At 36.5% G+C, this 64099-nt stretch overlaps 1 protein-coding gene across 2 annotated transcripts; it reads right to left on the bottom strand.

Annotated features, from left to right (window-relative positions):
- Positions 1–27628: 27628 nt before the first annotated feature.
- LOC129282202 (low-density lipoprotein receptor-related protein 4-like) lies at positions 27629–40052 on the bottom strand. 2 transcript variants are annotated; one of them, XM_054918124.2, is made up of 11 exons: positions 39934–40052; positions 39175–39306; positions 38247–38449; positions 36978–37165; positions 35428–35649; positions 34335–34528; positions 32650–32998; positions 31720–31824; positions 30563–30777; positions 29140–29319; positions 27629–28053 (listed from the first exon to the last, which is right to left on the bottom strand). In XM_054918124.2, exons 1-11 carry the CDS (start codon positions 40028–40030, stop codon positions 27881–27883), a joined length of 2058 nt encoding a protein of 685 aa, XP_054774099.2. In that variant the 5' UTR covers positions 40031–40052; the 3' UTR covers positions 27629–27880. The 2 variants fall into 2 exon arrangements, with proteins under 2 accessions (XP_054774099.2, XP_063969047.1); XM_064112977.1 differs by lacking the exon at positions 39934–40052 and adding an exon at positions 39490–39591.
- Between the last annotated feature and the right edge of the window lie 24047 nt (positions 40053–64099).

The following is a 64099-nucleotide window of genomic DNA, read 5'->3' as shown; positions in this document are numbered from 1 at the left end:
TTCTTGTCTACCTGTATATCCCTGATATAATCCTCACAAGGTGAATGCGATTAAATAGCGGTTAAAACCTTAAATATTACTCATGACATAAAGGATTAATGTCTTCTGATGAGACTTGGCATCAAATCAGTGTTAAAGCAAATACAAACCCGCAGCCTCCCATTGCACCATCTCAAGTCATCAGCAACCTAAATCTGGTTAGGTTTCCAACCCATAATGCAACACTTCTTACCGGTGCACTCTTGTAGATAATCACCAGTTCTAGTAACGATCTCAAAATGACTTCGAACAGTAGCCAATGAAAGGACAATCCAATTGTTTGTATGTATTATAAATAAAAAAATATGTGTCAATTGGCTCTGGAAAAGAATGTGTAATAGCAGATGAATTAGTAAAATAAGCACAGAATTCCATAAAATGTTTGGTATTCTTCTAAACAATATTAATGCACTGTCCCACATATGTCTTTTTGTGTTAGTGATCATCAGAATTATCGGTTTTCGGCTAAGATTTCATGATTTCACAAAAATGTGTTTATTTCAATGTAGCATAACTAGATCTGTGATAATTTTGTGGCATTTAACCTTGATTTTAAAGACTTCCTCATAAAATAATTGTTTGCTGCATCTACATTTATTTCTTTTTATACCTTTACTAGACCCATCTGAAGGATAACACACTAATTCCCTACTCAGTACATTCATACCACAATAATTAAGTTACCAAGTATACACAAGTACTTTTCCTCTCAAAACATTGTTGTTTCTCTATACAAATAAAAGTATAGGCTAAATTTTGATATGATCTTAATATCATTATTAGTAATTAAAGTATATTCCAAGACTAGCTATAATACACAGTCTATGAGAGACCACACACAGTATTTGTCACTTCAATACCGTCCTTTAAAACTTTTTTTAAGCTTTGGTAAAGATTCAATAACATGCAATACATTCAACATTCAATTTCACAAATGCCTAGTGATCATAATTCCATTTAACATTCATTAATCTAGAATGATTCTATGTAAGTGGTTGGATCATGAGCCAGACATGTGGTTTCTTGTTAAATTAAATTGCAAAAACAGGAATTGACAACAGGATTAAGGCAGAACAGTTGCTCAACAAATTCTTGAAATAACATGGAAGTTTGATACAAATGAAATGTGGTATAATTACAGTATATAGCAATTACAATAACAAAAATCGATTACTAAATATAACAAATATCAAATAATTCAAACAACAAATTGTAAAATTCTAAATCTCATAACATTCATAATTAATTGCATACTAATCAGTGTAGGATATTATTAATATATTTGTTTGCAACCACATCCAGACTCGGAATATTAAGAGGAGAATTTCTATCAATTTTACCGCAGACAATCAGTTCATCCTTAACATAAGACAATGCAACAGTGAGAGCTTTTACTTGGGTCTAATTTACAACTTCTCTTAAAGAAATTGATTTAACCAATCTAGATGATAAGACATGTCATTGCTAATTAGGCAACCAAAGTAAAAGTGTATGATCATGGCACCGTGGCAAGTATATACATAAGTACTTCCTGTTGCTCTTCCGGTTCTCAATTATTTTCTAAAGTTGTGCCTTATTGAAACTTCTGAGTATGGACACCTGGAGGAAAATGGACCTCAAAGTGACATCCGTTCCTCTTCATCTTTGTACATTTATATCTTGAGCAAGGGAATACATTTGGCACTTTAAAGTGAGACCGAACTGACTTTTAAAAGCATTTCAAATAATAAATTCAGGTACCCATTTACCTCACACGGGTCGAGTGTGGCAAATGTAGATAAATGCCTTGCCAGAGGACGATTATAGTGCCATGATGATAATCAAAACCTGAAATCTTGTGACCTTAAGTTCGAAGACATAGCCACTTCTCCACGGTACCTATACAAACTTGAAAGGTTTCATTTCAAATTTATCTGAACAGGACTATCAAGCCTTAACATGGTCTGAATTTCGAAAAGAAAGTGGTTTCAGCTCCACAAATGTTTTTGAGTCTACTTTTCTACCTTTTTTAGTATGTACGATTCATGGATGTATTGTATGAACTGATCTTTTGCGAAATATTTTTGTATATGTATCAAACTGTTTTGTGAAGAAGTGTTTTTGTATTGTCAATAAAGAAACCCTGTGGAAGGGTTAGAAAATAATTTTTAAAAATGGTCTGAACCCTGAACCTCATGGTCTATAGTCTGGACTCTGGGGACATAACCACTAGACCATGACACCTCTACAAACCCAAAACTTTTTTTTTCAAACTGTCTGAATGTGACTGTCCTGTGTGGGCATGCCTATTCTCGGAGAGGTGAATGTTAAACGCATCTGCTTAATGTAGTAAGCTGTGTCATGCTATTAATTAGCCTCAATGACAAACATGCTGATGGGAAACCGGCCGTGGGGCACTGTTCACACCTTGACGCAGGGGCATCCAGAGCTTTTCAGCTAATAAAAGTGGAGATATTAATTATAGATCTGGGGGTTCTCTGAATTGATTCATTTTAGGTTCCTGATAATTCCCACAGCTGCAATGTCTTATATCAACTAAATGAAAAATGCCAGGGGTTCATATTTTTTTGCTGCCAAATAGGGGTCTTGTAAACAGGTTATTGGTGATGAACTGAAAACTGGGGTTGTTTCATAAAGGTTTCTTATTAAAGTTGCCAATGGATAAATGGGTGATTCCAAAAAGCTCTTGGACCCATGCTTAATCAGATTAGCAATCATTTTAATACCATCATCTAGTTTTAAAAAAGAATTGGCCTAGAATTCTCCATGATAATTTGTTTTCATTCCACTATACATCTCATTCAGAAAATAGAACATTATCATATTGTCATCCAACATAATGAAACATTGTTTTTGTGCAAAAGTTTGATCTTGAAGCGATCTGACATCTGTGAAGCACTGTAGTCGCTAACTAATGTAAATGAATCAATATTTAAATAACACTAACTACAATGCCATCTGGATACAGCTGGCATACTACTCGTAACCAGTTCAAAGTCATGTGTTAACTTTCATCTAGATTTTAACTAAGCAATTCCCCCCCCCCCCACTTCCTCAACTTGTTTTAAGAGTAAATCAAAATGTCTTCTGTTCCAAAAGTCTTCCCTAGTCTTCTGCTACAAAAAATGATAAATTATATTGTGAAAAGTCTTTTTTTTAAATGTACCATATCATCTAAAAATCCTAGAGTCGATATTTCTAGAAATAATTCATCAAAAGGAAGGATTGCATTTGACAGCATGAGCATGAATCATTTTGTCAGAATAAACATATGACTGTAGGCCTAGATCTTTTATCAGTATTACAAATCATAATTACTTCCATAAATTGTTTTTCCCTTATGACAAAATAAACTGAATGGCTTGGAAATATGTATTTTTTGCAAAAATATGAATATCATGCTGTGAATGGAACGTAAGCGGAAATAATCAGTCATGACATAAACAGGAATAATTGCAAAAAATAAAGACCTTGTTCGATGTGGAGAGTTGCCAAAATGCATTATTACTGTGGATGGATGGGGGCATACAATGAAGGCAGGGCAACTCCATCCAATTCTTGTGTGTTGTGTGTTATATTGTTAAGTATGAACAAACACAAAAAAAATGTCCTATCCACCCCTCCCCCCAAAAAAAGGAAAATGACCTCCCATCTGATTCAGGTTCTGACATCTAACAACAACATGGGTATCATTTTTTTTAATCTTTTGATAACAGTGGTAGGGATGGGTACGTTCCCCATTCCCCATTTGCCATGTATCATAACTCTCTGCACATATCTACCTCTCCCTTCAAAATGGGAACCCATCACTAGCACATCTGAGGGGGCAGAGGAGCAGAGCACCCCCCCCCCCAAACATAATTTGACAACCCTTTTTTCAGAAAAATCTTAAAAGCAAAGTGCCTCTGCAAATATCAAACTAGTGATGGCTTTTCTTTCTTCTTAATTGTCAGAAAAAAATTGCCCCTCCTGACCAGGATTTCCACAAAAAATCCATCCCTACTAATTTTCATGAAAAATTGCTCCCTCCCCCTTCCATTTAAATCCCCTCGATAAACCTCTGATTAAGATACACACTATCACTGCCATGTCATCTGTTAAAACAACCATAGCTAATATTAGCCCTCCAATCATATAGTCATGAAATTTTGCAAAAATAGACCTGTTCGTGACTTACCAGAACAAATCTTTGCCAACGTCCCGGACAATAATGAAAATGAAACAATAAAGCTAAATAAAATCAATGAAAATTCCAAGCCAAAAAATGGGGCATTCTTAGCAAAAATGTGTCTTTTCTTTGATGTCAGATAACAGGGATTAGCAGTTGGCATTTGCTATCAGAATTTTGATTCAAGAAATCAAAAATCCGTAAACGAGAAAAAAATTATTTTTTAGAAAAGTGGTATTTACTCATCTTATACCAGGCTAACCTATGGAGGTGTGGTAAAGGGCTGTTTGCTTTGTAGGAAAGAGGAAGGTGAATTTAGGTCAGGTTTAATGGTTTTAAAAATCTGTAGGTGTTAGTGATTCCATTAAACTGGTACCAGTTTGCTTATTTTATGTTGATATTATTTGTTATGATCATTTGTTCCCGGCCTAGCTGAAAAGCAGCTTCTAGCTGAAAGCAGGCTTTTTAACCGTGATTAAATAAATAAAATACAAAATACCAAACTCTCAAAAGGGCCAAAATGTGAGTTAGGTTCTTTTTATGGTTCCCCCACATACTTCATAAAGAACTCACATTTAAAGATAAGTTAAACAAACACGAGAACGCTGCCTCATGCATTAGGGGGGAGGGAAAGCTTACAACTATCAAGGAATTAATTGATATAATATTGCACTGAAACTAAATTTACATTGAATTTGAAATCAAATTTAATTTGACTCCATTATAGCATGGACCCTAACATGATTATAGAGTGACTTTAAGAAAACTGTACATTAAAAAATCAGACAATACACCCCCCCCCCCACAAAAAATGAATAAAATAAATGAGTGCAAATAAATATTTTGCTCCAAACTCCCAGTCATTTTCAGTCCACTGTGTTTTAAATTCACTCCAGAAATAGTATCCCTCATTTCAAGAGTGAGGGAGAAAGAGAGACGGAGAAAGAGACAGTGACGGAGACAGAAAGTGAGTGGGATAAGACAACTATTTATTTCAGTTGAGAGAAGTCTAGCTCAACGAGGCCATCCTCCTCTTTATCTTCACCAGTTAATTCAAAGGAAAGGCTTGAGGTTTAAGACTTAATTTGGGACAACCACTGTCTCCCGAAGCCCCATAGGAGGCAGTAACAATTATCATCAAACCATGATTAGTTTACCAAGACATGTCAAGAAGGTTCCCTTCTTTCATCTGGACAGAGACTGTTTTAACCCTTCATAATTCAAGATTCAAGAACTGACAAATGTTTTGAATACAAAAATGAAAATACCCATCCAATGAACAAATGTACAATATTACAACAAATCAATAATTCACATAAATAAGGGTTACAATGCTAGTTTTCTGTGTATGATATTGGTTTCAGAAAGTTTCTTGGAATAAAAAAGACAGGGAAAAAAAATAAGAAGTTTCATCTACTCCTAAACTAAACCTTATCACACATTGAAGAGCTCTAAGTAGTCCATCTCTGACATAATTCAAACTTAAATTCCCAATCGAGTGTAAAACGCAACACTGTATTGGTCTATCTATGCCCAGAGGATGTTTGCTAATGTGTATTAATTGTCAAAATTATACTGTAAACCTTTTTTCCAACTTAGATTGTACAGTCTCTGAACAAATTCGTAAGGAATCACTCAGTTCAGAAGTCAAGAGGTTAAGTATTGCATTGGCTATTCTAATCATAGCTTTAAGTCACTCTTAGTGATTCAACTCTTTGTTAATAATCAGCCCCCAGGCAAAAACTCTAGCGTGAATGGTGTCTTGAATGAAAAACTAGCGAAAAAGAAGAACATTTGGTTAAAGGCGATTATCTAAACTTTTTAAAAAGTTTATTAGTCTGCTGGCACAACCCACCAACTTTAGATATCATCATTAAATAAGGCAACTTTAAAAAAGGACTGTAACCGACTGTTTAAAAACCGTAATTGATTCCAAGGCGAACAATTTAGTTTATAAATGGCCAGACTCTCTGAACTGTCTGCTATCTGATAAAAGCAATCAATTGATGTTCAGAAATAGCTCATGAAAGCAACACGTCCCATGATTCAACTTTTCAATCTCCATCTTTGCCTTGCAGGGAGGAAATTTATTTAATAGCATAGAACTTGACTTTAACAGGGCCTTAAAAAACATAGCATTGTACTTCATTAGCAAATAACCCCACCCCCCCAAAAAAAAAAATATATATATATATAAATTAATAAATGAAAGAATGAATGAATGAATGAATGAATAAATAAATGAATAAATGAATGAATAAATGAATGAATAAATAAAAATAATAATTATAAATAAATAAACAATAATAATAATTACAATAGTAATAACAATAATGATAGTAACAAATAAAGTAAACAAACAAATGAATTGAACATGAATAAAAAGTGAAAAGGGTTTGTGCTCTGAAACCCACAAATTATTTTATAACCTTTCAAATAAAGTAATTTTACACCTAAATTAAAATCTTTACAGAATTTAATCTGCAATCAACTCTTTTTAACTCAGAGTTACATGTATATGCATTGCACACACAGATGGGTTTCAAAACATTTACTCTCAAAATCTGAGCTGGGTGTTTCAGGGAGAGGGAGATAGGGGGCATTTATCTATGTAAGGGCTTCCAAAGAGCAATCCTTTGATGATTTTTTTTACTACATTCTGAAAAAAAAATAAGAATAGAATTTGGAAGATCACAATGATCATAATCACTTTTCCCACAACTTGAGTTTAACCCATTCAATACTATCATCATTTCAGTATAATCTAAATTTTCCATCAATAGACCATGACCGGAATTATCTCTGGCATAGGATTCAATGGCCTAATCAAACTGTCCTTCAAAATTAAAACTTTAGACATTTGCTTTAAGCATTCATATCAAACTAAAAATAGGCTTAGCCCAACGACTCTATTACGAAGAGCAAGGCAATTGATTAATGTACTAACAGCTATGCTTTGAACTATATGGGCTCTAATACTTGATACCAATAATGCTATTCTATTAGAGGGAGTGCACCTGCCACCGGTACCACTTTCAGGAGGCTAAACAAGGAAAAAAATCAAAGGAGGGGGGAGAAAAAAAAAGGTTCCAGACCATTGATTTAAAATATTTGTGAAGATATGCTCACCTACAGGGGAGGGGGAGCACAAAATTAAAAATTAAGCAGGAAAAGAACAAAATGGATTCAAAACCCCCTTTGTGAACCATGGCCCTGGATAGCTGGGGGGGGGGGGCCCAAAGAATTCTGGTAAATGTTCAAAATGGAGAAATGCTACCAAAACGACCTATATTTTGTAGTGAAACCCTTTTGTTTTGCTTGTCAAATTTACATCACCACCCCCAATAAAAAAAAAAGTTCCCAGGACCCTGTTGTAAATATGATGCCAAAATGATTAACATGCTTACCTAAACATGAGAAGCCATCCCCTATAAAGCCTTCTCTACAGGTGCACTGGTACCCGTCGGGCGTGTTGGTGCATAGAGCATTCGGGTTACAATTATGAAGGCCAAGGAAACACTCGTCTGAAAAAAAAACAATAGAAAATAATGATTTAGGCTTCTTACCAAAATTATGCTCTATTAGCAGGAATCATGCATACAGCACTAAGCATCTTTTACAGCAACATTCAAGTAGCCCCCTCATTTAAAATTCTGGACCATACTGTTAGCCAGAATACCTTCTATAACAGCCATAAGTGTTTTTTGCAGCAGCTTTCCTGCACTCCCCATCGTGTTGCCTAAGTACCTCACCAAAATTTGGCACCATGTTTGTTAGCATGGATGTTGGTGTGAAAACCTTTAAGTGTCTTTTGCAGCAGCTTTCCTGCACTCCTCATTGTTTTCCCAAGGTATCTTACCAAAATCCAGTGCCACGTTTGTGAGCATCAATGTTGGTATAAAAGCCCAAAGTTTCTTTTGCGGCAGCTTTTCTGCTTTCCCATCGTGTTGCCTAAGTACCTTACCAAAATTCTGCACCACGTTTGTTAGCATGGATGTTGGTGTGAAAACCTTTAAGTGTCTTTTGCAGCAGCTTTCCTGCACTCCTCATTGTTTTCCCAAGGTATCTTACCAAAATCCAGTGCCACGTTTGTGAGCATCAATGTTGGTATAAAAGCCCAAAGTTTCTTTTGCGGCAGCTTTTCTGCTTTCCCATCGTGTTGCCCAAGTACCTTACCAAAATTCTGCACCACGTTTGTTAGCATGGATGTTGGTGTGAAAACCTTTAAGTGTCTTTTGCAGCAGCTTTCCTGCACTCCTCATTGTTTTCCCAAGGTATCTTACCAAAATCCAGTGCCACGTTTGTGAGCATCAATGTTGGTATAAAAGCCCAAAGTTTCTTTTGCGGCAGCTTTTCTGCTTTCCCATCGTGTTGCCTAAGTACCTTACCAAAATTCTGCACCACGTTTGTTAGCATGAATGTTGGTGTGAAAACCTTTAAGTGTCTTTTGCAGCAGCTTTCCTGCACTCCTCATTGTTTTCCCAAGGTATCTTACCAAAATCCAGTGCCACGTTTGTGAGCATCAATGTTGGTATAAAAGCCCAAAGTTTCTTTTGCGGCAGCTTTTCTGCTTTCCCATCGTGTTGCCTAAGTACCTTACCAAAATTTGGCACCATGTTTGTTAGCATGGATGTTGGTGTAAAAGCCGTAAGTGTCTATGGCAGCATCTTTCCTGCACTCCCATTGTTTCCCCAAGGTATCTTACCAAAATTCTGCACCACGTTTGTTAGCATAAAAGCCATAAGTGTCTTTTGCAGCTGCTTTTTTGCATTATTTTGTCGATCATAAAATTAAATTGGTGATGAAAAGACACTTTGACATCTCTTTTAACCTCACTTAGAATCTAAAATCTCATTTCTAAAATCATAGTGAATTAAAGCAACACGACAGTAAATAAAAAAAAAACCTTCATGTAATAGTATATTTCAGTTTGTCCGTTAAAAAACTTGTATAAAATACACCAGATAAGTAGATTTCAACATGTATTAACTTCACATAGATAGGTGTCTGACTTTCTTGGATGCGAGTCAAACCCAACAGCAAATTTCTGTTCACTGTCCTGAAATAGATATAACTTTCAATATGGAACAATGTAGATGGAAATTAATACTGTCATTTCATTTCACAAAATTTCCATCCCCAAAATGATTCAGTATTACTGTTTAAGTAAATTTCAGACATATTCCAGAAAGTCAAACATAATTGGAGATTACTAATAGATACTCCCGAGTTCATTGCTATTTCAGTTGATCTGTACATTTATACCGTCAATAATGGGGTTTATGGATGACATCAAGATTGGAAGGAGTAGGAAGAAATTCATAAAGAATGGGGCCTTTTAGTAAAAGACAAAAAAGTGTATTTATATGGAACAAGCAGAGGCATAACTTGGGAGGGCAATGGGGGATGTTACAAAAGAGACAATATACTGGTATATTACTTTAATAGAAAGAAAGACCAAAACAAAGGCCACAAGGGCCAACAAATAGAAAAATTGAAAGAATTAATCAGTGTCAAATTTGGAAGGGCACAATTTCATAAGCTCCTGGGGCCAAATATTTGAAAGGGTGCCATTTCAATGTTAACAAATCTATGGTGCTGTTTTAAAACTGGAACAAGAATTATATTCCATACTTGTTTTTAAAGAAAGGAGACAAACCTTTTCTTCTGCTTCATTAAAAAATATATAGTGAACATATCATCCACCATTTTTTCCAATAAACCCATCCACATCCTCCTCCTCTCTCCCTTTCTTTCTCTCTATCTCGACCAAGCAAATTCATTGAATTACAATTTTTATACTTTTCTCATCTTTTTCAAGAAATGGTTTAACTAGAATTATATTTTGGTAATTGCCTTAGTTCTCAAAAATAAATACAATGCATTTAAAATTTCACATATTCAAAGAGGACAAAATATGGAAAAAAATAACAAAGAGAAATTCCTTAACCTGAAAAAAACAAATAGGAAAGTAATTTCTAATTTTTTTGACAACACAAACACTGGAAATTGCCAATAAACATAGCATTAAAGACTTGAGAAATAAAAGTGAACATTGAAACACAGATCAATAAACTTTCACAAACTTTTAAATGAAAAGTACCTTTCGACAACCAACTTCCTTGACGAATTTCAATGATGACAATAAATCCAAAAATCACAAGAAAATGGATCCTAATAGGCTGGCATAAAGGCTGGGATGAAAAAAGCACATACACTACTCCAAATCTTCACACTATGGTGTCTTGAAGGGTAACATCCAGCAAAATCAACAAGATATATATTTTTTTTCAAGAAAATCGCTAAGAAAAAGACTCTCATCAAGAGGGGAGTTGCCAATTGGCGATCACGTCATGAAAGTGAATGTTTAGTGATTTGACCAAGCCGCTGGCCCGAGACACTCCTGAACCAATGCTAGCCTCGCTGACAGTCACTGTTAAAACCAATCAACCAATTAAGGAGAGGTGGGATGACTAATAAAGAAGTCCTTAAATATAGATAGGTATAGTGACTGGTTAAAGTGCATTGCTCGCACACACATGGGTGTTAGGGAATGACCCTCTTTTGAGGATTTACTGTTATTAACTGCCACAAAGTGAGGCAGTCTAAAATAGATTTTGAGTTAAATGAGTTCTCAGGTTGGAGAGGTGTCCCTATAGAAAATCTGATTAAAGGGGTAATAACAAATATTTCTTTAAAAAATATTATTTTTTTCAGTCTTAACTTGACCTTCTCCGCTGAATCTTCCAGATTATTCTTTTCTTTCTGGATTTTCCATCTTCTCCTCCCCTCCCTCCCTCCCTCCTCTTCCTCCTCCTACTCCTCCTCCTTCTTCTTATAATCCTCCTCCTCCTCCTCTTCTTCTTCGTCCTCTTCTTCTTCTTCTTGTTTTTTCTTCTTCTTTTTTTTTCTTTTTTTTTCTTCTTCCTCCTCCTCATCCTTCTTCTCCTCCTCCTACTCCTCTTCCTACTTCTTCCTCCTCCTCCTCTTCCTTCTCAGCTTAGCTGCTGTTTCTTGGCTTATAATATACTTCCTAATTACTTCCTAAAAATTACTCAAATAGTTCTTCTAAAATCCCTTGTATCAGTTTTCACCTGACTGCATCTTCATTATCCATCACATCATTTTCTGCATGTAAATAGAGAAATTTAGAACCAAAAATATTGTTTTTATGTTATTTGGCTGCATGTATTTTCAATGTTGGTTTATCATGATGGGGATGCATATCATAATTCATTAATGCATCCCAAACATGATAAACAAACTTCCTATGTGTTTTAATGTTTCTTACCCAGAAAATTGTAAATATTTACATTAAAGACAAATACAAAATATCTGGGATTAAATAAAAAATTGATTAATTTTTCTTTTAAACAAGGCATGGTCGCAAATTTCCTCCACACATGTCCCGAGGAACTCACTTTTAGAGCGGAAGGATTTCTTGATAAAGGCGATTTCCATATTCCTTTTGTTCCATTTTAAGTTTCCTATGAGTTCCTTGAGTACATCTCTTTCTTGCATCCAATCTAGTTGGTTTGTTTTCATGTGTTTTCAATGACTCTCTTTTTTTCTTTCTTCCTTCTTTTCCAGAGCAATTTTCCTTTACTCTCAGTTCTGACTCACCCTCCCCCATTTTCCGACCCCCTTTTCAGTGCTTTTATTTAGAACTTCTTCATTGTTTCTTGAATTTGTTTCTTAAATCCATTTATTCATTTATCTATCTGCCTACCTTTCCATCTGAAAAAAAAAAAAACACAGTTGAAACAAAATGGATAAGTATCAGAGAGAAAAATTAAATGATAATTCAGGCATAAATGACCACCTTTATATAAATCTATAAAACTACTGATCCATTTTTAGTTTTCTTCACTAATTCATTTATTATTTTATTTCTTTGATTTAACTAAATTCAAATCATTCTTTAAACTGTTTTTTTAATACTTTTTTTACTCTCCTATCTTTTAAATCAACTTCTTAATTTCTAATGGTTTAATTCATTTATTCATTAGTTTGTTACCAATTCAATGATATCTCATTAAATTCAAATTCATGTTACTCCATTTATTTTGATCTTTTAAAATAAGGTTCAATCAAAATTAATTCACATTCTATTACTTTTACTTTTCACTGTTTTCTTATTTTATGGGGAAGCATTCTAGACAAAGGGCCAGTCTACTTGATATTTCCGTTAATGTACCCTGCCTTTACAGGTGTCAGGGAGGAATACTCTGAGGGGCATGAATTTCCCCCACAACCGCCCCTTCTAAGCCCCCAACCCTTTCCTCTTTCAATCTGTAAATATCTTGTCAAGATGAATGTTCTAAAAGACTCATTTTTTTATTACCGTCCCTGTGGATGGTACATAAAACATACCCCTTCCTCTATTGATAGCTAACTAAGGACTAATATAGGTTGAAAACATATTTCTTCAATTAAACCAAAACAGAAAAACAAAGTATAGAATAATGAGATAGGCCTATAGATGGTTTTATCTAATCAACAAAGCCCTACCAAAATAAGCCCCAATTTCCTCAAGAAACCTGGGGTTTTATGGAAGGCATATCAAGATGGATTTACTTATGCTCTTATAACTAAATAAATAAGCTGTACTTTCTTTTAGTTTTTAACATCGACCATGATGTCTAAACCCACTTGGTTTAATTTCAATTTGGTCTAACTACCATTTGGTCCAATCACCACTTGGTCTAATACTCACTTGGTCTAACTATAATGTAGTTTGAAGCCTTGATGGCCTAGTACACCTTATCTTCTTATTATTTTGTGCTCTGTCACGTAAAAAAATTGGTTCATAACTTGCTCATCTAATTGTATCTATAGACCAAGTTCATAACTTGCTCATCTAATTTTATCTATAGACCAAGTTCATAACTTGCTCATCTAATTTTATCTATAGACCAAGTTCATAACTTGCTCATCTAATTGTATCTATATACCAAGTTCATAACTTGCTCATCTAATTTTATCTTTATACCAAGTTCATAACTTGCTCATCTAATTGTATCTATATACCAAGTTCATAACGTGCTCATCTAATTTTATCTATATACCAAGTTCATAACTTGCTCATCTAATTTTATCTATATACCAAGTTCATAACTTGCTCATCTAATTTTATCTATATACCAAGTTCATAACTTGCTCATCTAATTGTATCTATATACCAAGTTCATAACTTGCTCATCTAATTGTATCTATAGACCAAGTTCATAACTTGCTCATCTAATTTTATCTATATACCAAGTTCATAACTTGCTCATCTAATTTTATCTATATACCAAGTTCATAACTTGCTCATTTAATTTTATCTATATACCAAGTTCATAACTTGCTCATCTAATTTTATCTATATACCAAGTTCATAACTTGCTCATCTAATTGTATCTATATACCAAGTTCATAACGTGCTCATCTAATTTTATCTATATACCAAGTTCATAACTTGCTCATCTAATTGTATCTATATACCAAGTTCATAACGTGCTCATCTAATTTTATCTATATACCAAGTTCATAACTTGCTCATCTAATTGTATCTATAGACCAAGTTCATAACTTGCTCATCTAATTTTATCTATATACCAAGTTCATAACTTGCTCATCTAATTTTATCTATATACCAAGTTCATAACTTGCTCATCTAATTTTATCTATATACCAAGTTCATAACGTGCTCATCTAATTTTATCTATATACCAAGTTCATAACTTGCTCATCTAATTTTATCTATATACCAAGTTCATAACTTGCTCATCTAATTTTATCTATATACCAAGTTCATAACGTGCTCATCTAATTTTATCTATATACCAAGTTCATAACTTGCTCATCTAATTTTATCTTTATACCAAGTTCATAACTTGCTCATCTAATTGTATCTATATACCAAGTTCATAACTTGCTCATCTAATTGTATCTATAGACCAAGTTCATAACTTGCTCATCTAATTTTATCTATAGACCAAGTTCATAACTTGCTCATCTAATTTTATCTATAGACCAAGTTCATAACTTGCTCATCTAATTTTATCTATAGACCAAGTTCATAACTTGCTCATCTAATTTTATCTATATACCAAGTTCATAACTTGCTCATCTAATTTTATCTATATACCAAGTTCATAACTTGCTCATCTAATTTTATCTATATACCAAGTTCATAACTTGCTCATCTAATTTTATCTATATACCAAGTTCATAACTTGCTCATCTAATTTTATCTTTATACCAAGTTCATAACTTGCTCATCTAATTGTATCTATATACCAAGTTCATAACGTGCTCATCTAATTTTATCTAAATACCAAGTTCATAACTTGCTCATCTAATTTTATCTATATACCAAGTTCATAACTTGCTCATCTAATTTTATCTATATACCAAGTTCATAACTTGCTCATCTAATTTGATCTATATACCAAGTTCATAACTTGCTCATCTAATTGTATCTATATACCAAGTTCATAACGTGCTCATCTAATTTTATCTATATCCAAGTTCATAACTTGCTCATCTAATTTTATCTATATACCAAGTTCATAACTTGCTCATCTAATTTTATCTATAGACCAAGTTCATAACTTGCTCATCTAATTGTATCTATAGACCAAGTTCATAACTTGCTCATCTAATTGTATCTATAGACCAAGTTCATAACTTGCTCATCTAATTTTATCTATATACCAAGTTCATAACTTGCTCATCTAATTGTATCTATAGACCAAGTTCATAACTTGCTCAACTAATTTTATCTATAGACCAAGTGGTGTCTGACCAGGTGGATATTAGACAAAAGTGGTATAGCCTAACTGGAAATTGGACAAAAAGGTGAATGGGCTAAATGGCTGTTAGACCTAATGATTACCAGAAGAACTTGGATGAGAACATATGGGATGTGACCCAATGCAACATAGACAAAGTGGGTGTACACAAAATGGCAAATTAATTTATTAGACCAAAGGTTAACTAGAAGAACTGGTTGTAATAAAACGACAATAACTCAGATTAGACCAAGTGGGATAAGATCAAAGCCAAAGTAGGCCAAGTGGGTGTAGAACGATAGCAATACACTATTCTACCTGTATTTTACGAGTTGTGACAGCGAACCATGACACACTGTGACAAAGATTAGTCCTTTAAGCCTGTTTAACCTCAAACTTGGACCGCAGTGGTATTGGTAGCGACCCTTTTTAACTTTACCCATGGGTTTTGGAAATCTAGCCCCTGGGGTGAGACTCCATTAATCTTACGTCCTTCACTTCTTGTCTTTCACTACTCCCTCCTCCTCCTCTTCCCCCTCCTCCTAAACTCTCTTTATCAACTACTATGCTAACGATGATGAAGATGACGACTTAAAAAACATACTATCATAAGTACTACTTACTGCTACCTCTGCTACTATTCTACTACTTTTAAAAGATAAATACCAGTTGTGGTAGCAATTTCAACATGAGTTTGCACAGAATCCAACTAAATGACCACCCAAATGTCTTCATATAATTTTTTTTTTAATTTCTTGTCAAAATAATCTGAACAGGAAAATTCCCCCAGAGTAATGATATTCCTCTTTTCCCTTTCCTTTTAAGTACTTCCCCTTTGGTAAATATTGGACCTGCCCTAGCTAGAACTGATGTCAGCTGTCTGCTAATACTGTACTACGCTTGTCCACTCCTAGTCCTTCTTCTCCCGCCCTCTTCCTATAACAAATAACCACAACTATTCCTCTTTATACTTCCAGTGCTCCAGTGCAAGTATGATATCATTTCTTTTCTAATGCCATAATTGCCATTGCATTGAAGTATGAATTAATCATCTCTAAAAGTATCTCATTATGTAATATGTATACACATGTACCTCAATTTCACAGCAATAAATACTTGTACAATGTAATTAAATCATTCTACAATCAACACCTTTTCCTCTCCGACAAAGGCTCCAAATTACTAGTAATAGCTGGGAACACTATATTACTGCACCATTTTCTTAATTGCCGCTTCCCATTTTGGGGCCTATAGTTCCTATTCTGATTATCAGTCTCGCATCAACGGTATTGCGTGAATGACTTTGTATCTTTAAGGGATCTTTAGAGGAGAGAGTCAAGCACTCTTTTTACCTCAGCAGTATTGGCTCACTGGAAAAGTCCCAGGACTTCAGACCTTGAAGTCTGAGGTTCAAATCCCACTGCACCACTTGTGTCCATTGTCAAGACATTGACTAATCTAAAATTGATACTCTCCACCCGGGTGCTGAATGGGTAGACGGGCAGAAAGATGGAAAGGTCATTGTATTCATCCAGCATTGTGAATGCCTAACATAGCAACCGGCATGAATAAAACCCAGAGGTGAAAAATGTGCCCATTTATATTAGCCTTTAGATCAAATTTCAAACAACATGTGTTGTATGGTATTCTTGTTTTTCCATTCATCTGAAAATCAATAAATTTTTAAAAATAAATCATCCTTGAAGTTTCCAAAACTTAATCCATGCTTTAAGAAAGGAAGTCATCAATTTTTGAGTAAATCAAGGAGCCGTGTTACGAGAACCATCATCCTCTATAAATCACACGTCAACGGATGATCTAACAGGCAATGATAGAGTGCAGTATTCCATCATGGCACTGGGGAGTATGGTGACCCTGAAATACGTGCAATAAAAGGTCATATCAATATTTCTAAATCACTTTGGTTAATTTAACGACTTTATTGTGAAGTTGACAGGATTTGTCATGCACTACTCAACATTTAGTCATGGTTTGATAATCTCAGTGGCAATTCGGGCAACTTTAGGATTGAGCTTTTAGACTCCAGCGACTATTAAGCATTGATTTTTCTTGATTTGCTGCTTTTTTTCAGCCCCCTCTTTTAAGCCTATTATTCAACCATTATTAATCTACAATGTATGATCAAAAACATTAAATTGGTAACAGAAAATTATCAAATTGCAGACTCTCAAAATTTATGACTTTTGTACTGAATATAGAAAAATGGTAACCGCAAAGCATCAAAGTTTTTTTCAATTCAATGCCTATATGTCAGTCCTCATCATCGTTAATAACCCATTTAAAATCTATGATCAAAGCCATTAAATTTTCCACCAAAAAATATCATATTGCTGATAAAACATTGCAAAGTTCTTCACCTATAAATAATCAAATGTAGGGCTTATCCTAAACACTCAACATTTAAGAGCTGTTGCTGAGCTGGCGCCATGAGTGCCATGATTGTCTTGGCATGCATACATGCTCTTTAACCCCAAACCATTATTACCAATATTATTATTGGGGTGTAATATATTTAGAAAAATAGAGATGGCAGCAAAATGGAAAGGGGAAGATTTTCAAAATAAAATTCTTGCATTCTAAATGTGTCTTTTCATAACCATTGTATTTCTAAAAGAAACCAAAACAGATTTTTTTCAGTAAACATTCTTTCAAAGAGAAATTAGATATTTTACAACCATTTTGTATTCTTTCACTGCATGTAATTAAGAATGTCTCAATGACCAAAAAGAGTACACTCAAGGTTATTAAATAAAGAGGGGCCCCAAATCTGGTCAGGCTTCAGATTAAAACAGTCAAGGTCTTTTTACTGAATGACTCACCTGTCGGTAGCAATTGAGAAAATAATACTAGCAGATAACAAATACTTTAAAAATCAGGGTACTTCAATATCTAATCATGAACCTAACCTCCATTTGAATAAAATTTGAATAGATAATAAATGAATAATAATGATAATAGCTGTATTCATAAAGCGCCTTTTGCCTGAGGATACAAAGCGCTGCTATTATTACCCCGGCTTTAGCTCGAGCTACCATCACCGGCGCTCAGTGCATGCAAGGAATTAATCCTGCCGGGTACCCATTCACCTCACCCGGGTCGAGTGCAGCACAGTGCAGATTAATTTCTTACTGAAGGAAAACACGCCATGGTTAGGATTCGAACCCACGACCCTCTGTTTGAAAGGAGAGAGTCAGAACCACTGTTGGCCAGAACAGTCACATCAGATTATGTTAAGGCCTATAATACAGGATGTTTGTTTATTTATTTCTCTATCTTCTGGACCCCTAGGTAAAATGATTGGTAATCCCTCTCTGAGTGAGCAATCCAGTCATTCATTATGTATTAATTTCAATTCATTTAAATGGAGAATTAATATTTAATAACAATATATCAATGGTGCATTATGAGTGTTGTAATTATCAACATTATTAATATGAATGTTGGATAAAACAAATTCTATTTGTGAAGCTCTGATGTATTTTATTTATTTATTTAAAACGGCTTATTACAACAAGGGTATCTATAGTGGCAGACCTGCCAACCTCTGGGAATGAAAAACTGTATTCTGTGATACAAAAAACTGTATTTTCCCAAAAAAAAGTGTATTTCATAATAAAATGCTTGGCGCACTCGCTCATCGCGGCGCTAAAGCTGCACGCAAGCTAAAATGCGCACTGCTCTTTTAACAAAATGATTGAAAAAAAAACCAAGTTACCTGAAAGTACATTGATCTAATAACCATATTTGTGTACGTTTTATTAAAAAGAGACATATAGAGATGATTTTTCTCAATAAATTACGATTTTGTAAAAATAAAAAAAAAAACGTATTTTTTAAAGAAAAAACGTACTGCCGTATTTTGGTTGCAAAAACGTACTAAATACGGCTAAAACGTACTGGTTGGCAGGTCTGTAGTGGCTGAAAAGCCTAATTGCATAGCCCTTTACAAACATTTACATAAAAATACATTAAAAATCAAATAAGAAAAGCTCAATTTAGACAAATTCCACATCATAAGAAACATTAAAACACATAGGAAGTTTGTTTATATTGGGGACGCATTAATAAATTATGATATGCATCCCCATCATGATAAACCAACATTGAAAATACATGCAGCCAAATAACATAAAAACAATATGAGTTCTGACTAACCAGAAATTAGCACGGAAGAAAGGGGAATAAAGAAAAGAAAAAAAAGAAAACTGCAATCGTATCAGAACGATTGCATGCATTGACGTCTGTGATTGAATAGAGGGCAAGAAACACAAGGAGAACGAGAGAGAGAGAAAGCTCTAGATTTATATATACTTATTTACATGACAATTCGTAGGTGAAGGAAGGTTTCCGTGTAAAACCGATTTCTGCCATAGACGTTGTGTACAAATCTGTTGCTGATAAAGTGTGCATCGTATAGTATGCCACGTGATCAAATAGGATTATCTACAAATTTTCTGTTATAAGGCCTATTAAACCCATGTCAAGTATGTATTTCTATTACTTTTTGTCTACAACTAGTATGACATTTATTAAAGCAAAACTTGACCACAACCTTATGTTTAAACAACAATTTTGTTCAGGAACTGCATTAAGAGCATAGATATAAAGAGATGGACCAACTGGTTGCTTCTTATCAAACATGTCTATATTTTATAAGCCAGGAAATTTATCTTGACAGGAGGATGTACCAGGCCATTGTGTTTGAGAACTGAGTCAGAGGAAAAATCATAGAACAGCCAGAAAATAATCTATAAACTATATGTTTTACAGCATTTCCTTTTTATAAAGGTTTAAGAGGTAAAGCATAAACTTTCTTCATAGAAAGTCAACTGAATGTGGAGACTGAGATAATAAGCGAGCTTTTGGGTTTGACATTTCAAAACAGAATATTTTTAATCAATTACTGATTTTGAATCAGTCACCTCAACTGCTACTCAGATTATACTGCCCATGTTCAGAATACCCCAACAGGTCTGGTTCAGGCAAGGTTGGAATGAATGCAAAAAATAAATATTGGGGGGGGGGGCTGAACAAGTCCTCGTATATTTATGGTCATTTTGATGATTAAATTGATCTCAAAGCCAGCGCACGACACTGGCACTGGTCCAACGGTCCCAGACCAGTAAAAATTGCTGTCGGGCCAGTAACTTTTTCAGAAATAGCCAAATTTACTGGTCCAACATAACCAGTAAAAAATATATCCAACTGATACAAATGAAATATTCTTCTCTTTTGTAAATAAAAAAATGGCTCTTTTGTAAATAAAAAAATGGCTCTGTCGTTTTAGAAAAATGGCTCTCTCTAAAATTGAGAAATGGCTCTCATAAATTATGTTGTGTGTGTATGTGTGCTTGTGTGCGTGTACTTTTTAGGGGGGTGGTAACAATAAGCAATAAAATACAGCAAAATAAACTCAAGCCTCTTTAAATTCTATGTTCGGACCAGTACTAAATTGAAATAATGTGTATCTACTGGTCCAACATGATCAGGTTGGACCAGTAGAAAAAAGGGTTAGTCTGGAGCCCTGTCCTGTCAAAGCACTTACTTTAATATCTTCATAAAAAAACACAAGCCATTTCAATGAAGCTTTTGAGAAATCGTGACTCAATCTAAGAAAAATCAACATGCAGTTATTAGATTTCCAAATTGCTTGAGGCAGGGGGGATGGGGATCAAAATTGAAAATATCTTAGTCAATTTTATCCCATTTCCCTCTAAATATCATAAAATCATATTGCTAGAATTTGAGCAGAGACTGATAATGGAAATCAAATAGAGAAGCAAAATATGACAGGTCCAGTGGGTAAGCAATGTTAAAATCATCAATTATTAATCAGCTATTAATTTGCATTCATTTACACCGAGATTCTGTCCCAGAATGCAACAGTTTGATCATGTACTGTATGTAGTCATAATATAAACCCACTAGAACGATAATAAATCACTTTTCGACCACTCTCTACAATCTACATACCACATTATTTTGCCGAGGATAATTACAGTATGCTTCCAATGTTATATTTGACATTAAAGATTGCAAAGGGACAACACAATGCTTTCATGACAGGGGATAAGTTGCATGACTGTCTACAAAGTGCATGGGCCTATGATAGCTTCACAGAATATCCAAAGATGACTAGTCCTACGTTCCAATTGACGTCAGAAATTTAAACCACTTTGCAGAGCATCTAGAGAACAATAACAATCAGAGGATGAGTGATAAAAACTGATATTCCAAGAAATGTCAAAAATTTTCAAGTAGTTTGGCACAAAAGAATGGCAGGGGACAGAAATAAACAATGTACAAAAGCTCTCTGACTTCCAGTAAAGGAAGTATTAAATTTACATCAGGTTTATTAATCTAAATTCTGTGGTTTAATCTTGAAATTTCTCAATATCTATGACAAAATAACTCAAAGAGGGATGAGGAGGGGCTTCTCAGAAAAAGACAGAATTACCTTATGACACAGAGATTGTGGTCTACCTTCACCAAGAAACTGAAGAAAACTCAAATTTTTTATCAGTAATTTGTTCTGATTAATATGGTTTGAAGGGAACAGTCAATTTCCTGACTGCAAAAATATCAGCAATGTTTTCATGTGTTAAGATAAAATCAGAGAAAAAGAAAAGTGAATAACAATCATGACACAAAATACCCCCCCCCCTAAAAAGGGGGCAAAAACACAAACAAAATTGCATCTTTAAGAATTGTGATCAATAAATACATCATTCATCCACATTCATCTCCCAACAATTAATGTTTGATTGTGGTATGAATTTGATCTATTTTTATGTTCTGTGAGGGGTTAACGAAGAGAAACACCTTTCTGGACTATGTCCACTAATAGCCGCTGACTCAAGCACTCAATTAGAATGTTTAATTAGGAAGAAGGAAATTGTTAAAGTGATCCTATAAATATGGATTTCACACCTGACTTAAGCCCATATTAATCCCCTCACCCTCATGTTAAGCTCTGAACCACCCTGTTAATCCTATACCCTCATACTGGGCCTCTTAACCTACTTGTGGTCATTCTCATGATCAAAACCCACCTGTCTTGGATATTGGAAATTCTATTACCTCCTTCATCCTTCATGTTCTTACAGCAAAACAAAATAATATATCAGGGGAATGTTTCATCAACATTGTTCATCCAACAACTTTCCTTCATTTTGATTGGTTGAGACTTGATAAGCATTGTCTCTATGGTAACTGTTAAATAAAGCATCCAACAAGTCATTTCATGAAACACCCCCCCCCCCCCCCTTATTTTTGTATGGCAGCAGAGATAAAGCAGTGATGCATGCAATTTTGAAAAGCGTTCATTTAGATCAAATATGTACTTCAAGAATTAATCCATACTTCTTATTTCATCAAGAGCACGTGACATTGCTACTCGTAATCACAAAACACTAAAAACCTGTGAGCAATGGATTGATATCAAAAGGAATACATGAAAAATGTTGCATTCATTTATTAGGTTAATGAATATTCAACATTATTCATGGGTGCATTATGAAGTTCCACAGGGATACCTCCTTGATCGCCTTTATGCAAATAATAATATAATGTCAAAACTCATGAAATAGACCGATGCTACCTTATCAGCAGAGAGAATAACTAACATACTCAGTTCACATGTGGAATGGGGGTCATCAGGGAAGCCTCATTGGCCCTCTTTTATTCATAACTATACATCTTCAACAGTGAAAATTTCACAAAGACTCTGTTGCATGTTAACATACATAAGGTCTTACAAAACAATGCACACATCTGACATGCTTTTCATATCGCATTTCTTAGAGGACTTTGAAGCGGAGGGGAAATAACAAAAATATGAGTGAAAAAGAAAAGACAAGGAAACAACGAGAAAAGGGGAGGGGGTGTTAAGGAAGTAAAAGAGAGAAGAAGAGAAACAAACAGAATAAAAGCAAGTTGAGCAGAGGCAGAACTGCAACTGAATTAGGTAAGTAAACTAAAAATAATCTCACCCCCTTCCAAGAAATAAAACAATGAAAAAAAAACATACTTAAGGTGAGCCTTCACTGGACCTCTACTAATGAATCATTGTCTTTGAAGTGCCAAACAGGTTGTCAGATACTGCTCCCTAGAGCAATATGTGACAGAGCCTTTAATATTAGCTTACAAGGAAAGATGTTAATGTCTGCTGTTAACAATTTCTCCTTTGTTTTTTCATATTTTTTCTCACTTTTTACTCATTTATTTATCTATTTATTTCTTGTTATTTATTTCTTGATCGCGTGATAGGCACACGCTTTGCCCATGGCACAATCTACAAAATTGTATCATCAAATTCTTCCAAAAGACTCACTTCTAATTAATTATGCTAATTTATGCATAAAATCAATAGTTTGCTCTAATTAACTAAATAAGGCCCCTAAAATGCTATTTTTTTGTTCACAGACTGTTTATAGGGACTCTGATTGAATGTCCTTAAAAAATATTTCAATATGATAATTTTTTTCTTATGTATTTTATTGTTTTAAAAATTTCTTATGTATTTCTTGTTTTGTTTTTCGACATTTTTGTTTTTTTAATGGAAATCGGACTTCATTCAGACCATAAACAAGTTGAAATTAATTGAGTTTAATCAGTAAAAGGAGAAATAATGATACATTTATGAATTTTGGCTAAAAACACTACATGTATTTGCATTGGATTTTTGCACAAATTCATGTTTTAGAGCAATTTTGGGTCAGCAAACACTTACAAAATGTTGTGTAATTTCAAAACTATGTACCCGGGAGTCACTATTTTCAAATGCTGCTTGAAAGTAAAAAGTCAGCAAGTGACACGGTCAAAAGATTTTGCGCGGCGGATTTATAACAAAAAATGTAAAGGGGGTTGAATCAGCCCCCCAGGTCTTATTAGGGTTAACTTTTCAAAGGCACACAAACATGTTCGATGCAAGTAAAAGTATGTCATTAACATTGGATGGTTTTATAATTACATTATATGAAGCTCTATGCAGAGAATGCAATACTTCCCAGAGGAAGGGTAATAGATGAGCTACCCTCGGGAACAAAGACCCTGATTCAACTTGGAAGATAATGGTCATTTCCTCTTCACTGTCAAATATCATCAAACACGATGTCCCAGACACGAGACTAATCATATCACAAGCGCAAGAAGAAGAGAAGTGAAGGGAGGATCATTGTGGTGTTCTGAATAGGTTTAAATGCATGAGTACCATTCATAAAATTGTCATCTTTTTAATCACTAAAATTGCTAAATTGGCAACATGGTTGAATCCTCATGATCAAAATGGCTGTTTTTACATGCCAATTTGCAAGTATGTAAAGACATTTTCTATCGATCGCAGAATTGGTTCACAGTACATCAAGTGGAAAACTCCAAGAAAGGATTAAGAAAAGTGGACAAAGCTAGAAGTAACATGTATAGGTGAAAATATGGTTAAAATTGTGTTAGCATTGTAGAAAAAAAATGACTGTCCATACCATAATGTAAACCTTAGAACATCATCTGGTTTTCTATCCATTTCTTATTTCTAAAGCATTGAATTTACAAGGAAAAGGTAAACAATGAAATACAAATACTGTTGCCAATTTGAAGAATAAAAAGTGATCAAATAAGCCTACAAATACTACAATGTCATGAATGTGCCAAGACAGGAATTACTGTTGAAGGGTTAATATCCGGTTACCAATTTGAAGAATTTAAAGTGATAAAGCTACAAATACTCCAATGTCATGAATGGACTTATACAGGAGTTACTGATGAAGGGGTGATTATGAGGTTGCCAAATTGAAGAATAAAAAGTGATGAAAATAAAACAATGTCACAATGGGCTAATATGGGAGTTATCGTTGAAGGGGTGAATATCAGTTCACCTTCGTTTGTCCAACTAAGACATTTTTCTTACGGTAGCAAAGTCACTCACAAAAATGAGCCGAGAAGAGAGATTACTTTCCCAAACCACACCCTTCCTCGGCCGTCACAAGCAATCAAAAGAATGTCATTTCACTCCGACTGTCTTGTCTTGTTAGTGGTTAAACTGCACACACTTTCACACATTAAAATCATTGACCTGTTTGATATCAGACCTCTCAAGAGAGAGATTTTTCCCCCTTCATATCCAAGTGTGTAAACCTCATGGTCTAGTGGTTCTGACTCCTGTCCTTCAATCAAGAGGTCACGGGTTCAAATCCTACTCAAGTTATTTATTTCCTTCAGCAAAAAAACATTCATATCATGCTGCGCTCAACACAGGTGAAGAAAATGGGGGCAGGCAAGAAAATAATTCATTGAAATAAAAATTTGCTTAACGGTAGAAACTATTAAATAGTGCATTGAAGTAGAGTGCCTGGGGACACTGATAAAGGAAGTGTTAGGTGCTAAATAAGCAAGAATATTGATCACCATTATGACTATTCTAAAACAAGGAGCACATAGTTTATTTCCAATTCCCCAGGCCATCTGTCTTTTACATGATTTTTTTTCAATCTTTTTCACTTTAAACTTCCCTAGTTAACAAGCCACCATATCGCTTTTGTGATATCAAGTCTCAAAATTACAAGATGGCTTGGTTAGTATGAACAAAGATAATCTAATCTTAATCCTAATCTTACCTGGTATACAAGTCATGTCTCTTCTTACATGATATGCAGTCTCACAATTACAGATTGCTTGGTTAGTTTGAAAGAAGATAATTTCATTTAATCTTAATCTTACCTGGTTCACAAGTCACTCTGTCTCTTCTAAGATGATATCAAGTCTCACAATTACAGGTTGCTTTGCTTGGTATGAACAAAGATAATCTTAATCTTAATCTTACCTGGTTCACAAGTCACTCTGTCTCTTCTAAGATGATATCCAGTCTCACAATTACAGGTTGCTTTGCTTGGTATGAACAAAGATAATCTTAATCTTAATCTTACCTGGTTCACAAGTCACTCTGTCTCTTCTAAGATGATATCAAGTCTCACAATTACAGGTTGTTTTGCTTGGTATGAACAAAGATAATCTTAATCTTAATCTTACCTGGTTCACAAGTCACTCTGTCTCTTCTAAGATGATATCCAGTCTCACAATTACAGGTTGCTTGGTTGGTATGAGCATAGATAATTTCATTTAATCTTTATCTTAATCTTATTCTCACCTGGTTCACAAGTCACTCTGTCTCTCCTAAGATGATATTCAGTCTCACAATTACAGATTGCTTTGCTTGGTATGAACAAAGATAATCTTAATCTTAATCTAACCTGGTTCACAAGTCACTCTGTCTCTTCTAAGATGATATCCAGTCTCGCAATTACAGGTTGCTTGGTTGGTATGAGCATAGATAATTTCATTTAATCTTTATCTTAATCTTATTCTCACCTGGTTCACAAGTCACTCTGTCTCTCCTAAGATGATATCCAGTCTCACAATTACATATTGCTAGGTTAGTATGAACGAAGATAATCTAATCTTAATCCTAATCTTACCTGGTTCAAAAGTCACTCTATCTCTCCTAAGATGATATCCAGTCTCACAATTACATATTGCTTGGTTGGTATAACCAAAAATAACTTCATTTAATCTTTATCTTAATCTTAATCTTATTCTTAATCTTAATCTTACCTGGTTCAACAGTCACTCTGTTTCTTCTAAGATGATATCCAGTCTCACAGTTACAGATTGATTGGTTGGTATGAGCATAGATAATTTCATTTAATCTTAATCCTAATCTCACCTGGTTCACAAGTCATTCTGTCTCTCCTAAGATGATATCCAGTCTCACAATTACATATTGCTTGGTTAGTATGAACGAAGATAATCTAATCTTAATCCTAATCTTACCTGGTTCAAAAGTCACTCTATCTCTCCTAAGATGATATCCAGTCTCACAATTACATATTGCTTGGTTGGTATGAACAAAAATAACTTCATTTAATCTTTATCTTAATCTTAATCTTATTCTTAATCTTAATCTTACCTGGTTCAACAGTCACTCTGTTTCTTCTAAGATGATATCCAGTCTCACAATAACAGATTGCTTGGTTGGTATGAGCATAGATAATTTCATTTAATCTTAGTCTTATTCTCACCTGGTTCACAAGTCACTCTGTCTCTCCTAAGATGATATCCAGTCTCACAATTACAGATTGCTTGGTTAGTATGAACGAAGACAATTTCATTTAATCTTTATCTTAATCTTAATCTTATTCTTAATCTAAATCTTACCTGGTTCAAAAGTCACTCTGTTTCTTCTAAGATGATATCAAGTCTCACAATTACAGATTGCTTGGTTGGTATGAGCATAGATAATTTCATTTAATCTTTATCTTAATCTTAATCTTATTCTTAATCTTAATCTTACCTGGTTCAAAAGTCACTCTGTTTCTTCTAAGATGATATCCAGTCTCACAATTACAGATTGCTTGGTTGGTATGAGCATAGATAATTTCATTTAATCTTAATCCTAATCTTACCTGGTTAAAAAGTCACTCTGTCTCTTCTAAGATGATATCCAGTCTCACAGTTACAGATTGATTGGTTGGTATGAGCGTAGATAATTTCATTTAATCTTAATCCTAATCTCACCTGGTTCACAAGTAAGATGATATCCAGTCTCACAGACTGCTTGGTTGGTATGAGCATAGATAATTTCATTTAATCTTAGTCTTACCTGGTTCAAAAGTCACTCTATCTCTCCTAAGATGATATCCAGTCTCACAATTACATATTGCTTGGTTGGTATGAACAAAAATAACTTCATTTAATATTTATCTTAATCTTAATCTTATTCTTCATCTTAATCTTACCTGGTTCAAAAGTCACTCTGTCTCTTCTTAAATGATATCCAGTCTCAAAATGAAAGATTGCTTGGTTGGTATGAACAAAGATAATTTCATTTAATCTTTATCTTTATTTCAAACTTATTCTTAATCTTACCTGGTTCACAAGTCACTCTGTCTCTTCTAAGATGATATCCAGTCTCACAATTACAGATTGCTTGGTTGGTATGAGCATAGATACAGATCTGTTCGCAACCTCCGTTGAACACTTGGCAAGGGTCAATGTCTGGAAACACATTAAAAAATTAACATAACCCAGACATTTGATTAATTCAAACACTTAGTTAAGTAGTAGGAGAGTTACCACTTTGGATATGTATAACTACTTGTCAGTTGAAATGAAAATGACTATATTGAAGTTAAATTAGATAGAATAATAAAATAATCATATTTATTTTCATTCAACTTTCAAAATTCACAATAGAAGAGTTGACTCTAGCAATTTTTATTTTTTTTAATTATTATTGTTGATTAATTCAGCAAAAAAAATACAAGATAGAAGTAAAAATGAATGACAATGAGATAATGAATTATTGTGCAATCTATCATATTATCTAGCTATTTACTAGATTTGATGTGATAGATGAAGGATATTCTTTCCATAAAAAGAGCCACCATAAGATTAATTGGATAGATGTACTGGTAGAAAATTGGATTAATTGTATCTATAGATGGCGCTGTCCAAGTCCAAACAAGAGGACAGGTGAATCAGAGCTAAACTTGGGGTAGTCAAGGTGGTAACAATTTATTCTTATATCACAACTCTACTTCTAATGGTACGAGGCAAAGATTAACAGGGGCTGGGTTTTTAAATATGACTAGTTCATGTTTCTGGAAAAGTCAAGAGCGAGTGAGACGACCAAGCCAAAAGCTTGATGTACATATTTTTTTGATAAATTAACAATTTGTATTGATCTCAAAAGTAAAACCAACTGGATATGAAGGGAAATTTGAAAAAAAATACAAATAATTATTAATCAAATAAAAGCCTTCTACTGTATTACCACTGTCACCACTAAAGCAATTAGTGGCATAATGGTGTACAGGTATAGATTTTTTTATAAGCTGCGAGTGAGTGAAGCAAGTGAGTAAACAAAATTACCTTTATTAATCGAATTTTGTGATTGATTTCAATGGCATAATATTCAGAAAATATCATATTACATCCTTTTTCATTTCCTCTTCTTTCTTTTCCTCATCTTTCTTGGTCAAAAAAACTCTTGGGGGTGGGGGGGTTAATGTCCCCCAGCCCCCCCCCCCCATCTGTATGCCAGTGACAGCCATAATCATCATCATCATGATCCTTACTAACCTCCTATAACTCTCCTTCCACTGTGTATCAAATGAACATCCACAGGTATGATCCAGTCCCCGCTGAACGAGACCCGCTTCTCTCCACTGTTCCGGTCCAGCGCTAGGACTTCCCGCTGCTCCGAGTCCGTGGACCACATTAGCTCTCCGTACAGGGCTAGACCGAAAGGATGGTGCATTTCTGTGGGATGAATAGGAGCATGTATTGACTTTTCATCTAATTTTTTTTTTTTTTTTTTAGTTCTCCAGTGATTATTATGCTGCAATTTAGATTATGTTTGTTATTTACAAGTTATTCACATCATTACCCACAGGAAAAACATTTCTCAGAGGCAACATTTTCAAATATTTCTCTTCATACATATCTAAATAATAGACAGGAATTCATGTTCACAATCCTAAGCAATGATAGTTTCATCTGTCATATTCAATGTTCATGCAATAGAAATTGGAATTCATTTCCTTCTCAGGAACTCCTTCCTCTTTAACCAAATAGCCCCTGAACCGCCCGTGACCGCCCTTCCTGTTACACACTGAACCGCCCTTAACCGCCCGTACGTTTTATTTGCGCTATAGTATCTCTTGTATATGATTTACCGTGGTAATATTGCGTGTGCATACTGTATAGGTTAGCTGCTACATGTATATAGATCTGCATAGAAAAGTGTATGCTCCTATTGAGTATGATAGAGAAAAACCACTTGACACGCATCGGTGTGTAGCAAGTTCCAGACTGTTGCGCAGTCGATCTCAGCAAAGATGGCTGCGTCCATGTCTCGGAAAACCACTTACTCCGCCGAAGAAGCTCGGGCGTTGCTATACGTTCATCAAATATCACACAGAGTGACATTCAGATGTGAGTTGGAATTAATTTTTGACATATTTTATCCCAGATTTGGCGAAAACTTTAGTATTCTGTCAGTGATACTTTACATTTTTTTGAAGGCGTGGGACTGGGGCAGCTGAAACCTGAACTTTTGCTTTTTTTTCTTCTCGCTCTGCAAACGATTGTCAAAGGTCAATATTCGTACATCTGATTGAACTTTGCCATGTACCATTCTATTCAACAGGTCTTATGCTACAAAATAAATATAACTTGTAATGAACAAAAGTAAATGTATAAAAAACTGTTTCACTTTGTTTGGAACAATGCCTACGAATTACCAGTTTTATTGTTTACTCTAGTGAGAGATTGCCATTATGCATATAATCTCTAGGTGCTATAGGGTTAATATTTCAATTCAAAATTAATCTCAAACCTTTTGCATGGGATGGGGTCTATTACAGCATTATCTGTCAGTCTCCAATGGTTCAAGAAACATTTCTCACTTGGGGAATCAGCTGACAAGTGCTCCATAAGCAGAAGCACTTCTAGACCAAGTTTTAGACCAAGTGGCTATCGACCACCTCAATAATAGTCTTACCCCCTCTGTTGATGACCCTATGATTGGTCCCGTCAAGGTCAGCTTCGTTGATGGTACTAAGACCTGCATCGATCCAAAGAACCTTGTTGTGTGTATAGTCTATGGCCAGTTTGGTGGGTCGCACCGGTGACGCTGCTACCGTGACACGATTACTCCCATCATGCCTTGCAGCTTCGATCTTAGGGGATTCCCCCCATGAACTCCAGTAGATGATGCTACAAAAGAAAAGCGTAGCTACATGTAGCACCATAAGCATAACGTCTCTGGGCTGTTAAAACCTTGTTATCTCAAAACTAAAATATTTTTATGAGAGCTCAGAAAAAGCTTGATTTTAGAGTTATAACATGGGTAGCAACCTTCTTATGCCTTGAAAGAGTTTTTCACCAGTATCAGGAGAATTGTTTTCACACAATATAAGACTGCAATCATTGCCATATTTCTAAAATACAGCTTTTTTTAAGCTGCCCTCAAAATTTTCTAATTTTGAGATACAAGGTGCTTACAGCCCAGCCACATCCTATTATCTACTGCTTGTTTATCCAAATGTATTGCTCTTGTTGCCAGCTATCAACTTTAACAACTCAATTAAAGGCATTGTTCTGATTTCTTCATCACTAGTCATCATTTTCCTCTTTCTTGGTTAGAATCAACAGATTTATTTTTTGTAGATTTTAACCCTAATCAATGCCTTGATCTAAATACTGGTGGTTCATTGTTTCTTTGAATAGATTTTGAAAGAGCTCAAAATATGAAAACTCAAATTTATCAGGCAACGCACCTATTTATTCAATTCAATAGGGACTCATTTGTTTTTTCTTTTAACAATCCACATTATTAGGATTCTTTGATTGTCATTTTTTGTATGATTCTTCTTCCAAGTGCGCTGGGCCATTCTGGAAAACAAGTGGCATGGAGCAGGCCTGGACATTTTAGCCATCACATATATATGGCAAGCCATTCAATCATTCAATTCTTCTCTTGATATCAATTGCCATTTGTTAACACCATAAAATGTTCTCTGGATACCAAAAAAGAGGATTAAATGATTAATGGCTTGCCATGCATATGTTGGCATAAGATGGCTAATATTATATATGTCCAAGTATGACAGCCCCTTTACTACCACAGAACACTTCTACTCTAACTACTATACTCACTTAAGAGCAGGATGAACTGCTATACCATGTGGCTCATCCAATGATGACATAAGTATCGTGTGTCGACTACCAGGGTACAAGCTCTGAGTAGCAATATAGCTTCCTCTGTAAAATGATAAAAATACATGTGATAGTAATGATAACGGTCCACTTTAAAGCAATAAAGATCCCTGTTAACAATAAGCATAATAAAAACCATGCAATAGTTCTTTTTTTAAAGTGTCACTTTATGGCAATATATCTCCCTCTGAAAATGAGAAAATACAAAAGCCGTGTGATAGTAATAATATTCAACTTCAGAGTGACATAGCTCCTTCTGAATCTAATCAAATATTAAACTATGTAATAGTAACAATGTTCCATTTCATATAACAATATATTAGTGCTGTGCATCTTCCTTTGTTTTCTCCATGTGTACACAGTTAAAAAAATTTACTCTTGACAAGTGCACTTGGGCAGATTTGAGCTATCAACAAATGTTGGAAGTCAAACTTGGATTCCAAGACCATAGAGCTACTTGGGATCACACATACTTAAGCAGTGGGGGGGGGGGGTCAAAGAGAGAAACAAGAGATATCACGAACGGGGAAAGGAATGATAAGTCTTATTTTAAAAAGGGACACGGGGAAAGTAATATAAAAGAGGACTTAAAAGTAAAAGATTCAATATGAATAGTACAAGCTCAAATCCTAACTAGCCCCAAAAAATCGAACTCTTTGTTTAATTATTGTGTTTTACATGTTGCCAATCAGTGATTACATTATGAATAATGTTAGGATACAGGGGTACGTTCAACACAATTCAAGAAATCAAATGCAATTTATATCCTATTCTGACTGGTAAAAAATCAGGTTGTGTTTGATTATTGGAGTTGCGTTTGATCGAACAGGTCCCAGAAGACAGAAAGTGAAAATATAATTGTATACTCACACTGAATCAACCCAATACAATCTCCGGTGCATCCAATCGACAGCCATGCCTTCCACCGAGTCCACGCCCCTCGTCGACACCACCTCAAGGCCACGCCCATCAGTCCTGACCCTCTCGATCACACCCCTCCCGTGATCCGCAAAGTACACCATCTTATGTAAGGGGTCAAACTCGATGGTGGAGATGTTGCTGAGTCCGGCTTTGGCGATGGTCATGTGACCGGATCCGTCCGCGTAGATGCGGTGGATGCTGGTGGTGTTGGCGTAGATGAGGTAGGACCGGGAGGGGTCAGGGGTCAGGTCGGGGAGGTCAATCTGACAGTCACTGTGTGTGCTACAGTTGAAAGATCCTGTCAAGAGAAATACACATCATGAATGGGTGAGGGGGAAATATTACTGATTACATTTGTATTGATTGAAGGTCAATATGATAATATACAAATAATGCAAATAATGCACGAAAGCGCGTGCATGTAGGGCCAAATAATGAACGATGTGCGAGAAGAGCCAATGGATATACCGCACCGAGGTCCACAGGACCGAGTACGGTATATCCATTTGGCGAGTCGAGCACAGAGTTCATTATTTAGGTCCTCTATGCATTGTTTGTTTTATACAACCCCCCCCCCATGTTACTGAGTTGCCCCGAATGCTATATTTCATCTAAATTCTAGATAATTCCAGACCTCGCACTATCCTGCACTCTGACGTCAGAGTGCAGGATAGTGCATTTGGTATGACGTCAGAGTGCAGGATATTGCATTTTGGATGCTATAGTGCAGTTCACTAAATATCACGTGATCCGATTTAGACCAATAAGATTACAGAACATTCCTGGGAGCTGTATAATAACAAATAGATGCAAGTGCAATAGATCAAAATATTGCACAAGGAGAACTAGTTATTGATCTGTTCATTCTGCTTCACCTATTTGAAGAGAATGTCTTTCTGCCATCTGTGTTGTAGAACACCTAAGAAGTTTGAGAATTGATGACAATCACGAAAAATAAATAAGTTTTAGCACAGTTATCAATATTTTCAAAATGGGGGGAAAGAACCGGACTGCTTTATCAAAATTGCTAAAAGAGCGCATCCTTTGGGTGCATGATCTGTTTACCTTGCAAGGATAAAGTTCGGTCACAAGATACACATCTAGTATTTGAATGTAAATCTTTAACTGGGACACTAGTAAGCACATAGCATGGAAAACGAGGCAATTTATGGTAATCTTTGCCAAAGCATTAATTCACACTTTGCCACTCTATCCATCCGGATGCCATATGTGTATCCAGTAGGATCCAAAAGCCACTATATTATGCCTAGCATATGAATAAGGAAGCTCTTGCTGGAGTGCTCCCCAGGAAGTAGAGAATGTGCATACAGTGTGTGCAGGCAAACAAAAATCCAAAGACCAGGGAAATTATGTCCCTGTTAAGTGTTCCGATATTTAATCATCGTCATCATAATAATATTCTGCTTTAATATAGTGCTCATCACATCATAACAGCACCTGCATACGCTTTATAGGAGCAAGTATAGTACCCCAATAATCGGATTCTGGCTTGATCACTTTCTTTGTATGCACTGTCTCCACTCCATGGGGAGCATTTCAGCAATGAATATTACCATCATCATCATCACCATTATGAGGTGATTCAGACAGGTTGATCAGAATGTTTGACTTACCAGTGATATCAAACGAGGGTTGAGTAGATGGATGGTTGATGCAGACACCTTTGGGGCTACTTTCTACAAAAATACTCCAATCGACTCTGGACTCTGGACTGTCTCCATACTTAACGATACTGTGGATACTGTTATCCACAGAGTCAGCCCAGTATACCTTCTGCTCAAAGATGGCCAAGCCAAATGCATTTGGGCTGGAAAACATAAAGAAATTAATTTTGAACAGTAATATACTACTATGGGTCAACTTTTACGTCAGGTCATGGTGTCCATCTTGTAATGAGAGTGCCCCCTCCCCCCCCCCCACCTCTCCGGTGTGATATCGATTTTATTTCATTAGCAGTCCTCTTCACAAGTTGAGATGGCGCTATTCCATGTACCTGTAGTAATCAACAAATAGTAGAGGGGAAGTTCACCATGATGATAAAGTTGCTTCAATAAAAGCAGAAAAATGAGAGAAAAATATTGGTGAAGTGTTTATGGAAATGCATCAATGAAAAGAGTTATCATTTCTTTAGGTTTTGAATTTGTGACGTCATATGCAAGCAGCAGCCCACGATAGGGCATATATCAGTCATATATCAGTCATATCAATTCCATAAATTCTTTATGGTTAATGATGAAAGAAGATGTTAATTGCTATCCTCATAGAAGCGGGATATCAAATAACATGTCTAATGCAACAATGAATGCACATGGGGGATCCCTTTGCATGGGACATCACAAAGTCATCACTTTAGAAATCTGTAACTCCTTTATTCTTTGATGGATTTACCAATGTTTGATTTGATTAAATTTATTTATTTCCACATTCCATTAACAAAAGTATATACAAGTGTAATCATTTTTTCTCAGCATAGCATAACAATAAGGAAATGACATAATGAATAACATATGTTTACATACATTTTAACAATCCAATTAAAATATATTTATACCTGATAGATTTCTTTTTTTTTATTATTAGAACAAATAGCAGAAAAAAAATATATACATATATCGACATAATACATTTTGAAATGTGGGAGACCTCTTTTTCTTTTTCTTTTTCTGTTTTTATTAAACCAAGTTCACGTCACGGTGAACAATCTACCTGATTTCTTCCAAGAGTCTATTCCTCTTCTTCCCAATATAGTTGGACGATTCTATCCTCCTCTTTCCAATGTCAAGCCAGTAGACCCTCTTATCGATCACGTCAATGGCAAGATTCCTGATGACCTTGAGATCATTCTTTGAGATTCTCTTGGTGTGTCTGCCATTGGTGGACACTCGCTCCACCTTGTCGGCTTTACCTGATGAACTCCAGAATATATACCTGAGGAGAAAACATCAAATAATTGTCATTCTAAGATCTGTGTTTCATACCGGCTGTTCATAAGATACACACGACTTAACAAACAACTGGTGACTCAAACTTCAGAGCTAAAAACGACCTCTCTCTTATGACATACTTGCCAATCCTGGAAAACCTCCCGGGGGGGGCCACTTCCATTGACGAGTGGATACCATGCGCGACCATGGGGTCTCGAAAAGCACCCTAAACACGTATTTTCCATATTCTGAAAATGCACCCCTTAACAAGTATTGGCGTCTGAAACCCTACCCTTAACAAGTATTGGAAACAAAACGATACTCTTGGCAAGTATTCCCTGAAATGAACCCCTAAACAAGTACAGCGATATTTTATTATTTCACGGGTCCGTCGGTCGTCGGTTTTACCTTTACACAGTACGGCCTCACCGTCCACACCTCGCGCAAATCGGACTCTAAACACGTAGTGTTGGGGCAAAAAGGACATCCTTTATAAAACATTTTAATTTTGTTTTATCATCCCCGCAAATTTGACCCTAAACACGTTGCTTCGCTAGCGAAATAGATACCCTTTTTTCATTATTTTTGTGTTTTTGGCACCCTTATCACGTTACGTACGTAACGTGCCCTATCTTGAAAAAGACATCCTTTTTACGTGTTTTTTTGGTCGCGCATGGTATCCACTCGTCAATGTAAGTGGCCCCCCCGGGGAAAACCTAGGAAATTGGGACAAATTGGAGGGTAAAAGATGAAAGTGCCAAGGGACATTGTAGAGTTTGCTACACATTCATTTGGACAGAATTATACACATAAATAGGGACAGAGGTTGAGGTGGCTCACTCTCCTTCAACAAAAATCAGGACTATCACTATAAAACAGGCGCAGTTGTACAACGCCAACTTATTGAGTTGTACACAAGCAAATGGGAGGGTGAATGTGCAACATTTGTACAGTCGCACACATATCGCCGTCCAAAATGTAACGTTGCTGAGGTGATGTCACAATACAAATCAATTCATTGCACCTTAGTAAATGGATGCAAGTGCAGTACGCGTAGGGTATACTGGCTAAATGAGCAGACATTTTCAAAGGTTAACATAGGAAAAAATGTTATCATTGTTAGTATTTTTACTAAATTACAAGGCAATGTACAACACAAATAGCAAATATTCTCTGTTCTCTATTCAACTTTACTACACTTCGTTGAATAGAGCGTCTTTTTTTCACATCATGCAAAATCTTGTAACATCACACTCGTGCCTATTCACAATTTGTATATTGTCAGGTATAATTGCTATGGATATTTCAGAATTCATTTATTAACAGACTCACCCTTCAAATGGATCCAAAGCAATAGCCCTAGGTCTCCTTTTACCAGTGTTGAAGACTACTTCTCTGTTTGAGCCGTTTAAATCACATCTCTCGATCTGCTTGAGTCTGATGTCTGTCCAATAGATCTTATTATGAACCCAATCTACGGCCAAGCTCTCTGGGCTGTGCAGGTGTCTCGAGACTATATGCTGAGAATAGAAAGGAAGGTGAAGAACAGAGAGGGGGTGATATTATAAGCAGAATTATCATCAATTTAATAATCATCCGAATTATTCCGATCATAGTCATATTCCATCCCCATAATCATCATCAATATTGTCATCAGCATCTTTATCATCATCATCACATCACACTCATCAATTGTCATTGACATAATCGCTATCTCCATCATCATCATCATCATCATCATCATCTTCTTCTTCATCATTATCACCATCACATCTTCATCTCAGTCATTATCATCACCATCATCATCATCACCACCACCATCATCACCATAAACATCATCATCATCACCATCACCCCCACCATCATCACCATCATCACGATAGATATCACCATCATGATCATCATTCTTTAGGGACTGTTTAGCGAATCAATGATGCAACCACAATCAATTCTAAAACATAATCCATCGTCACATGACACAGGGTCCCAAAGTACTCTTCATTAAAATTTCAAAACATGAAAGCAACTTCCACACTACTTTCGGAAGAAACATTAAACTGCAAATATATTATACCCAAGGCTTAATTAATCCAAGGACATCTTTGGCCATGGCATTGTCCTTGGCTGCCCAACTGCTTGGCCTCAATGTCCATTTCATTAGCCATGGATACGACGTGTGCCCTTACTCCCATTTGTACTGTAATATATAACATTCGTCCTATAAAAGTGGTTGCACCCTCAAAATATTGAAACCAAGACCGTGTTGGTGTTTCTGTTTCATAAAGCTATATGCATGGTTTATGAATGAATGGAACATGTTCTAAGACTTAGGTGCCCAAGCTGGCTGCAAAGTAATTTAGCACAGAAAGTATCACCAGTCATGCATAAAGTTGTGTGTAGTCATGCACAACTTACGAACAGCTTTATGAACTGTTCAACTGGGGCCTGTGACACAGAGCTTAACAATCATCGTAGAAATTTTTTTTTTAACGACTGATTGCATTGACTATACAATGTACAATTAATCATGTAAATCAAGCATACAATTAATTGTTAAGCTTTGTCTTACTGGACCTGGGGCACGCTTTAGCATCTCCTTACCTGAATCTCACCTCCATCCAATGATTTCCTTTCAATCTTGTTGGTACTCCTGTCAATCCAGAACACCATTCTCTCTCTATGATGGATGTCCAGGGAGAGGACAGTGTTCACGTCATTTGCGATCCGTCGACCCGGTAACGCATTCTGGATGTCTGCTTCTGAGATGCTGTCTCTGTGACTGTAGATGATTTCTGCTTCAGGTCCTGTAGTAAAAAAAAGAGATGGAATTAGGATATAGGCCTATTGATTAAGTGTTCCTAGTTAGAGATTCAGGGGGTAAAACTTTGAATAAGAAAAGATTCTTGCTCAAGTAGGAGAACGGGCAATGATAACTCCTATTTTTGTACTTTTGGGAAACGGATGGCCATTTAACTTCAAACTACTTCCAAAACTTTTTGAATCAATCAGTTGTCAGTAAGATGTTTTATAGTTATTTTCTTCATAATCATCATCATTCATCATCCTCTTCATGCTGACCAATTAATGTGAGTGTGATCATCAACATTATTACCAAGCATTGTTATCCAAAGCAGTAATCAGAGGTATCATCACCACCATCATCATCATCACTGCTGCACTGCAGCTTCCAAATCAATTGTCAATGACATCAACATTTCCATCACCATCACATTTTCCTCATTTGTCATCATCATCAATCACAATCACCATTACCATATTCATTAAATTATAATATTTGATAATAATAATCATCATCATCATCATTTCAATCATCATTATCACCGGACCATCATCACCATCACAATCATTATCATCATCAGACATCACATCATTGACATCATCATATTCATCATCATCATCAATTCATCTTCATTATCATCAATTCATCATCATCATCAAAGTCAAGACATAATCATCATTACGACACGTCGTTAGCTCGGGGAAAATATTGAAGTATCATTAGACAAACCTCCAGCCGAGCAGGACCATTCATCAGCCCCAATGGCGTACCCTGGTAGGCATGAGCAGTGGTAAGAACCGAGAGTATTGACGCAAAGCTGCCCGCATTGCGATACTCCTCCAACCTTGCATTCGTTGACATCTGCAAAGAAGTTATTGAGAAAATACAACATAATATTCAACACGTGGGACCGAGATGAGCATCAAGTCAACATTCTCACCAACGTAAACTCAACTATTTATTCATTTTCGTATCGTAATTTGGGTGACTGTCACAAAGAAACCCTTTGCGAATTTCCTTAATTAACCGTGACTATAGTCTTACCGTGTCACTAGCAAATATATTATCATCAAAGAAAATAAAAACACTAAAGTTGGAGTTCGGACGCGGACGTCGTCTGCAGCTAAATTTGCTCCAACAGTTATACTGTTTATTAAATATGAGGGCAGCAAACACATAGTTGGACATTGGTTCACCCATGGACTGTACAGTAGTAGTTCCACTTAACTTCAATCATGCCAATTAAACTTCCTGATTATGTGCGTTGATCACACTTTTTGTTTCCATTTATTAAAAATCTTTATATTAAAATATAAAGATGATTTAGAACAAATCATGAAAAAAATCATTAAAAAAAAAGGGTTGACCTATAAAATATAAATTGCAAAATACCATTATAATTACAAAAAATAGACCCCTCTCGATCGATAACAGGCCCAACGATTTCTGTTTTTGAAAATAAAAGACAGCATCTTGAAACTAACTTACCTCTGCACCCAAGTCCTTTTTCTCGTTTGAACCCGGGTGGACACGTGACCTGATAGGCTCCCTTCCCTTTCCCTCTTCCCCTCCCTCGACCAGCCATCGATGGGGTGAATAAAATCTGTAACACTGAAGTTGAAGAAAAAAAAAGGGAAATAAAGATTTCGTCGAAATATACCAAATACGGAAAAATGGTAACGTCTGTGACTTAGCTGTTATATCTTCTATTACCACGTGTATTTTGTTCATATGTGATGTAGGCCTACTATGTCATGTAAATGTACCTAACAGACAGATTTGGAAGTAAATCATTTCAATTTTGGATTTGAAAATTGGTAGGTTTAGCATACCTACAACAATGAAGTTTTTATCATCATCATCGTCGTCGTCGTCATCATCATCATTTCCACCATCATTCATCATCATCATCATCTTAAATATCATAATTTTCAACATGATTATGCATCATCATCATCATCATCACCAGCTCGACCATCACAATCACGTGGCAAAAAAAAACAAAGCAAATCGTTTGATGTTCTTTTTGATAAGCCTATTGAAATTGTACATTAATGTAGAAAACAAATAAGAATGTAATTTCTATTAGTAACATCGGGGGTTAATTTGGTCTTTATTTTGTTCTTTGAATGTGTTGAAATGTTATTACAGGCCCCTATACAATTTCTTAATTGGGGGTAAATGATTCTGACCCCCCCCCCCCTCCCCCTTCAATCGTATCGTCACCACGAAGGGCATCTATTTTTCAGCATTTGTGGAGTCCCACCCCCCCCCCCCTTACAAATACACTGGTGTCACCCCTTATCGCCATTGAAGAAACAGTTAGAAATGATGATACACTTGGCCCATCCTTGACAGTGGTTAGACATTTCCTAAACATTGTTTTATAATGTAATCATTTTTTATGACTAAGATTCACGAAGGACATAATAATAACTCAATCTAGGCCTATGTACTTATTCTAATTTACCGACTATTAAGATTACCTTTAAAGATGCCAGGATGATCGAAAGAGGGAATAATCATGATTATAAAGAAAGTGGGGTACCATTCATATTTCCGGCATGCCGGGGGTTCATTATTGAATGTCTATTACCAATTCGAGTCCGTTTACCGTAAAAGTCACTCTTAATTAAGCCATTCACCTCGATTTCCATGGGTTTAGACACTTCTGTCCCAGTTTACATTTCAAGGAGGGAATGTAGTTTAGTGTCGTGATTAGGGGGTTCAGGCCTGTAGATGGAACTGGGAATAAGGGGCGCATGCCCTTGCCCCCTCCCAATGAGGGAGAGGATGTACATGCGGTACCAAGCTCTCCCATGAGAGTATAACACTTGAGCAACAAAGAAACAAACAAAACAAAAGAAGATAATTAAAATAAAAAAAAGACTAAGACAGTCTGACAGTGATATGGAAAATCCTCTCTCCAGCCCACCCCCTATAAGAAACTGTAAACCAGCTGCATGTGCCAGCGTCATATCTACTTTTAAAATATGAGGAATCGTATATTCATAAAGAGAAAGATATGCGGGAAAGGGGAAGAGTGACTGGGTGAGTCTGGTTATGACTCTCATCTTTAAATCAGAGGGACGTGGGTTCGAATCCAAGCCATTGCGTGTTTTCCTTCAACAAGAAATTTACCCACATTGGGCTGCACTCGACCTAGGTGGGGTGAATGGGTATACCCGGTAGGAAGAAATTCCTCGAATGCTCGAGCCTCCAATCAAGGCAGCCGTGCTAAAGCCGGGGTACTAATAACATTATCATGTTGAGCAGGGCCCGCTGGAAGAACCGGCAGTTTTCAGAAGTGAAGTGGCTGCCCTGGGTAAAATATGATATTGAGTAGTAGTAGTAGCAGTAGCAGTAGCAGTAGCAGTAGCAGTAGCAGTAGCAGTAGCAGTAGCAGTAGCAGTAGCAGTAGCAGTAGCAGTAGTAGTAGTAGTAGTAGTAGTAGTACTATAGTAGTAATAGTAGTAGTAGTACTGGTTTTAATCTTATTTCAGCCCCTCCCTCACTGAACCACCTAATATATAGCCCCCCCCCCACCTCCTTACAAGGACCCATGCACGCTAGTTATTCGCAGCATGATGCGTTTAAAAAATGGGTCAAACAGATTAATGACAAAATAACATAAATGGCCATCAATCATGATTACAACCAAGAACTCATGTCAACACTTGCCTTCAGAAAATCTAGTATAGAAAATCAATCTTTTTATTTAAACCGAGAATGTCGGATTTTGCAAAGAAATATATAAATAACTATTTCCTCATACATGTATGATCGTTCCAGTATCTTAACTTGAAAAAACTCCTTAATATAGGGGCAAAATATTTCCGACAAGCGAAAAACAAAAACAAACAAAAACAACCAACCAAACAAAACAAATCATTAAGAGTCTGCCCCTTATGCCCCCCCCCCCTTCCTTCAGGGTACGCGAGTGCATGCGACTCACTTTTCGAGTAGTCTTCAAAAATAGATAAAAATCAACTATTTTATCGTCCAAAAAAATGGGAACAGCTTGAATGTGCTCAGAACGGTATAGGTCCAACGCATTTGCTTCGGTATATCACACTTTGCCGGAAGAATTTTATTGACAGAGGTATAATACCAAACCATACTACCCACAGCTGATAAACAGGTTGATTTCTTTCCAGTTCTGAAAGGAAAGGTCGAGATCTATGATAGAAGAAATGTCATTGACATTGGCCTCTTGTGTCTGGCATCCCGTTCACATTAACCTCGATGCTGATTCACACTCCCGGGTTCACACTCTATTTTCTTCTCCCCGTCACAAAAATCAGTCAATTTCTAGAATTATTCAATAGGGGGATTTCCAGAGGCAGAATACAGGGACGTGGAGGACATAAATTTCCCCTAGTTAGAACTGTTTCCACTTGCATTCAGATGGCGGGGAGAGGAGTTGTGAGCCATGTACCCCCCCCCCCCCCCCTCAAAAAAATGATGACCATGATTTTGAAGAAAAAAAAAGAAGAGAGAAAAAGAAAAAAAAATCAAATGAAAAAGGGTGAAATATATTGTTTTCTGATTATTACGTTATTGAAATCTATCGCAAAATCATTTTTTAATGGAAAGGGTCAAAAATTTAACTCGCTCGCTTCAAATGAGCACAGCTTTCTTTTAAATGAAATTTTGCCCCATACGCCATGTCTGCCGCCCTTAAAATGTTTGGTTCATTACGCTACCAACTTTTGTTCTCCATTCGCCCATCCTTCTGCTTTAAAAACCCTGGTTCCGCTAATGTTTTTTTTAATTAATTTATTTAATTTTTTGGTTCAGTCAATCGCATCATTATTGATTTGTAACAATGAGATAAATTTTGTTTGACACTAATGTAGATGTACTTTCAAATAATTCCTGCCATGGAATCCCGTAATATTACTCTGGCATCAGCATATCTACATAGCTGCCAAAACGATTAGACGCCAGTACCTCAAATAAACTAATTTTCTAGTGTTTACCCCATCCAGATTCCTCGCCTAGGTCGAGTACGTGTGGCAAATGGACACCAGAGTCTTGTCAAAAGACATCATGGTGTTGTATCGGGAGTTGAATCCCTTACCTTCTTCTAGTCCGTGACACCTCTTAACAGGGGCCGCGGAAGCGGGTTGGCAAGGGGGGGGGGCTTCTGCCCCCACTTCTTTTCCAAAACCGTGTACAAAAACGTAAAAAATACCTTACGATTGTGATTTTTTTTGCATGGTCAGCCCCCCCCCCCCCCACTGTGAAGCCCGTTCCGCGTCCCCTAAAACAGTAATAAAAATGTTAAACATGTTGAGCCAAAGTTTTCATCAATGTTCCAATCAAAATATGATCAAGGCATATCTTGAAGGGTAGCGGAAGACAGGCGGATATCTCTTGGGTTTGATCTCTAGCTTGTCCATGTCCTACTAACACCATAACCGTACAATGTAAACATTGAACTTCCTAAAAGAATTATTAAAATATGTTTATGACAAGCTTATAGCAGGATAGTGACAGTTAGTATCCCGGAGGTGAGCGACTAGTTCATGCTCTCCAATTTATCCATAATTATTTGTTTTATGTGATTTCAATATTGACAGCCAAAACAATTGCAAAAATAATTACGGCAAATATTATTGATTACATCAATTGAATTATTAATTCATTACAATAGAAAGTACTTATATTAACCAAGCACTTAACATAACAAAGAAAATAATGTGAACAATTTCCATCGATCACGGATCGAGCAAACGGTTGCAGTATCAAACGGATTTCATTAAGAAAATAAAAGTGTTTTGAATATCGAAAGAAAATCAATGCAGATTATCTAGTCAAAAATTACAATGCCCACGTCTGGATATTTGAATTACCAGTTTGGTTCACATTCAGGGGGATTGCTGCCCTAAACCCTTCCCCACCACAACCTCACTTTTCCAGAACCTGTATACCCGGTATATTTCTAGATCCCACCTGTTGGTATTTCATTTCGGTATGAAAATAAGATAATCAAACAAACTCATGACCCAAAAACAAGGTCAATGGGACACAATGAAACTTCGCGGACTTCTCACTCTTGTTGAAAAAAGTTCGAAAACACACCATAATTCGTTCCCTATTTATAGTAAAAACATGATAAATATAAAAATTCACATGCAGAAAAATGGTTCAAGTTCCCAAACGGTTATACGATGTCAGTTATGCCAAGAATGCTATTGTCAGATTGTGTATGGTTTCATTCAACACAATTGGAATAACTTGCCCGATATTGCCAAATATAACAATAAAATTAGGCCTATATTTTAAAAATATTTTGTAAAATATATCATGACTTATAATGAAAAAAAAAAATACAAATTTCATTTATTCAATTTGTATTGAATACAATTAATGACAAAATACTTGAAAAAGGTCATTTCATTTCTTATGACAGGTATAGTAGTAGTAGTCGTAGTAATAGTAGTAGTAGTAGTAGAAGTAGTAGTAGTAGTAGTAGTAGTAGTAGTAGTAGTAGTAGTAGTAGTAGTAGTAGTAGTAGTAGTAGTAGTAGTAGTAGTAGTAGTAGTAGTACTCATGGTACTAGTATTATTGTAAGTAGTAGTAGTAGTAGTAGTAGTAGTAGTAGTAGTAATAGTAGTAGTAGTAGTAGTAGTAGTAGTAGTAGTAGTAGTATAGGTAGTAGGAGTAGTAGGAGTAGTAGTAGTTGTTGTTGTTGTGTAAAAGTAGTAAAATAAGAAGAAGAAGAAGTATACTATAGTAGCAGTTTTCTTTTAAAGCGAAATTACATTCTCTTATGGTTTATGTAACATAATTCATAACAAATAAATAGCAAAAGTATGAATGAAATGTGGAGACTGTTCGTCATAAATAGGCCTTTATTTATTTTTACAGAGTACAACCCCCTCCCCTTTCTCTCCCCTTCCTCCCCCCCCCCCCTCTCTCCCCCCCCCCTTCTCTCCCCCTTCCTCTCTCTCCCCCTCCCCCCCTCTCTCTCTCTCTCTATCCCTTCCTCTTTCTTCCCCTCCCCTCCCCACACCCTCCCCTCTTCCTACATCAGTGACAGATCACCCATGTATTCCGTTGTTATCTGATAGATGATCATGATGATGATCGATGATCCTAGCTCTGTCTGTCTGCTAACGCCGTCTGAATCGGAACAATTCAGTCTTACGAATTTCCGTTACCAGATTACTCCCGCATTTTTTCGATTTTCTTTAGGGTTTTTTTTTTTCAATGTGGTCGGAGAAAGAAAGAGAGAGAGAGGGAGAGATGGAAAGAGAAAGATAAAACAAGGAGAGAAGGGGAAGAAAGCAGGAGCGGGGAAAGATTGGTAATTTTAAGAGAGTGTATAGTAGTAACCATACAAAAAAGACAAAAATAATGTGGTGGGTTTTTTTTGGGGGGATGGAGAACGAAAAGTAAGATAAAGAGTGAAAGAAAGTACCCAGCAAAGGAAGAAATAACAAAGAAAACAGATATTAGTAAGAAAAGAACCAAAAGGGTAAGATAAGAGAGAGAGGGAGAGGAAAAAGAAGGGCAGAATATAAAGTACTCTTAAAAAAGGAAATGGTTTATGGGATGAATGGGGAAATTCATTGGATTGTACAAATAGATTGATAATGATTAGATTGAATTAAGTTATGAGGCTTAACATTAAAAGAGTATAAGGATTGACTTTGGAATTTATGGAAGTAGAAACTGAATGACAGCGAACAAAATGCAAAAATAAAAACTAGCTGGGAGGAGGGGTCGGCACAGGGCTCTTAATTTCATTTCATAATAGAATAACAGGATAATGACTGGGTGTTCATGGCCTTGTAAATGTCCCAAGACGAAGCACATTCTTTATCTAGATAAAGATGACACAAAAAGATTAGACACTTTGTCTGGAACATGCTAAAATAAAAAAAATGTTGAATTAAAAGAATAGCAGAGTGAGTGAAGTAACGGGAACGTCAAAACATTGTGACCTCCGAAAAGAATTGGATCTGTAGCCTTGTGGATGTGACATTAGCATATGTCTTACATTATCGAAAACAGTCAAAACATTAAGATGCTAATCTCATGGTTATGAAGAAGATAGCAGATAAAAGTGTCCTAACAATTGATTTTTGTGACGTTGAGTTATAACCAGTTCGAAAGAAAAGAAAAACAAGAACATCTTTAATGGATTTAACGCCCTCTATAATTCATCAGGGTTTGTTTTTTAACAGGCTTTTGACACTACATGGACTTTGCTATCTGATCAGTGCGGATGATTTAGAGTTAACATGAAGCCCTGAAACAAATAACTTCAAAAGCACGATTGAGTGCTTTCAGTTGAAAATGGAAAAAAAAATATTAACGTGACCGAGAAAATGTGTCATGAAAGGACTTATCGGATGTTTTGTTTTATCCGTTACCATAGCAACAGTCTGACACCTGTGCTTATCGACCAATTACAATCAATGAAAGTTGTCATATCTGACAAAGTTATCAGACGACAAATGACGATACGCTCTCCATAATTTTATAGTAGGGCGTTATATCATTGGCATTCTATGATAATGGCTAATTGCGGATCCATGGGCGGGGGCCCGGACCCCCCCCCCCCCCCTCTCCAGGGGGATAATGTTCAGATTGGGGGTAAAGACAATAGGGAAGTGTGTATTGAATGTGACTTGAGATGAATTTTGTTGTTGTTGTTTGCCATAAAATTTTGAAAGAAAATCCCCTACTGGTCGTTGTGATAGACCCGCCACTATGCTATGCTAAACACACCCCTAGATTAGATTATTTTACTCCTAGAGGCATCTATACCAATAAAGGTCCATGGTTTCACGGATGCCATTATTCAGTCATTGCTATCTTGATAAAAAAACATCATTCATTTTTTAAAATCAAATTTCCTGGATATCTATTAATCCGTCCTCTCATATCGATTAAGGGGATTGCCGTGCACCTTTTAAGAAAATGTGGTTCTTATCTAATGAATGGAGAATATTGAGATGATGAGAGAAATATATTTAGCAAGGTTTGGTAAGGACATCTCCCTTCTATAAATAGCAGTTTCTTCCCCCTTTTCGGTGTGGGGAAAGGAAAGGGGGTAGGTATATAAATGGGGGACAACTATAGGCATAATCTTGAATATCAGTGAAGCTATTGATAAGGAAGCAGATAAGTAAACAGGGGAGGAGAGAAACTGAGAATGGGGCGCACTAGCGTACCTACGGGGGGGGGGTAGAGGGGGCAGGTGCCGGGTAAAAATGGCAGAGGTAATAATGGCAAAGGTAAAAATGGCAGAGGTAATAATGGCAAAGGTAAAAGCGGCAGAGGTAATAATGGCAGAGGTAATAATGGCAGAGGTAAAAATGGCAGAGGTAAAAATGGCAGAGGTAATAATGGCAAAGGTAAAAATGGCAGAGGTAATAATGGCAGAGGTAAAAATTGCAGAGGTAAAAATGGCAGAGGTAATAATGGCAGAGGTAAAAATGGCAGAGGTAAAAATGGCAGAGGTAATAATGGCAGAGGTAAAAATGGCAGAGGTAAAAATAGCAAAGGTAAGAATGGCAGAGGTAAAAATGGCAGAGGTAAAAATGACAGAGGTATAATGGCGGAGGCAAAAATGGCAGAGGTAATAATGGCAGAGGTAAAAATGGCAGAGGTAATAATGGCGAAGGTAAAAATGGCAGAGGTAATAATGGCAGAGGTAAAAATGGCAGAGGTAAAAATAGCAAAGGTAAGAATGGCAGAGGTAAAAATGGCAGAGGTAAAAATGACAGAGGTATAATGGCGGAGGCAAAAATGGCAGAGGTAAAGATGATGACATGCTACATCGATAAGGATAAGACAGAGCCTTTTCCCGTTTTCCGGTTAATATCATTCATAATTATTTACCTTGAATGGACCCCTATCGATAAAATGAGTATTATGAACTGATTAGATGTTATTTGGATTTTTTTTCATCATTTTAGGTCTTATACTTTATCGTTGATATGATTAAACTCGAACATTTTCATGCCAAAATGATTTCAATTAGTGAGTGATAAAAGGATTTATCTTGGCCAGTTCGTAAAATAGAACAGCACTTCATCACATATACCAAACGAATTTTAATGTAAACACCAATGTGTGCTACCGTTAACACACTGAAATAGACAAGTTCGGGATTTCTTTGAACCACTTGCAAAACTTGGATAACAGAAAAATAACAAAACGTTCTGTGATAGAAGTAATTTTTCATATTTCAATGGATCCGAATAGATATTGATATGATACGTATATAGTTTAATGTAAATACTAAATAATAGCAATTAGTGTTCAGTTTTTCAGAGCAATACCTCATTGCAGCTTGTCAAAGTGGATGTCAGGTTCCTAAACTAGTATCTATGGTAATGGTTACCGCATGAATTTTGAAATGAGTAGCGAATCAGGGATTTGAATTTATAAGTACCATTCTATCGACCTGTTTTAAACTAGGGGAAATTCACCCTGACAAATAGTTTACTGTAAAAAATAGCAGAAAAAAATTGAAGGATTGCGGAAAAACCATCAAAGATTAAGAAAGTTATTAGAAGTCTGATTTTTTTTAATCTGCGACGTCATATACTAGCAGCTGCCCCGTATTTTACGCACCAAAAGCAGTGGCGTAGCTAGGATTTTTTCCTGGGGGGCACTGGGGGTCCTTGCTTTTTTAGGGGGGCACCATTTTTTCCCGTTGTGTATGTGTCACAAGGGCGGATCCGACTTTCGCCAATAGAGGACGGGGCCCGAAATTATCTTCACCTATATTTCCCCCGATCAGTCACTTCTTAGTTTTATTCTTATAAAACAGCATAACTTGAAATAATCTCATAAGCCTTATAAAAAGTGCGAGCGCGAAGCACGAGCGATTTTTTTTTTGTTACTTTCATGTATTTTGTCCTGAAAATTTAATATTCTGGGCAATATTATGTGTGATCCTGAACAAGATTCGTATGTCACTAGATGGTTACTGCGAACGCCAAGCGCGAGCAGAAATTTGTATTAACTGTTCTAGCATTATCGAAAAGGGACCTGTTAAGGACTGCTTACAGTTACCCACGAAGACGGTATATATTTCAATAATGCCAGCGCGAAGCGCGAGCAAATTTTTGACATTGCGACCTAAAAATTGGTCATTCTAAGCACTTTTTGTATTAATAAATGGGATAGGTATGTAACAAAGCAATTGATGCGAGCGCGAAGCGCGAGAGGAAGAAAATTGAGATTTTAGACCTAAAAGCGGGACACTCTATTCATATTTTGTAAATCATAAATAGGATATAGTTAATTGAGTATCATTAATAATGCGATCGTGAAGCGTGAGCAGACAATTATTGATATTTTGATGTGAAACTGGATAATTTAAGTACATTTAATATAAAGAACATGCAGGCTATCGCGCCTGTTTTAGATTTAGACCTAGAATCTGGGCAGTCTGAATACATTTGTTTAATGGAACATTATGGAATACACATAGACAATAGGAACTTGGCAAATCAAACAATTTGACCACGCAGCGTGAGCTTAAAAATGCTGATATGTAGACTATAAAAGGGACATTTTACAGCTAGAGCACTTAAATTTGTTAATGAAAAAAAATTGATGAAAGCTCGATGTCCGAGCTAAAATATATTTTGTATATTGACTTAAAAACTTGCTCCATATCAGCCTATTGAGCAAGATATGAATCTCATCGAACAGGCAATTCGGGCGCGAAGCGCAAGCAAAAGTTTTACATAGTAACATGAAAGATTTGTTTTTTTTTTGCAAGTCTTCCCTTCACATTATTTCATTCACTCGTCTTCCTCCTCTTATTTTCCTCTTCTTTTTTTCTTCTGTCTCTTCTTCTTTTCCTTTTTTCTTTTCTTCTTTCTCCCTTTGTTCTTTTCTTTTTTTTTGCTCTGCCAATTTTTTTAAGGGGGGCACCTGGGGGGCACACCAAATCTCAGGGGAGGCACGTGCCCCCCCCCCCAGGCCCCCCCCCCCCCGTAGCTACGCCACTGACCAAAAGAAATACTTGTAACAATACTTGGGATCCAAAGTGTGCTTCAATTTTTACTATTAGAAGAGCGATTTGACATGACAAGGCCGTGCATGTATGTTGAGGAAAACAAAATAAATACCAAATCAAGTATTATCAATTTGGTGCAGAAGATCTACAAACCATTTATATTTTTGCCATTTTTACCTTTGCCATTTTTACCTCTGCCATTATTACCTCTGCCATTTTTACCTTTGCCATTTTTACCTTTGCCATTTTTACCTTTGCCATTTTTACCTTTGCCATTTTTACCTTTGCCATTTTTACCTCTGCCATTTTTACCTCTACCATTTTTACCTTTGCCATTTTTACCTCTGCCATTTTTACCTCTGCCTTTTTTTACACCGAGCCGAGGGGGCAGACTGCCCCCCCCCCCCTGACGAGTCACAACCCATGCAAGGGACATATCCCTGCCCCCATGAAGAGTCTTTTTTTTTTTTGCTTGTCAATTTTTATTCTGGTACGAAATCCTTTATTTGTGGTTGAAGACCTTTTTTTTTTGCTTGTCAAATTTTTTGGCGGACGAATTTACCCCCCTGTGGAAAATCCTAGGTACGCCACTGATGGGGCGGCTGCGTATTGAGTGACAATATGGGGGCGTCGTGATCTAGTGGTTAAGACTACCGTTTTTCAATCTCAGGGCCGGGGGTTCAATTCCCAACCATGGCGTGTTTTCCGTAGGCAAGAAATTTACCCACATTGTGCTGCACTCAACCCAGGTGAGGTAAATGGATACCAACAGGAAGGAATTCCTCAAAGAGTTGTGAGCACCGGAATCGGTAGACTAGCTTAGCCGGGTTGATATAGGAGCACCTTGAGCCGCACCTAACAAGGTGGATACGTGCGCTATATAAATCCTATATTATGATTATTATCATTATTTTTAAAAAAATGTTTAAGGGGAGGCTGAAGTCTTGGGTTCAAAGTTTGGAGATTGATGAACCACGACAAAGCACTATGCCCTCACATTATAGGATTACTCACAGAAAAAAAAAACTGTGGTGTTAATCGGTGAACATTGAGGACCACACCTGTTATTTTACACCGGTGTGAAATTGACAGTGTTAGTTTAACACCTATAGGTGTAATTATACCACTTTTGGTTGTTACATTTACACTCTTTGGTGTTATGTTCAATCTCTAGGGTGTGACTTTAACACCTCAGGGTGTGGTCCTCTATTAACACCAAATGGTGTCAGTTTTAACACCACAGTTTTAACAGTTTTCTATGAATAATTTTGGAAGATAATTTCTCTTAAATCAATTTTGCTGTTTTTATTTGAAATAGAAATTTAGATACCATTGTATCTTCGTCAATTTGTTTTTATTATTTTCACCTCAATTCAAACATAATACAAAGTAATATTAATCAGATACAAAGCCTACGGAAAAGAGAAATTTAGAAAATGTGATGTTTGTGGGGGCTCAGCACCCCCCCCCCCCATCCCCTCAAGATAGTTGATTTTTTTTCCTGCATTTGATTTGTTTTGTTATGATTTTCCTTTTGTTTTCGTTTCGTTTAATTCTGTGACTCTGTTTATTGTTAGAAATGTTAATTTATCATTGTAACTTACGTTCGATAATTAAAAAAAAATTGTGCATTTTATTTTGATTGTAATCCTTTTATGTTTGGATTTGAAATCAATAAAAATAAACTTGAAACTTGTGACACCGGGGATGAGAGGGGTGGGCGATGGGGGTGGGGTGGGTCAGGACTAGGCAGTATATAGCATGGGCGATGGGAGAAATATATAGATGAATATAGACCCAAGGGTGGAAAAACTGCAAGTACAGGCCTAAATATGAAACTGTCAAGAGCTGACAGGGGCGAGGATAAGAAGTTATACGAGGGAGGTAGGGGGTAACTCGGAAGTTCATAAAAAGAGAAAGGGGAACATTACCACGCATACAGTTACATTAACGAAACCGCCTCCAGACCGATCAAAGTTATTACGTTATTTCCAATGACATACGATCGGTCGGTTTGGAGTCGGTTTCGTTGGTGTGACTAGCATAAGTGAGGAACTTGGGTAATCGCGGAAAGTGACGTTTTGCTGTCCATGGGGAAACTTATGTCGCAATGCAGGTATCATACGCAAATACACAAAGTTTATTTAGCACATGATTGATGCTTTATGCTATGCAGGTAGTATCAAGAACTGTGTAATCAATCAATTCAAAATTACATCAAAATAATGAAATTGATTGAAAAGGATATTCCTTAACAGTAAGGCAATCCCATATTCATATTGTTTTCCTATTTTAGGGGGGGGGGCACCTGGGATCCGTTGCATAAAAGTTACCATTGCGGTAACTTTGCCACGTAATGGCTATATGGAATCCTTGATTCTGCTTGGCTGTTGATCATCGTTACCATGTTAGTTACCACTGGATGTCAAAATTACCATAAAAGTAACTTTTATTCAACGGGGCCCTGGACCTGAATACTGTGAAAATAATCGTATTATCTAATATTGTTTAGATTATCTTACTAACCCAATTTATCTTTCCTTTGCAATTATTTTTCAGGGATGCCTCTAGGCATTCTTGCCGAAAGTTCAAAGGAATGTCTACAGATTATCATTTATTGAATTCATCCGAATTAGAAATGACAGAGTCAAGCAAAGACAATGCACAGAATAATGAATTGTATCTTTATTAGGACATGATGCCAGGAAATAAGATGATTCTTTCAAGTTTGTCCCTGGCAAAATACCAATTTTCAAAACTGAGGTATGGTCTAGAAGAACATTGCGATCATACTCCTGGGAATCTATTTTCATAGATGGTAATCATCAATAAACGAAAACATTATCTATACTTGTCTAGTAACGGATATATTTAATGAAAAATAAATAATTCAAATCAAGGATACAAAACGGATGAAATCATCTGGTTACAATTAGCATACAACTAATCAAAACAAAAAATAAGCTATTAATTATTCTAAATTTCAGAAGTAATCAAGAGAGCAATATTGTGTAATCACCCTAAAGTCAAGTTCATTTGCGCGCTGATGTTGCAATTTTGCACATTCGTACAATTAAATTAAACAATTGTAATACTTAGTTTTCTTCTCTACATACATATTAGAGAAGCTTATAAATTACAATAGTTCTTGGATAACATCTATATAACAATCATAAGTATGAATGGTGCAATGTAGAAATCGTCGATCAAAGAAAATAACATGGAAACAATTGTCATTATTATCCCTCTAAAATTAATTCAGCGTGCAAAGAGTTAAATAAAAATAAAAACGCTAATTAACAGAATATTCACAATTTGATAGAAATAAAATTAAAAATAGTACATGTATTAGATTACATCTATACACAGTTTTCTTTTGACATGGATTCCTGCTTTTTTACCTAACAATTATGCGTGGGATATCGAAGTAGTATATTCTCATTTTTTCATTCTGAATTATCAAGTTAAGTTATCATTGTTTCGTCATGTTTCGTCATGCGTATATTATGAGCAGTGGGTTTTAGGTGCTGACTAGGCCTATATCCATGTTAACCACACTCAGACCACATCATATACCTTGACATGTATATTCCATTGTAGTATAAACTAAATATTGGTCTAGATTAATTACTTATGAATGCTGATAGGCCCCACTGGCGTAATGAGCCAAAATATGAAGGGGTTTGATATGGCGTATCGGGCCAAATCTATAAAAAATTGCGAGAGAGCGAAGAGAGCGAGCCAAAACTTAAGACATTTTTATTTTAAAAACTCAATTTTTGATAGATTTTGAAATACATTCAGAAAATAATATATTTCACCCTATCTCTTTCCTTCTCTTTTTTTTCTTGGTAATGATTTTTTTTTTTTTTTTTTTTTGGTGGGGCAAGCACCCCAAAGCCCCCCCCCCCCCCCCCCTCTGTACGCCACTGATATGACCTTATCAAAACAATAATGTCATTCAACAAGATATACACTCAGTTGACACTCTGGAGGAGAAATGGTGACCTGGTAGAAACTTTAAATTAAAACCAACTTGTGAACTTGGGCCCAATTTCCAAATATTTGGGGAAACGAATCGAGAGTATCCCCCGCCCCCCAAAATAATGAATGAATAAATAAAACAATTAATAAATACAAACATAAGTAAATAAACAAATAAATACACAAACAAACAAATAGAAAAGATAATGTAAAAAATGAAAATTAAAACTTTTGAAGGGCAAGTGCCCCCAACATGCCCAAGTACCGTCCTCCTTCACACGAAAACTTGTAAACAAGTGATTAAATACTTCCATGGATTGATAACTACCTTGTTAACAAACACTTCGCCTTCAAACAGGGGAATATTTTGCAACAAACATGATTATCTTCGCATTATCACCATTATTGATGTCTGTTTTACGTGTCCTAATGGTCAACATCGTGAGGACAATATGGCGTCGAAGCTTGTTGAAATTATAAACAAATATCCGGATATTTCAGGGATTATCACCCAAATAGCAAACTTTTCTTGGTCGAATATCGGATATCAATGAATTTATGACCGGTAGTGGCTGGTGTCAAATATGCGCCGCCTCAGGTCTACACGGAAGTATCATAATGATATACAAATGCGGGGAGTGGGATATGATAAGATACAGACACAAAAATATGGCAATTTTTCAGCTCTTTATACCATTTGAGATTCAAATGCTATGGGTAGATTTCTTTTTCATGAATTTCAAATAATGCCGGAAACAAAGGAGATAAAATAGACATCCAATTATATCGAATCTTCAAAATCTGCTTTGCATCAGTATGTATCTATAGGTGCTTCATAAGAGTAAAAATCCCTAAGATTCATTTTTAATTCCTCTAACTGCATGGAAAGGGGAAAAAAAATATGATGACTATATTGTAAGAAAATTTGACTATATAGTTGTGTCTTAAGTCGAGGTCTAATGGTGAAAAGGTGGAGGAAAATAACCTTCTACATTGCATGGATTTAAAATAAATCCAGGTAGACTGTCAATATAGGGATCAATATAGTTCTAGATTTAATTTGAATCCTAAAATTTGAATTTTTGGTATTTTTTTAATACACAATCGCTCATCTAAAATGAAATATTTATTTTTATGGGGATGTATTTTCAAGCTGGAATTTTACTTCAGATTGCAAACTAGTTCATGGATATTAAGGATTCGACACAACTGAAATGTAGGCATTCATATTTTTTTATTCATTTTTTTTTTTTTTTATTTATTATTATTATTATTTTTTTTTTTTGGGGGGGGGGCTTTCTAAAATTGAATTCCCTAGTTCCCACCCTCACAATTTCTGAATGCCACAAGCCCCCCCCCCCTCCATCCCACCGGCAATTTCGACCACCATCCCTTTCATCCACGGCAATATGTCATACATGCGCGAGACAACGCCCATCAAAAGCCCGGATCAAAGGGTATACATAGGAGTCAGTCATTGACACTTGAGGTCCATATACCTATTATGGTAAGCGACATCGCCCGTGGATTGCGAGGTGGTGAATGATGTCCTGTCATCCATCTTCCTTCTACAGATCGATGTCGACGCCGAATGAATTCCTTTGAGCAGTCAAGTAGCCTATAGTATAGAGGTCGAAACCTTATCAATATCCATCCATCAGTCATGCCAATAGACTATTAAAGAAGAACATGCAACATGTTGAGTCTAAGATAAATGACTGTATGGTAACGTGGAAGTGCCATGGTGCAGCGGTTCAGACTCTCGCCTTGTAATTAGAGGGTAGTGGATTCGAATCCCTCTAAGGCAATATAGCGTCCTTTGACAAGGCATCAATCCACACTAACACTAGGCCACTCTCCACCCATGTGATGAATGAGTACTCGGCATTATGTGAACGACAATGTTGTTGCCTTATAGCAATTCAAGTCAGAATCAATTAAAAGGTGTAATGATACATCTGTAAAACGCCTACAGAGACGTCGCGACGTCTTGTTCTGATGTGATAAGCGCTCTATAAAGTGGAATATCATTATTGTTAATTTATTGATGTCCCTATCTAGACCCCGTTTCATAAAGATACAACTATGGCAACTTTGCCATCATGGAAATTGGCATTGAAACCTTGATTGTGATTGGCTGCTGAGCCCTGTTACCATGGTAGTTTCCATGATAGTTATAACAATTGATTTATGAAGTCCTTTAAAAGTAACACAAAATATGAAACATAAGATTTGAGATTTATTTAGTTATGTTTGCGATTTTATCATCCAAATTAAGAAGGAAAAAACAGGTATGAAAATGATTATGAAGACAGTTGTAGAAAGTTCGCAACATGAAACTTTGTGCATTTTTATTGTTCAGGTCTAGACAACTGTGCATCACTGTATACAGGTATAACACTCCATGAAACTTGAAGCAACTTTTCGTAAGAGATTTTTTTAAAAGCTGGCCATTTATACATGTCATAATTGAGTAATTTATTAAGAGTATGGGTAATTTTGGAACAGCCTTGTTAATTTCATGTGTCTATCTTTCAGATTATTTAAAATAGGACCTAAAGATGTCGGTCATAAATAATTTAATGACGCAAGGATTAGTTAATGAATTCGAAGTGATGTTGAATCTAAAACATTTCGAGAATTGTTATTTATCTCTAATCAAAAACTTCAAAACACATGAATGAAAAAATCGCTTCACATGGTAAACCTTTTTGCACCAACAAAATGATTTTCACTTTAATCCTGACTGAAAACTACCTGATACCACAGTCTCAATAGCGAAACCATCTCTAGACCGATCAAAGCTATTACGTTATTACCAATGACATACCATCGGTCGGTTTGGAGTCGGTTTCGTTGGTGTGACTGTCGCATTACTCTCTTTGAGCGGAACATGCTTTAATAAAGTACATTCTCACAAACAGAACCCATCATAATTGCTTCCTTTCAAAACATGGAAGCTTATTTTAGCTGCTCCAGGTACATCTATGTTGTCGGGGGTGAAGACATGATAGTAAGAGGGCGGCGCAAGACATGGCATTTCGATTGGGGAGCAGACGGCCCCAAATAGTGTGAAGTTATTTGTATTTTACCACAAAAACATGGTGTTGTGTAATTATGTGAAGAAAAAAAACCTAGCCCGTTTTCGCTCCCCCTTTAATATTCTCTTCTCTGCTATAGAAATAATACAGTGTCTCAAAGTGGATGCCACAGTGTGTTCACAGTGGGGGAATACAATGTGAAACTATCTCACACTATTAATTTTGAACATGTATCAGTGTGAATATCATGTTCATATATATATATAACTCACTTTATGAACACATGTGATGACACTGTGATACTGTGTTTTTCCCAGTGTGTGCCACAGTGTGTTATTCACAGTGTGGAACGCAATGTAAAATCATCTTAAATTTGAGCATTTAACAGTGTAAATCACATCTTCACATGCATAGTTCATTATTTGAACAGACTGTTGATAACACACTTTGTGAGCGACACTGTTTTCATTTTTTATATAGGGGGCGGCTACCCCCCCCCCCCCCCCCTCAGGTTAGCCCCGCACCGGATACTATTGGGTCCGGTGTATGATTGCATGGATAGTGCATTTGGATTAATTTTAGCGGAGACGGCAGCTCTACGTGTCTTCCTCTTCTCGCTCAAGATTCCAAAGGGAATTGGGAGAAGACAGTTTCTTGTAAATGCTTTTTTGGGGGTTAATGAAATTAGAGGAGACGGTATTTGTCCTCTAAGGGCAAGTCATGTTTTTTCGTCAATAATGTTCAAAGGACAATCCAGTGAACTTCCAAATGCTCTATCCGACTCTGCCGCTGATTGCTTCGATTTCGTTATTTTTCTTTCCACCATTTAATCTGGCATGTCTGTTGCTCACATTCATAATTGTACGAAGCAAGGGTGGGGAATGAGATGGTTTAAATGGAGGAGAGGGAGAAGGGGCATTGAAAAAAGGGGGAAATTAGATAACAAGAAAGAAGAAGGGATAAAGATGGAGAACGAAGAGTGACCAACATGACCAAAGGATGAAGAAAAATCACAAAAGTGGACCAGGGGCTCGTTTCAGAAAGAGTTGCGTTTGATCCCAATACAAAAAATCAAATACAACTCCAAAATGTGCGATTATAATTGGTTGGAAAAAATATTTTCGTTTAATTTTGTGAGTAGCATTGATTGCAACCTTTTCTGCAATGGGTCCATGAAGAAGAAAAGAAGAAGAAAGGAAGGAAGAGGAGGCCAATAAGAAGAAGGTGGTGGAAGGGGAAAAGGAAAAGACGATCAACGACAGCGACAATCAGCTGAAGAACAACAATAAAGGGAATGGAGGAACACAAGAAAAGAAAATGAAGAGCAGAAGAATAGAACATTTCGGGAGGAATGAGAATAAGGAAGGGGCGGGCAGAGATGGGGAACAAAGAATGACCATCAGGACAAAGGAGGAAATCATAAGGGGAGGCAAGGGCACGTTGCATGCAGCATACATACATGAGAGAGTTCCATTTGATCTCAATACAAAAAAAAAAGATCAAGCGAAACTCCAAAATGTGCGATTCTGACTGACTGATTGACTCGAGTTGCGATTGCTTTTATAGAGTTGCGTTTGATTGTAACTCTTTCTGCAAATGGGCCACAAAGATAATATGTCATATCTACTGGTTCGGTCATTCACCGGGGTGCTTTCAAGCCTGTATACATTACCCATACAAGCTATCCAACGATCATTCTTTTCTTACAAACTTTCATAGAAATGAGACACGAGTTCTATTCATAGTCCATTAATCACTTCCGTAATCAAGTATCATTCCAAACTACCCATCATCGAGTGAAGTGATACCCCTCGCCGGATGAGAAGGGTAAGGTAGACAACCTGACTGGGACCTAGACCCCGTTCATTCATCCCCATCCCCCTTCACCTAGCTCCGAGCCAAATCTTGTTATCGATACCCTTCTTCGCGAGAATATTGCAACCTCGATTCCCTTCCGTCGTGTTTTGGATCAGTGGTTAGGTCTCCGGACTTTAAACCACAATTATATAAGGTCCGGTGTTCGAATCATATTGCATCATCAAGCATCGATCATTTGGCAAAATGCCTAAATTTTCCCCTGCAACCCAGGAGCTAGTCCAGATGCAGGCCCTTCTTCCGAAGAGAGGGGTAAATTCGGGGGTCGCGCGATCACTGGGTAAGTGCAGTGTGGAGGAAAACGTGCAGTGGATGGTGCGCAGAGAGTGGAGGGGAAAGATATCGAAGGGCCAGCATCTGGACTACCCAGGAGCACGCTTCATGAAATTTACAATTATGGACATACGGTAAACAATTATGGACATACGGTAACTTTCACCATTTGTGGTAATTACCGTAAAGGGAAATAGGGCTCAGCAACGGCAGTCAATCAAAATCAAGATTTGCCTAGACATGATAGAAATTTGCAATATAATTATGTAAAAGATTAGATTATCATCCTAAAATATTCTTCAATAATTATGGAGAGACACGATGAACCAAGATATGACCCTGGATAACCAATTAAATAGATCTCTCTAACACGCTGCTCTGAATCACTTCATTTGACATTTTCCGAATTACACTGTCTGGAAGAAAAAAAGGACTGAGGATAAATGGAAGACAAATGAAAGAAAAGGGGATGGAGAACAGAACAACGAGACGGAATGAGTAGGAGGGGGCCTCGATCCTCGAGAAATTGCCAGGGTATAATGTCAACCGCTTGGATAGACATCATATGAATAGGAAGTCCGCTATTTAGTTTAGGATACCCCCCCCCCCCCCCAACTAGTGGCATTTTGCTATTAATCATGTTGATTGCAAACGTTTGTGTTACCGGATCTAATAGAACAAGAAGACTGTCCTGTCTGATAAAGAGAAGGTCCAACGGAAGATCCCTGCGTTTTGGAAGGGTAAATTAGAAATACAGGACATGTATACATCGATCCGGGGGAGTGTTTCATCAACATTTTTGTCCGACAAGTTGTCAGATCTGACATCTTTCCTTGATGTTGACTGGCTAAGAAGCACTGTTACTATGGCAACTGTCGGATAAAATGGGACTTGTCGGATAAAACGTCTGACAATTCCTTTCATGAAACGCTCCCCAGGTCATGAACATAATGCGGTTGAACCAGATCATGAAAAAAGAAGATCACCCTTGATGACTGTCCTGTCCGTTATCAAGGTCTAGCCAAAGATCTGCAAGGTTCGGAAGGGTTACAATAGACTGGTAGAAATACTCTGGCTATTTGACGAGTATATAAATACGGTCAGATTGCAGAGCTAATATTTCATTGTCAGATAATATAGAAACAGGAGCTCAGAATAGGTATAGCTGAAGATCTGCAAGGTTTTGGAAGGGTCACTAAATCTCGTAGACTGGTAGAAGACGCTCGGGCAATCTAACAGGAACTGTCAGGCCAAGGAGGTAAGGTTTCAAGGTCAGATTATACAGGCAGAAGATCTTCGTGGAAGATTGCCCTGTCTGGTAATGAGAAAGTATAGCAAAATATCTGCAGGGTTCTGGGAGGGAAGGAAATCGATATCTGGAGGACTGGAAGAAGGCACTCAGGCTGTTTGATGGGTACTACCAAGGAGATATTACCTCTAACTATCTCCTTGGTACTACCATATTATGGAGGTAGTGTTGCCAGATTGGAAACTCATATATGGTCTGGTCGAAGGTCTGAAAGGTTTTAGAACGGTCACCAAACAATTGACAGTTGGAAGACAGTCGAGCTCCATATGAAGAATCCTGTCAGGACAAGAAGGAAATTCATCGATGGCCAGATTTTGCGGATATTAGCTCATTCTCGACAATAATTCTATCTGGCACATGAAGTCCATGAGAGGATCCCCAGTATTTTGGAATGGTCGCCGACTATTAAACATTTGCCTTTCATGATCTGGTAGACCGATGGAAGATACTGAGGTTGGACTATACGATGAGATCATGGAGGTATTACCCAGTAGCCGAATCATGCAGATAGTACATAATGTCATCAGTCACGCCATACATTCATGTTACATATTATAATGTGGTCGCATCGAGCAAATAAATCCTTCGGGACATTGAAAATTGTTAAAACATAAGAACTGAGACAAGAAACAAACTATGCACAAAGTTTAATAGTCTGAGGTAACAGTGTCTATTCAGAATTTTAAAAATGAAGAGTTTGGGAGGGGTAGAAACTGAATTGTGTGAGGTAGGGTTGTGGGCGTATGGTGAAATTCGCGGGGGGGGGTCAAGTGAAGCGGCGGATACATTGGAATCTATCTGAAAAGAGGAAGGTGTCTATTCCCATAAAGCATTACCAACCTGAGCATTACCATGATTACTACTTGCAAGAAATTACGACTGACAGATCTAGCAAGAAGTTCCTAGTTAGTTCCAATGTTAATTCACTTTAATGTTTAGAGATGAGGGGGTGGTATTGTCAGAGAAAGGATCTGTAGGATGGGGGAGGGGTAAGAGCTGACACCGATGGGGGCTCTGTCTATTGGTGATGGGTGGAAAAGGGATGGGCGACGGAGTTTTTTTAGAATTTATCAGACATTGATGAGTTGCGATGCGTTCACCAGGAAGAATGACTTCTTGAAGCCATGTGGCGAAAACCGTAGTCTGGAACAATGACGCATTCACTTGTCATTTTCATTCATCTCACTCGTTATATGTGACATTTTCTTGCTCTCTGGGCTGTAAAATAACCTGAACATCATGATTATTTTTCGAATTAAGTCTGTCGTCGATGGATTTTTTTATTGGCAGTTTTCTAAAGGAATCATAACGTTACAATATAGAAAATTCATACGTGGGAACTGAATGTCAAGCGTTTATTAGCAATGAATATGAGGCTTAAAACGATGAATATGGTTAAAAGGTTTTGAGATTTTCGATTGGTTTTCCTTAATCCATACAACAAAACGTTCATGGGGTTGCCGGTGAAGAGAACCATGGTAACGAATGGCATTTACCCCCCCCCCCCCCACACACACACACCCAAGGCGGAGAGTCTACGTCTTGTGAGGCATTCTTTCATTTTTTTCTCATATTGTATCATTATTAAATTCAGATGTAGTTTTAAACTTTAATGGGGTCAATCTCGTCGGTTTCATTTTCATTTCTACGATTTATTAGGTAGTTTGTTGCGGTGAAAAAAAAACACTCAGGCTGCCTTTGAAAATTTCCAAACTGTTCTAAGTGCTCACCTTATTGACCAGGTGAGAAAAATAATAAAACCCACCCTAGTTACAATGACGTATCCATTAAAGATTCGTATTTCCAAAGGACTTATCAAAATTTCTTCTCTTGAAGAGCAGGACTTGATTACTTTCATTTCTGTGGCTACCAAATTGATCTTTTTCTGAAATATATATGATGTTTTTCCATTTGATGCCCCTGAAGGAATGATACAATAGATAATTGTGCGTTGGTTTCCAATTTAAAACACTGTTGGATATCAATGTAGACATTTCCCATCCCAGAGTAAATAGGAATGTTCTCCATTTTAGACAATGTCGTTTACATATACTCCTGACTACGTACGCGGGGGCATACCATTGATTCAATTTCAAATTGAATTTAATGACATTATTGAGCGAAAGTACAACATCCTTTAGGAATCTTTCCAAATTTGCGTTGTAGTTTCAAAACAGCAGACATTTATCTTTTATAAATCACATTTGCTTGCGTTGACATTACTAAGACCATGAAGATGGGGGATGAAAAAAGAAGCAAGAGAATATAGGGAGATTGGTACTGGTGAGAATTGTGGATAAGGGAGACATAATAATATTGATGTAAGAGATCATTAGGATGAAAAGGGAAATCTGAATACAGGATGGAAAGACTTACAGAGCATTGGGGGTTTTACGGAGCTAGAGGGGTCAGGGGCGGCTGGTCCTGTGATTTTCATATAGAATAGGAGGGAAATGAGGGGAGACTAAGAAATAACGTAGAGATGCGATATGAACAAGAGATCGCAAGTACATGTTTTTGTCATATGACTATGGAATTATAAGAAAACAAATATTGTGGAGTTTGGATTAATGGTGCTTTACAAACTCCTTCCAGTGCACCCCCCCCCCAAAAAAAAAAAACGTTTAAATCATAATGTTTGACATGTTTGAGAGGAAATTTCTACATTTCTGCATATACGTATATCACTTAAGCCCGTGCGAGAGAGAAAGGAGGCAAAGAAAAATACAGATGTAGAAGGGGAGGGCAGCAGTAAAACAAGGGGAAGATAGAAATGGAATACAGGGAGGGGAGGAAAGGGCGAAAGAGGAAGAGTGAAAGGGAGAGGGGGAGGGTGTCAGAAGAGGCCATTGACATTTCCAGAGAACATGAAACCAAATCAAAACCCCTGGACCAACTCAGGACGGTGGAATCGAACCTCTTCTCTCATATTCCCGTGAGTCATGTTCATGTTACGTTAAGGGGAATAACTAAGATGATACGATAAAGATCAAGTTCGGGATCGAACTTCTCAAGGCCGAGTTCTTCTTGGGCTTTGACTGCGTTCAGGTCTCACGCGCGTAAAACATTCCCCATAGATTTGTGTGTTAAAATGGCACTTAACAAAAATTCATAAAAAATAAATGTGAAATTAGAGGGTCGAATGTTTACTACCTTTGGATAGGATATATATCT

Source organism: Lytechinus pictus, chromosome 18 (assembly GCF_037042905.1).
Source record: "Lytechinus pictus isolate F3 Inbred chromosome 18, Lp3.0, whole genome shotgun sequence".
Lineage (NCBI taxonomy): Eukaryota > Metazoa > Echinodermata > Echinoidea > Temnopleuroida > Toxopneustidae > Lytechinus > Lytechinus pictus.
This window is presented reverse-complemented; position numbering and strand designations above follow the sequence as displayed.

Coding starts and splice junctions, on each gene's coding strand:
- LOC129282202 (XM_054918124.2), bottom strand. CDS start 40,030: ATGGCTGGTCGAGGGAGGGGAAGAGGGAAAGGGAAGGGAGCCTATCAG. Junction 34,529..35,427: donor AGACTCTTGGAAGAAATCAG/GTAGATTGTTCA, acceptor TATGTTTTCCAG/CCCAAATGCATTTGGCTTGG. Junction 29,320..30,562: donor TAGGGTCATCAACAGAGGGG/GTAAGACTATTA, acceptor TTCATCCCACAG/AAATGCACCATCCTTTCGGT.